Source organism: Varroa jacobsoni, unplaced genomic scaffold, assembly GCF_002532875.2.
Source record: "Varroa jacobsoni isolate VJ856 unplaced genomic scaffold, vjacob_1.0 scaffold_300, whole genome shotgun sequence".
NCBI classification, from domain to species: Eukaryota; Metazoa; Arthropoda; class Arachnida; order Mesostigmata; family Varroidae; genus Varroa; species Varroa jacobsoni.
Window position 1 is genome coordinate 156,975 of NW_019213202.1, and position 63,075 is coordinate 220,049.

General features: G+C 41.1%; 3 protein-coding genes and 1 long non-coding RNA gene across 5 annotated transcripts in view; 2 read left to right on the plus strand and 2 right to left on the minus strand.

Moving 5' to 3' along the window:
• Window positions 1-8,559: 8,559 nt before the first annotated feature.
• Window positions 8,560-16,924, minus strand: LOC111259160 (uncharacterized). Its single transcript, XM_022830916.2, has 11 exons — window positions 16,605-16,924; window positions 15,777-15,992; window positions 14,009-14,330; window positions 13,076-13,297; window positions 12,642-12,743; window positions 12,055-12,252; window positions 11,546-11,747; window positions 10,721-11,020; window positions 10,254-10,547; window positions 9,598-9,931; window positions 8,560-9,191 (listed from the first exon to the last, which is right to left on the minus strand). Exons 2-11 carry the CDS (start codon window positions 15,989-15,991, stop codon window positions 8,822-8,824), a joined length of 2,559 nt encoding a protein of 852 aa, XP_022686651.1. The 5' UTR covers window position 15,992; window positions 16,605-16,924; the 3' UTR covers window positions 8,560-8,821.
• Window positions 16,925-18,870: 1,946 nt separating this feature from the next.
• On the minus strand, window positions 18,871-24,969 carry LOC111259153 (26S proteasome non-ATPase regulatory subunit 5). Its single transcript, XM_022830903.2, has 7 exons — window positions 24,566-24,969; window positions 22,969-23,143; window positions 22,305-22,517; window positions 21,624-21,873; window positions 20,856-21,160; window positions 20,052-20,251; window positions 18,871-19,368 (listed from the first exon to the last, which is right to left on the minus strand). Exons 1-7 carry the CDS (start codon window positions 24,745-24,747, stop codon window positions 19,179-19,181), a joined length of 1,515 nt encoding a protein of 504 aa, XP_022686638.1. The 5' UTR covers window positions 24,748-24,969; the 3' UTR covers window positions 18,871-19,178.
• A 528-nt stretch (window positions 24,970-25,497) lies between these two features.
• Window positions 25,498-44,288, plus strand: LOC111259154 (ER degradation-enhancing alpha-mannosidase-like protein 3). Of its 2 annotated transcripts, none has more exons than XM_022830905.2 (13): window positions 25,498-26,618; window positions 29,725-29,770; window positions 31,337-31,437; window positions 31,888-32,040; window positions 32,259-32,395; window positions 32,883-33,075; window positions 33,399-33,588; window positions 34,402-34,569; window positions 34,813-35,041; window positions 35,242-35,485; window positions 38,582-38,903; window positions 39,382-39,699; window positions 41,556-44,288. In XM_022830905.2, exons 1-13 carry the CDS (start codon window positions 26,395-26,397, stop codon window positions 41,994-41,996), a joined length of 2,766 nt encoding a protein of 921 aa, XP_022686640.1. In that variant the 5' UTR covers window positions 25,498-26,394; the 3' UTR covers window positions 41,997-44,288. The 2 variants fall into 2 exon arrangements, with proteins under 2 accessions (XP_022686640.1, XP_022686639.1); XM_022830904.2 differs by having other exon boundaries at window positions 25,499-26,618; window positions 34,309-34,569.
• Window positions 44,289-56,408: 12,120 nt separating this feature from the next.
• Window positions 56,409-63,075, plus strand: part of LOC111259164 (uncharacterized) — a 13,228-nt gene continuing 6,561 nt past the window's right edge. The window contains exons 1-2 of the long non-coding RNA XR_002679453.2: window positions 56,409-56,585; window positions 60,501-60,571. This is a non-coding gene — a long non-coding RNA (uncharacterized LOC111259164). The remainder of the gene's footprint in view (window positions 56,586-60,500; window positions 60,572-63,075) is intronic.

A 63,075-nucleotide genomic window follows, 5' to 3' on the forward strand; every position in this document is an offset into this window, starting at 1 on the left:
ATGTATATATACAGAATAGAAGCCAGTCGGGGTCACCACAGCCGCCTGCCCGACGGTGTTGCGCAGACATTCGCCACTTGCCGTAGGGAGGTGACACACAAAAAATTGTATACTATTTACTGCTATTCGACAATTACAATATATTAAATATATATTGCCGTACACTTATACACAGGCGATACTCTAAATAACTATTACAAAGTGGGTATTGGTAAAAGCCTAAAATCAGAGAGAAAGATATAGTACTTATGCCTAATGTAATAGCGATTTATTTAATTTAATTAATTGTTCCGACCTATAATATATACAGTTACTACTAAATTACAGATAGAGATTATAATATATCTATAAAGTATACATAAAACGTAGGTATAAAAGTAAAAATAACGGTAATAATAATTTTGAAAATCGATTATGGTAAAGACCACTGGAATGGAACTAGTTTTATGGAATAGATTTGCGTTGTACGGCGTCAATAATGAAGGCACAGTGACGATTGAAAATAAGAGAAAAATGCTCAGGGAAACACATCGAAATCATAGTAATAACAACAGTTACTATTCTAAGCTCAGTGGCTTTTATCGGATCGGTTATCCAATGCGAAACTACAACTATATAAAGATAAAGACAACATCGATAAGCACCCATTTGTATAGAGATATCTACAACGCACATGAGCAGAGGGATAGGGTAAACAATTGAAAACGACACACTTCTCAGCTATGCTTGAAGACAATGATAATAATATTACCTACTAGAAACATTATCGCTTTGTATATCGATGGTGAAGATTATCAGAGAGAAGATCACGGCAACAGTTGGGTGATGCATAGTTGTCACGCCACGATGACAAATATGGTTATTTAGCGACAATGATGCGTAACGATAAACAACGTAGCGTTGTCTGGTAGCGTACGATACGATAACAGTTATACCAATTACTGTTGCTATGTACATTTATTGACATGATCAACGAGTGTGCACATAGTTTTAATAGTATCACGTATTTCTGGCAATGTGCAATTACAATGATCGTTGGATGGCTACAAAATGGTGGCCACAAAGACGTACCGGGTATATAGCGAACACGATTCAAATGGGACGATATTAACCATGGTCTCAAAATAGATGACGAAACGATCATATACCGATATTCACTCCCTACGAACGACTGGCGATAATCCGTCGAAGTTTTAACCGGCTGTCAAGTGCCTTTGACCTACTTTGAGGTTGGCGTAAACCACCGTGGTCTGTTATACGAGATATTCCTCTTTTTCTACGGATCACGTAACGCCGATTTTCCGATTCTGTGTGTGTATATGGGTGTGAGTTTGTGTGTACGAATGTACGACTATATGGGGCCGTTCGTTGTGCGACAGTGGCGTAAACAATGTCGGGTGTCAGAGCATCGTATTTGCGGAGGCTTGGGTAATCGATAGCTAAATAAACGAAATTAACAAAACTAAAAGGGCTTTATCAAGCTTGTCGCATAGCTATTCGATAGCGCAGAGAAGATTAGGACCGCTTTAAACACTCGGCTTTTCCGAAAGAGAAGATTGATCGTGCTCTCATTTGAGCAGCTTATCATTAGCCATTTTCATCAAACATGCGAGTCGTTATCGGAAACAGTAGTGAATCATGCTAAACTCTACTTACTATGGTATATATATATATATATATGGCACGGACCATTTATTCATCGAGGCCAGTGATCAGTAGTGCTCCGCCGTGGTCGATTCAATGACACAATAGCCACGTTTTTGCGGTGTAGTTATTCAACAGGGATAGCCAAGGGCAAACAAGAAACAATACGCTGTCAGAGACGCGCGCGCACACACACACACACACACACACACACACACACTCGGAAAAAGAAGAGCATTACGTCGACTCTCGCGTTAGTTTATCCCTAAAGCGCGTAAATGCAATATCGCATGTATAAGTGTACACAGAGACCAATATGGATTTTGAATGCTGTTGCAGTCAGTTCCCCTGAGCTCGGTAAGTACCGACACTTCGCTCGTACGTGGTACGATCTTATATGTAGCAGAAAACGGTAGGCGGGAAAGAAAACACGCCACTAAACAGACAAATGATGTTGACTGCATCGAATCTCTGTCTGTATTTAAATTCGAATGTCTGTATTTAAATTAAGACCCACAAACAAAAATTGGCGCCGACAACTAAGCAGGACGGTTTGAGAACAGGTTGCCAATAGTATGAAATGAGGATTCTGCAAGGCCGCATTAATAACCGGTCGGTAATTGTGTTATGCAAACTAAACAATGTTACGACGTAACGTGGACCTCGAAAAGTATAGCTGGGTTATTTAGCACATATTTTAGAGGGGGCAAAAGATTTACAAAGTCGACAGAAGGCTCCAGGAGTCAACACGCACCGTTACTACATCCCATTGCAATAGCTTGCATCATCATCATCATCATCATCATAAGAACAGCAGCTTATTGATCTCCTAAAAACTCACTTGGAGACTTTTTAGCCGATATATCTTCTGTGAGAACGCTAAATGTCAAACGGGAATATTTCAGCAGCGTACTCCAATGTACCAACTAGAAATGTGTAGCTATGGTATAAAAGAGCGTCATGCAAAACGGAATTGAACGTGATTCAGCTTCAGTGAAGAGGATTAGAGCTAAGAAAAACTGCAACGCAAATCTGCTGTTTATAAAGTCGCTGAACCCCTAGATGGTAAAATTTTACCCAAGAAGCCACGCGTGGACCGTCCTGTACTATCCTCCTTATGGTGGTGTTGACTCGAGCTTATAACAAGTGAACATCTATCTATATCTAATTCATGCGGGGATAGGAAATATTTGTAGCTTTGCAGAATCAGAACCGTCAACGGTGGCTTTTGTTACTTCATACAATACATGGAGAAAACAAACTCCCAGCAAGACGAACTGCTGGAACATATGCTTTGGCCGTAAGGTCTCCAGGAACCGATATTTAAGGAGCTAACACGGCAATTCAGTGTTACTAGCCTTTCCATTCATAAATACTTTTTTCGGATGAGAAACTCAGAAGAGCCCTTCGATCTCTGATCAATATCAATCGACGTAGTCAGTCACTCTGACATCGCTAGTGTAATGCGCTTAGCTGCAACCAACCTCATTCGAAGCCGACGATCTATTAAACGCAGTGGCTTTTGTTCGTAACTGTATAATTCATACGCTATGTAGATTAATCGTCGACGAAGCGATAATATATGTAAAAGGGAAAGGAAAATGTCGAGCTACCAAAATTAGTGTCGTACTATTTGCGTATGTGGGGATATGAGGATCTGAAAGTTGATCGAAACAGGCCATGGAAAGACGAAATCAGAAAGAGTAGGGTTTCGTGCTTTAGTTCAAAGACTTCGGGCGGTTTCAGACACCGTTTCAGCCGCCCACTTAGCGGTTCGGAACAGCGTGGACTCGCAGATACCCTCGGTCCCTTAAGTGCTTCTTATTACTGCTCGTACGTATAATGGTATTGCGCTTACGACCCATTAGTTCGGTTCTATATCGCTCACTCATTTGCATGATTTTACGGCTCACCATAGGCATAGCAGGCTCATCAAAAATAATATGAGCCGCAATTTTACAGCAATGAATAAGAGCACAGGCCATAGGGCTATTGCATGTCGACTGCTGACAATTCATCACTTGAATTCAATTTTGTCATAAAACGTATGCGTTTTTTCTGAAAAGGAATGCTTCGTTGAACGCCTCATCCTCGTCTAAGCACTTCGTCTCGAGAATGTCTTCACCGGCGTTAATGCGAAAGATTAATATAGGATCTTTCCACCTCAAAAACAATCCCCGATCCCCGGGTTTTTCAGTCAGTGCTCGCTGCGCAGTTGTTATGGCCCGTTTTTCTCAATTAGCGCGTAAATCCCGTTTTTGACACTGGAACTCACGTCTAGGCATTTGCCAAACCCGTGCGCGCTTTAGTTACCGCAAAAAAGCTCACTCAATTCACGTGTTCCTCAATCCCTGTTGGTCCTACGACAATATTTATTTAAAAATCATTTTGACCGTTTAGTGCTAATTTTGTACTTCAATCAGTTGGGGAAACCGAGCTGGACTACTTATCGTCGCAATTAAACAACTCAAAATAATTGTTGCCGGTTTTTTTAATTATGATAAAAAAATGTTTTAAATCTCGTTGGCCTTCATTAATTCTATAAAAAATGCACAGAAATTTTCTACTAATCACAATCTTCTGTCACTTTTTCCAGCTGGATTTTGGTGCATAGCGATTGTAATTTTCGCACCGAATATCTGTTTTATGTAGTCCGAGTATCGTGGATCCTTTTCAGATACCTCGTGGAGCCTTTTATTTCTCATAGACTCCACTCATGTTTCGCCACCATTCCCCTGCCTTTGACTACCACATAATCACCAATGTGATGGCTTCTTTTCACGTACACCTCCAATCTCTATATTCTTTTATTTCTTTACTGTCTCGTAAGCAATTGAGAGCACTGTACTCTCTGGCGAACCTTTGTAATAATAAATAACAATGAATGTATTATACGACTGACCTCGGTCACCTAGCCTCTCAGCCCCCCACCCCACCCCACCAGACCTAGATACGAACCGTTTCGTCAGACGTACAACACCTGTTACCGCAGGACACAGACGTTTCGGCACACTGTTTTTCTACTAGATTTTCTTATCGAAAATTTCGCTCACTGTAAGCTTTACTTGTAAATTGACAGTTCTGTTGCGCAACCCTTCAAGGACCTTCGTAGCTCGGACGATGACAGTTTAGATGACGGATGAATATTTTGTCGTATACAGATTAGAGCCCGCTCAGGATGCGGAGAAAGGCCTGGCAGTATTTACAACACTGACTTGCAAGAGTTCTCACAGCGAGAACAAGAACGTCAATAACAATAATAACAGCAACAGAAAAAAGAAAAACTAAAACCAGAACGGCAGGAAAACAGAACGACAAACCAGTAACCAAATGATCAGAGCCAAATGTGTAGATAACGGAATGGGTTCAACGAGAATAGCGAACAGCGCAGATATTACGTGCGCACGGAAACGATGTGGGTTGGCTCGCACATCCGGAAGGCGCTGGGAAAGCTGGCATCCGGCTTTACTTTATCTGCACTTGTGTGACAGATACAGACCAGCAAATAGGCACTCGAACGCTGAAAAATAAATAGTTAATATTGCTAATACTAACATTGCACTGTCGATCGGTTCCCGACCCACGGACTCCTTCCGGGTGTGTAGCCAGAAACGGCGCGGCAATTCATTCAACGTGACTCAGCGGCATCTGCATATACATGATTCCTGTAGACATATTGATTCGAATCGCAGAATTGTCCGCGTCGTGTGATGCGATTGATCTACAGTTAGTACAAATGCATAATAGCCAGCTATGCTGTCTGTACATAAAATCGATATATAAATATGGCTTTAGTTACTACTAGTGGTAATAACAAAAATAATTACATTACTTATAATTATATAAATATAAACATATATGATATGATGGGAGATATATACGTGCATACATATATATATATATATATAGATATAATAATCAATGCTAAGTATGTTGCGCTTATAAGGATACACTAATGGTTACGACGATTATACATGGATACATGGCTCTTATTACGAGCGAAAAGATAACTTAGAAGAGCTGACTATTGAATATATATACATATATATACACATATATATATATATATCCAGCGTTAGAGAACCGTGGAGCGACAAAGAAGGGATAAGAGAAACACAATGATAAAAATGGAGATGAAGACTAAGCTCAGACAGTCGTTTGTAAAATATGTACTTACTTCCGCCCACCCTCCACCCCCAACCGAACGATGGGAAAGAAAGATTCAATGACGAAAAATATGAAGGAAGAATAATACGATGAAGGAAATAAGGCGTTGCTACCTCACTTAGAAGCAACAAACGAGGGAGACAAACACCCACGAATGTACACATAGACAGATGCAATGCATGTACATGCCAAAACGCACGCCGACTGCTACTTACTACGTCGCTGCAACTAACAATAACATACTGAAAAAAGATCAATACTGTCAATAAACAGGCTCGTCTGGCTGGCGTAACTGCATCAGACTATTTCGTACTGAATTTCAAACGGCGCAATATCGACGGATGACAAAACGCTCGCAGAAAGTTCGCTGCCGCAGAATCGCACGTAAATAAGGCCTAAAAACAGCTGTATGATAAGCTTAACATTTTGAGCATTCTGAGTTCCTTCTACCCTAGCGTTTGGGCCTCATAAAAGCAGCATTGAAAGATCAAAAGGTACTGTCCTCAAATTTGATCCACGAATTACTGCCTATAGAAAAATGTGCCTATCCACAGAAAAAATCCTATGATCTTGTCAATAGTTAGAACAGAAAGTTCAGATACATTTTCACGGTAGCCTCGGATAAGTATCGCTTACTAAGCTTTTTATATACATTACCAGTAGCGTATTGAAAACCAGGAGCTAAACAACGTTAACTAGATAATGATAATAATATTTGTGATAACCTTGCACTATTTCTCTCCCATCTCATTTGGCTGGGAAACGTCCCACAAGGAGCCGACACTGAGGAAATCATCTATAACGCCCAACATTAATTTATCTAAACCTACCTATAAATTTAGCTAGCGGCTTCCAGTTAGAATTGACATTGTCACCGTGCGAATGCGCAACGGCCTAATAATGCAAAAGGGTCCCGAAAGGAACTTCAAGAAAGCTCAACAAAAGGAGACCCTAAGGCCTTGGCCGAGTCAAGCTCGAGAAAAGAAGACCGAAAACACTTAACCGATTTGCTGTTCAATTATATAATTCTTAGTTATTATTACCGTAATAAAACAAAAGATACTATTCATAATAAAGCAAAATGTGTGTTGCATTTATATTCGCTAGATATATGTCAGACACTATGAGATAGAGACATCAGAGTAGATATGTAAAGAAATGTTCTAATTCCACACAATCGGAAAGCGTAGAATGTTATACTAAAATAAAAAAAATATACAGATAAATGCGGAGGGCAAGTTATTCCAGCTTATGTTGGGTAAAGCCATCTGGGTAAAAAAATAATCACAAGCTTCCCGGAACAGCACACTAGTACCCGATACCTTTAATAGTATTCAGACATCGCAAAAAGCGCACATATTGTACTGACTCATCTATTAATTTGTTTAGACCTTCATATATTTTGTGAATCATTAAACGTTCCATTTCTAACCTAATCAAGGTTATAAAAATAATATATTAATATAGCATTATCGTCTTTTTCGTAAAATAAACAGTTTTTACTGATTCAAACGTTTATGGAAAAAGCAAGCGAAGACCCGCTACCTTATAATCGAGCGACTCAATCAGAAAGTAAAGTACAATTTAACTTGATCAAAAATGTTAGGGCCATACCAGATTTACGTGCCTCAGGTTGCCAGCGTGGCTCACCTTAAAAAGGCTAAAGAAGTAGTTTTTTGGAATACGAATAAAAAGCCTATTAATAAGAACACATATAAGGGTACGTGTAAAGAAGTGTTTACCAGTCGAAACACTTCTTTATAAGGGTACGCGTAGAATTACTACTAACCCAAGTACAATTCGAATGTAATACAAATTGATTTTCACAAACATGATATTTGCAAGATTTCGAGCTATTTTTGAAAAAGTACCTTTTGCTAAGGTAGAACACTGCCAGACAAGCTACTTGGTCAATAAACACCTTCATATTGGAAATTCAATTGGAAACATATTGATGAAATATAAAGGAAGATCCTTAACTCACCCAAATAGATCCAACTGTGAAAACTTAATCAAAAAAATAAGGTTCCGAAAACTTAAGTGACACCAAATTTGTCACCCGCATATATCTCAGCAATACTAGCGGTTAAACAGTATTGTTTTCCAAACGCAATTTTTCCGTCTTACAAGGAAACCATAATGACTTATATAGCCTCATTTTTCTGTAACCACGATTTCCAATATACCATCTCATTAAACAACTCAGCTATGCCCCTGTGGAGTGGCAACAAGTGTTTTGAATTTCACATTCAGCTTTATTGCCCCAATTAAGTATTGTTTCAGAAAGGTAATGGTTCTCTTCAGCACTATAAAGCGAGTTTCGAACCTAGGCGATCTAATGTGTGGGCAATACTTCATTACAAACTTGTCACAGACACATTGCACCTACTACAATCAACGCCTATATGATATTGTTACTGAAGGTTAAGCTTTGCATGTGCCTACGGGTAAGTTTGAGATGAATACTCATTTTTAACTTCAATTTACAGTACACTCTACTCATAGAGCTTTAGTGCCCATAGAGCGTCGACCGATAGCATGCCGACATTCTTTCAATATATGCATTGAACAAGTAGATATGACGCAGGACTGAAAAAAATATTTGCTAACCAAAAGAGCCACACCGCTATAGAGTTCTTGCTTTTTTTCAGCGAGCCTTGCCTCACACACATGCTTCCATTTATATATCTACCTATTTATCTACCTCTCTACTCCCGCGTATTACGCGTACTCAATAAAGACACCCAATTAATTGTGATGTGTTGCATATTCATTTGTTTTTCTCTGTTGGTCTTCTGACTAGGAAGACAAACCTCATCCCAGTTAGGGGCAAGGACCCTTACACCGCTGTAATGTGCCACCTCGGATTGCAGGCTTCTTTTTGTGCTGTTACTGTAAAAAAGTGTAAAATTAACGCTATTTGAGACACTAACAGCATATCCCACACTCCACACGCTCACGATACTGGCCCAGCGGCTATAGACCGCAAGTAGGCGACAGTTATCTTGGGCTATTTAACGGCCGTCATTTGGGCTTGGACCGGAGCAGCCGCCGGCACCGAGGCAGCATACGACGTTGGTCCAGCTGTTGTAATCGTTGAAGGCGATATTTCGGTGTAGCTCGCAGCCTGTGGCAAAACCGAATAGCTAGCATAAGTTGGACCCGCCGTAGTTGGATAACTTGCAGGAGGAGCCTGTTGATAGACCACAGTTCCCTGCGGAGGAACCATCTGATATCCTGCCGACGAAGTCAACGGTACGATGTATGTCCCTGTAGGAGCGGCCTGCGTACATGCCACTGGAGCCGGCAACGAGTCCGCTGGTGTGCCTTCAGGTAGCTTACGAGATCGATAAACGGATAGGCCCAAGTTGAAGAAGTATCTGCAAAGGTGTTCAGCTCAGTAAGAATCATGAGATGCTATCATACAGTTAATATAGCCAACTGACACGCGATCGCGTCCTAGCCTACCCGCCGTTCGTAACATGCGAAGATAAAGTAACGCTAGAATGGGCGTTTACTACTTATTCAATTTACAGAAATGCTGAACACCTATCTCCGGGTGATGGTGCAGTGACAATATGTTTGCTCGCTTGACTTAGGAACGCTCAGTAAAGAGGTGCCTAACTTGAAAACCAGGGGTCGACACACGGCTTGATTCGTGCTGGTACCGTTATTCAAAGCTACGATTAATTAAGGCAGTAGCGTCGGGCGTAAAATTCGAAATATCATTTATTTTGGTGCTTGGCACTTTGCGCAAGTTTGACTACTACGAGTAACTATGCTAACCTAACAATGTCGAGTCTGTGGAGTGGTAGATCTGATCCATCGAGGAAATGGCTCATATCGATGAGGCTCATGTTCATCTCTTGAGGAGGGGCTCGAAACGAAAAACCAGGCTCAACGGACTCCATAGGATAATCCAATGTCCAATCTGTTGTTGCAGCTGATGCTGGTGCTACGAGGGAGTGTAAAGCCGGAATAGTGCGGTAATTCGGTGGCGGCACGGATGGGTTAAACTGGGCAATCGGCACTACGGGAACGGGATTCATTGGGACGATCGGGTATTCACCTATACCCATAGGCGGATGCTGAAAACCACATCCACCGTGTGCTGTTGTTCCTATAAGTATAGTAGAATCTATCAATACGGTGTACCTACATTAGGCAATAAATATAGATATAATAACTTCGCACAGTTAGTTGAGTCCTTGTTTTGCGTTTTCTTCTCCCGAACTACGGCGATTATTCGAATATGGATTTCGGTTCGACTTAGCAGCTTTTTTGGTTGCACTTCAATATAAATAACGAAACGAAGATTCGTGATTCAAAGTCAATCACAATAGGCTTAAACAAGATCGAATAAGGACGTTTCTATCCATGTTGCTCTCTTTCGAAACAGTATCCAGAGATAGTGGCCTAAGTATTCATACACTCGAACTCACCAGGCGCCGTTGCGTAGATTGTACTATCAGGAACCCGCTGTATGTCGGCAGTTGCGTAACTATAGTTTGGATCGAAAATGATCGTTTGTGCTGGGCGCGCGCTTAGCTGGGGCACAACGGTCACCCCAGACTCGCTAATGCCAGCCAGTCCGCTCACAGCATCGATGGCGCCGTAAGTGCCTGGATGCCCATTGACGAGAACGGGACCGCACGCGTTCATGATCGTTGGGGTGTAGCAGCTAGCAACAGGTGATGATGGTGGACCGTAGTTGGTCTTAACAGCAGGCAAGGAAACTATGAAATACGCGCATTACTGATATTAAAGATCATTTCGTTAAATGTAACACTCATTTGCTCTCAGGTAAATAATTTGCGTTGGTATGTGCTCCAGACATCACATTTTTCAAAAAAAAAATTACATGTATATAGATATTTACGCTTTTATTTCTTACAGTTACATTTCTTACATTTTCTGGGTCGACCACGTGTATGTCTGGCGACATTCTCCGCATCCTCGTGCGTGCTCATAACATCGTCGTGTTCTGACATCTTCATATTTTGGCCACCTTGTGACCGAGATCCCTCCTGAGTGGACACCGAATGCGAGCCTAAGCTATCGCGGTCGTGCGCTGCTTCTGGTATTCCCCCGAGTTTGCTAGGGCTGTTTTCAGAACTATCTTTGCTAGTCCCACCATGAGCTCGTTTATGGACGCTGTGTTGTTGTTTTCGAAGCAGTACCTCAAGTTGGTCGGCTGTCACCGCGTCACCTTCGACCGCACAGAAATGGACCGTCAAAGATAGCAAGGACTGGCAATTGTTTTCAGCTGAAAATCCTATAAGAGTATTTCTGCACTTCAAATTGTAACACACATGGTGTTACATAATGGCAAACCCTCCCATTAATGAAATTACTGGTTATGAATGTGATATGGGCCACCGTCTTTCTTAATAAAAAAAACAATGGTTTTCCTTATGTTTAGATTTAACAAAAATGAATTGCAAAAATACTTAACTATCCCATATAGCTCTATCTTTCGACATGTGGTCACAGAAAATGTACAGTAATGTAAATAGCACTTTAAACGTAATTATTACTAGTATAAACGTAAATAGCACAACATTTTTTGACTCTCTTGTGCTTCAAAAAAGAACTAGAATTTTCTATCACCGTTTTTGCGCTGAAAACGATGCGGTCTATGTAGCTTTTTTCCACATTTTTTATATGTACGTAAATACATGGTTCCTTTTATCAAAGTCAGTATCAGACATTAGAGTTCCCTAAGCGAACTAACCGGTGCTGAAGCTCCGGCGATTTCGCGCCTGTGATTTCCCTGATGAGACCGCCACTCGGTAGGTGCGACAGTGCTCATCGTCTTCCACGGCATTGTTCCGTAACGCATGATGCGAAGCCAGCGTGACTCGAAGGCTCACAGGCAAACTCTCGATACTCGATAACGGTAGAGTGCGAATTTCGCCAATCGATTGTAAAAACACCTATAGATTAATAAAATGAGACAATGTTGCACTAATTCACTACATGCAGCTCGTATAATGTTATCCAGCAGAAAGAAGACAAATAAATCGTCTATTGAATTGTCTAAATTATTAGCTTCCTACTTGTTATACTGTTGTTATTGTTATCACCGATAGGCATTTGTTCCTTGTACCGGCTAGCTTTCTTACAAATGTCCGATAAGCGTCTTATTACTTTTTGTTGCGATAATTAGTTTTGCCTTTGGCACTGCGCTAGCAACGATAACCAAAGTTTAACTTAATTTTACACTAATATCAATAAAGTTACCTGTGCGGTATTCCCCTTTGTATCAATCGACTGCACAAACCCAGTATGCTCCTTCATACCGATGCGCGCTGTACATTTTACCCCCGTGTCCAAAGCAGGTGTTACCAGATGGCCAGTTCTGAACTCGTCGCGTTTCTCCTCACACCAATTCAGGTAGTCGACATTGCGGAATAAGTTAGGATCAAGACATTTCGCTACCTGAATGGAGAAATCCGTATACTCAGAGAAGTTAGAAGATAAAGAAACCCTTTGGCGTACGTTCAGGTTCCATTAAAAAAAATCCGTTGTCAGGCATCGCCTTAGACAATTTTCATCAACAAATTTCCTTCATAACCAGACAAAGAAGCATTGAGGTGCAATATAAAAGGAAGGCCGCCTCACTACAGTGTCTTTATAACTTCAGCAAAGAAGACGATTTTATTACATTGTGAAGATTTAAGTCAGACTCTAGTAAGACAAAAACGGTCGACACCATAATTGGGTGATATAATAACTTCTACCACTGTAGTTCTTGTTGGAGAACTACAATGGATAGGAGCAGTTATGTGCGAACCTGAATGAAGCCTGGTCTACACAATTTCTGTTACCTTAAATGGAAATGGGGGGACACCACAGCGAACCGCTAAGACAATCTGTTCGCCATTTTTCTCCGGGAGCTTTGATACGTTGCGCTCTTCGCCCTCTGCCACCTGTCAAAGAAGCAACATCACGCAAAGAGTCTATAATAATAACAATAATACAATTTCGTATGCCACTGTCTTACATATACAACCCCGCTGTATACGTTTAAATCGCTCTATCTGCCTTACTTCTCAAAAATAAAGTCAGCTTAAAGCTCGCTGCATTTTCAAACCATCCTATTCACGTGAATTACACGTGGGCTACAGCCCTCGCGTAGTACGTGTATTCCATATATTATTTTTTGCCTCCCTTGACGTCACATAGGACTAGTCTAAGTCTTTATCTCTCAATCAGTAGTTCGTTGCTCCCCGCCTTTGGCCTTTTGCACTTTCAAACTTACCGAATTGCACCATTGCGAAAAAGTAAGGTGGCGTTTGTTTTTGAAGTGCTCTTTGTCGTAGAGCATCTTGGTCACGGCAAAATCGACTTCTTTACCGCCCAGCTCAAACACGTCTTTGTACAGCACGTCATAAACGATAGCCTGAGACACTGTAAGTGCCTCGAGGTGCTCTTTCGTATAGACTAGGTCGTACTGTTTTCCGTGCGACCAGCATAACGTTACCTGGGTCGACATCCATGTAAAGAAACAAAAAAATCATTCACGAAATCGCCGGCCGGATTTATTTGACTTCAATGGATCTGTTCTGCTGATAATGGTTTGGCAAACTGAATAAGTTGAGGTTAGGATAGTTATGAATTAATAGCGGTAGGACATTTACTTAGCTTAGGGAAAAATTCACTTACTGCGACCGGCTCCAAGCAAAAAAAGGGTGATTGTGAGCTCTACATGGCTGAGGGAAATAAACTTCTGGGGCAACAGATAAAGCTATTACATCCTAAATTAATTTATTATTTCAGAGTATCAATATTGTATTGCTATCTTATGTGATTTCTGCGATGAACTAAGGCGTCTCCAGTGCTTCTTCTCCCATAATCAGTAGGCAACAATTCAATGCAATCAACCCTCGAAAAGCTGCAAGGAGAAAGGCTGCAAATGCAGTTACTCTCCTGTGATAGGTCAGAACATAAAGAACAGTTCGATTAAAGAATTAGATTTTTTCATACGGTTCCTTTTTGAGAATTCAGATTCAACATTTCGTCCATCATTCAAGTGCGACCTTTTTAACTGGTTAGTTTATCAATTACTTACTATGATAGTATTCGTTTCGCTAGTCAGCTTCCTCTTCATTTCTCTTTTTTAACCCTAATATCTCGTCATCGGAACTGAAGGTACTAGATTCAAGGCTGCAACTTTGTTTGCCTTTATTCAAACCTTGAGGGGGTATCCGCCCTGCGTGACGTTGGTGGGGCCTCGATCGGCGCGGTAATACACAACAAAATCGATACGAAACAACTGGGCAAGGACGTGCATTTCGTTGTTATTTCCGGGAAAACTGTTTTCTCGTAGGCGACGGACATAGTCTTCATGCGATTGTTGAGGATCGAGCTGACGCGGAACCAGCGGTCGATTCTCGAGAATAAAGTCACACACGAGCCGGCGAATCGCGGCGTGTTTGTTCTGCGATCCGTACAAGACCTCAGATACGGCCCGGAATAGACAGGAGCCATCGACTGGCAGATGATACCGGAACAATCTAAAACGCATATCCGTTTCAAGGCAATACCTCAGCCTCTATTATAGATAAATAGCGCAAGTCTAGTTTGAGGGTTACTTAGCATTTTCTTTCTACACGCGATTACTTATATTTGTTGTGCAAACAGTGTTAAGGTTGTAAGCCTCACAAGTGCGCCATCGATGTAGGACGCTAATTCAGCGTGAAGTCGCTGAGGTATATTGATAAAAAAAACAACTTTTCGCTCGCTGGTTTCGTTCAATGTGTTTTGCTCTTGCTATGTGTTATACTGAACATACATAAATGCACATAGTCAAAGATCAACATCTTATAGAGGATTGATTGATTGATTGATTGATTGACAATTTGTTTCTTACTATTATAAATTTTATCGATCAATTTAGTTCTCAAGTTTTACTCAAGTCTCTTCAAGATTTTACTACCGATTTAGATTTCGATTGACTCAAAATCATGAGGCCTATAAATGTATGTAGATAGTTTCACAGTAGTTTTAGCTATTAACTGACCTTGAATACACGATATTTTACTATTATTGTTTTCATAGTATGCCTGTATATTTGAGTTGTATGAGTAATAAATATTTCGAATCTTACGTTCGGCACCGCCGTTAGGTATTCCACCAGACGGTTGACCGTTCCCAGCACGAAACGTTCATCATTACCACATCGTTCTTAGGCCAGGCATTGACTTGGAATTAGCGTTGTACGGAAAGTGCGTGCAGTGTTCCGTGCAACTGACATCGACAATACTGTGTCTGTTTTAACTGTTAGTGCAGCCCACGTTATCCAAGATGTTCAACTACAGTTGACCATTTAGCAAACTGGCCATGCGTTCAGACGCCATTATGACTATGAGAGGGCTGGCGTACACATAACGTATACGGATCGCACACGTTTAACAAAAGTCACGAAAGACTGTTTTATTCGAAATTGCGGTTACACTCATCATGACATACGAACGAGGGCATTTCAGCGTTTCATTCGTTCCGTTCCGCGGTTCGGCTAGTCGCTTTCTGCACGAAACATCTAAACAGCGCCTAAAAGACTCCAGTGTATTTTCGTTGATTTGCCTCTTGAAAGAGGTTTAATTTAGGAAAATATGCCACATTTATCCTAGTAGAAATGTATATTTGGTCTGGGACAAAAATCTAGCTTGTGCATTATTGCTAATGACGTGTACATGAACCTAAAAACTCGTGTCTTCGACCGTGTGCTCTACTTTTATCGTATGTCTTTGTTACAGAGGATAATTTTACAATACAACCTTGAAACGTTTCGTACAAAAAGAATTATTAGGGAAAAACAATAATCAACAACTGTAATACACCACCAAAGGTTCCACACTTGTGTTTAGGTTTGATTACGATAGACTAGTACTATATACGTGAATCAAACTATTGGGTTATCTCCAATACGAAAAATAACACCCATCTTTCCAAGCGCCTACCCAAGTGAGTGTAAGTACTGATCCATTTTCGTGTTGGCCAGATGGATGCCCATTGGTAGGTAGACTTCATGGCTGAATGGGTGGCAACCCATAGTCCAGTCGGAGTTCCCTGTAAGTGCACCAGTCGTCCCAGACAGCACGGCATTACTTCCTTGACCCGATCCCTGAACGTCCTTTGAGCTTCCAGTAAAACTTCCCCGGCGGCCAATCGGCATCCTGGAAGGCAAGAACGCCTGTATCACAACAAGACCTGACGACGGAAGGTGGCAGTAACCTGTGCTCAGGAAATTCACAGCAATTACGGCATCAAGTGTATGCCATCGAGGCGCCAATGAAACAATTACTAGGCAACGCCGCACAAAAACCTGACACTTCCACAATTAATATTATTGACGAAACTGCTGCTGCTACGGCAGCACTACACCGATCGAGGGTGAGGCACTAAGATAACAGGCTCTCCCAACAATCTGTAGCTATCATAATCATCGACTTATTGTTGGTCGATGGCTGACCGCATTCGATTTGTGCGCAGAAGCCCATATGATACAGTTGGCCAATATAGAAACATAATATAGGCATTGCTCGGTCGACGTAAAGAATGAGAAAGAACGAGGAAGAGAAATAATCGTGGTAAATTTCAGCGAACAAATATTATGAGCGTTTCACATCGGTCGGGGGAATAAGACATCTAAGCCGCACACCCTTTAAAAAATGAGTCAATCCATGGCCAAATAGGCATCGACACTTCATTACAATGGTTACAATGACTAGGTCAATATATGTGAATAGATCAATAATATTTTTGCAACTTTTTCTGAATAGACGAGCCTTTTTTTCGATGAAGTCGATTAAGGTGAAGTCATCCCAAAATAGCACTACACAACAACACGTTCGAAAGTGCTGAATCGATGGTTCGGAGAACAACGAAACTCTACAGCGGAGTAACGTCTAAAAAACAGCGTTTACTTTACAGAAAAACAATTACGATTTGCACACTATTGAGCTTTTTGCGATTGGAACGACAAAGACGAGTAGCAAGACACGCGGCGAAGAGGTTGATAACGGCTGCGCTATGACCCCATTATGACTTCGGCTTGCGTCGGCTGCAATTGCACGTCCGTATGGCAAGAGGGCTGCGAGTTAACCTACGAATTCTGGTGTCATGGTGGTGCGACGCACGTTTCGCACATAACGCCATTTACTAGGTGCTGTCTTGCCTGATAGAATAGCAGGGTTTACTAATAGACAGGAATCACTAGTACTGTGATCGCACGGGAGATTTCGTCTGGTGGTCGTTTGTGTTCACTCACATTGATTATAACTAAAGAGAAAATAGAAGAGAAAGAGAAAAGTAGTCGTATTGATCTTGGTGTTTATAGGTAGATTGTTTGAGGCGTCTTGTAGATTTTGAAAGACGTGGTAGAAAAAATGATCGACCAAAAATTTGCTTATTAAAAAAAGTATGTTAGGTACCATGATTTGTGCGTTAAATATGAGGCTAAATCCTGTAGTGATTTCAAATTGGTTACAGAGCTAACAAAAACATGTTACTCTATAGTGTTCCTTACCTAAATCCACTGGCTTTTCGTCAAAGTCTAAAAATTTGATTACGATGGATATCACCTATTATGCAAAGAGTAATCTGTAATGCTTTCTTTCTAACGGGTTTAATCTTTAATGTAGTCTGGTTCACGTAATACTGTTTAGACTTACGCTCAAGTGGTCATGTCATACATATCATAAGGTCTATATATAAGGTCTCTAACAAAAATAAATTTCCTATCAAAAATCTTTCCATCTGTGCTAATAGTAGCGTGCATCTAGCATATTATCAAAGGCTCCCTGCCGCTCATAGTTACCGTTTTTGGATAGCATCTCTATAAACAGGACCAAATGACAAAGGCCTCCACCGTTTGCGGCCTCGATGGGGTGTAAAACTTAAAATGTGCTTTTATTGTGCATTCGTCTTAGAGAGTTTACAAAAAACAAAGAATAATTAAATTCGTTTACGTACCAGCTACGCGATATTAAGACTGTTGTCTAAAGCAAGTTGCGAGGCCGTCAGAGATAATGCTTAGTTTTTGTGCGGTGTCTCTTTGCGCTTTGTTTGTCGCTTCTTACGGCATGATTTTATTCAATAGCCCTTACAGCCTATTATCAGGGTCTAAATAGGAGAGAAAGAATTTGGCTTATTGATAAGTACACCACAGGGAGAAGAAATGCACACATACTATCAAGTGTTTTTCATGCAACTACCACTAAATCCTTACCCCGAAAAATGCTTCCTTGGAGCGTTTCGTGAGCCTGTATTTGACGGCGAAAAATAATTGATCGCATATCAAGGAAAGGTAAAACTATAGTTTTATTTAAAAAAAAAACAGACAGAAGACGACAGTCGTCTAGAGTGGAAAAAAGTGAGAAGTAGGAAGGAAAGTGGTGCCGGCCGTTATAGGCAAACCACAAAAATTATAAACTTTTCTTTCATGACACTCGAGGCAACGTCCGTGATAAGTTTCTGATTTCGTATAAAGGTGAGAGCTTTAGCCTAACCTTTGCAGCCTAACCAGGCAGTTCGGAGTCCTCTATTTGATGTTCATTTTCCGTCATGCACATAAACTTTTCTTTCATGACACTCGAGGCAACGTCCGTGATAAGTTTCTGATTTCGTATAAAGGTGAGAGCTTTAGCCTAACCTTTGCAGCCTAACCAGGCAGTTCGGAGTCCTCTATTTGATGTTCATTTTCCGTCATGCACAATTCCACATGATCCCAATTTATTCTGTAGAAGATATAGCGTAGAATTTGCGCTCCACCTTTTTTATTTGCTTTGAACTTGTTATAATCATGTAAACATATTATTAAAAGTGGAAGTACACAGTGTGATTTGGCCTGACGAAGGATTAGGACAGCAGTAGTAAATAAAACAGTATCAAGCAAACTTAGCAGCAAGCCTGGTGGTAGTCTGGCATAGAACTGTATCTCGATGCATTTTACCATATGGGCCTTACGCAACTCTAGGAGCGAATAGCATTTGGATGGCCCGTTAGTATACAGTAATAGACTAGTAATATGCTAAAATGAAAACACCTAACACATATATGAGCAGTAACAAACGTATCACGTATATACTCGTTTATTTCACTACCGAGCTACAACATGGATGACTATAGAACACAATGTCTGAAACCGGAAGCGCAGTCGAACTATGTGTGTTCAAGGTCACCTCAGTGTCGACGCCACCGGTACCAACTTAGCCACTCTTGTGGTCAGGTAAGCCATCGCTTTTACAGGGAAAAATCTCTTTTATACGTATACTTTTTGCTTTGCTATCAGCTCCAGCTGATAAAACCGTCCTGGCTTGAACCAAGTCGAACAAGCTAATGGCACCAGATCGAAGCGTCCATTACGAACCTCCTTCGGTTGCGATGGCCACATCTGCAGGCGAGTAGAAGGGGCCTTCAGCGTAGAACTTTCGCAGGCCTTTGACCTGTGCAACGTCTTTGATCGAATTCGCTTCTTCCAGCAGCGCCGCCACAATAGCGTGTTTAATTTCTTTGCCGGCCTTATCCGGTTCAGTATTTCTGTCCAGCAGCCTGAAAACAAGAAAGCATTAACTTACATAGGGCCTTAATGAGCTGCCCATTGTGGACAGTTTGTCAGTGTTCAGACAGTTGGATATTTTGAGTCCGTAAAACAGTTTTATTAAAATCCCCAAAAAAATAGAGCCTACATTTTAGCAGAAATTAGGCTTGATAGCCGTGCTCAGGTTTCTATGTATGTTTATCATATGGATAGAACATTAAAGAATGTTGCTGACACTTCAAAAAGAAGCGAAAATGTAATCTATTTACATCTAAATAACAAAAAAGAGTCGATTTTTAGCCCAGGAGTGGGCCGCATCGTACGCAGACACTACGAAAACTTGCATTATCTTTAATAAATATTAGGCAGTACACAAACATAGAGAACTAATAAAAATATGAATATAAGCAGGCTTTCCAAACTAACCTCTTAAGGCACTTTTGCTGATCTTTTATTGTTTCCTCATTTTGCTCAGTTAACGTCTCAAGAAAGGAGCACACATATTTATTAGCAGCTTCGAAGTTAAAAAGAAAAACCCTTTTAAATGATATCGTACAATTTAAAACTTGCATTATTAACTTAAGAAACAACCCGAATAATTTATCAGCTCAGTTCACTTGTATTGAACGTATACGACTCAACGTAAACAGCGTTCAGTATTCGCGTTCACGCTGAGACGACAAAGAGAACATACCATTCATAAGACCCGGGTAGCTCAAGGAGACCTTGTCGACCCCAAGGTAGAAGCGCAATATTTTTCATGACCCGCAATGCAGCCAGCCGCTCATTTGGAAATGGGGTCTTCGCACATTTCCACAGCAAAGCCAACGGCGTGGTACTCAGGCAGGACATCCATTTCTCCGACAAGGTAATCACGTCCAACTGGTCGTATTCCTAATGGTGCAAGCGCATCAACATATCACGCATAAGCTATCAAATACAGATTTGAGTCACAACGTTATTCTTTGTTATATTCGTAACTAATCATCGAAATTGACAGCTGAAGCATGCCTAAACAATATATATATTCTGATTTCTATATCGTGGTGTATTTGGAGTGTTTCTCGGTAAATGCTATCAAGACTAGATTGGAAAAAATCGAATTTTTTAAGCAAATAAAAGTGAAAATTAGCATAATACGTTTCTTGCACGTTACAACCATAATCGATTTTTTGTAACTCGGTTCAAAGACCTAGTTTGCGTGTAAACAACCGCACCTAAACGCAGCCAAAGTATAGATTATTTAAAGTTATTCTGCAACCAAGCGAAATTTTGTCAAAATGACTGGACAGCTTGCAAAGGTTGCACTCAAGGCATAATAGAAACGTACATCACTAGAGATCAAGAAAGTTGAATTCCTTCTTGTTAGTGGAACAGTTCGTACTCGAAATGTATTTTTCAAGATGAGTTTAGCCTACTTACTACTGCTTTCTCTAGTGCTGAATAGTAAATACGAACAAAGGCCTTATGTAGGAAGAGATATTTTATTTGTTTTTACCTCCATCTCAAGAATAGACTGTACAGCAATCAGTGCTGACATCTTGTGCTCGGCTGAATAATTTGTCATTTCAAGACACTTGCCGATGTCTCGCATATACGCGGCCATTTCTCGTGAGAGATTCTCCTCTATGCAACGTTTGCCGTCACGAGTCCGAGCGATTTGTCCTACGGCCGCCATCGCGGTGGGAGCAAACGGGGAGCCCAATCTTGCAGTTTCAAAAATCACTTTAACTACTGCAGTGTGCTCGTGTACGAGTGCAATCGGGTTGTGAAGACCGAACTCGCCGAAAAATAGGAGAACGCCTACAAAAACGAAGTTAGGCTAAAACTCTGTGATAGTTATGTGAAATGCTTGTGTAACCACATCTGCTATGTGATAATTGTGAGAAATATTTGGTGCAATTTTTAGCATTAATTTATCAAGCGTTTGCTGTATGGGTTGATTTAATATAATGTTTGTAAAAAATAGGCTATAAATCCTTTATGTGTAAAGGGGCTCGTTACGTAGCCGCGACTTTCGTGTACCCACCTTCCGTTTAAACAAATTACTAATAGAGTTTGCATACATACTAATCCTCACAGCAGATTAGTACCTAGATAATGGTTGGCTATCTCATTTTTCCTGGCTACACTATAGCCACAACTTCGATTACTCAGAAACGTGTTCTGCTTGACCGAACTTGTTTTTATATCTGCCTCGGCGCGGTCAAATTCAAAAAATTGAAGCATACAATCGATTGATCATGAGCGGCTTTTTTGAACCTACCCGGCATATAAAACGTAGCGTTTGGATCATCCGGATGGCTTAGGAGGTCCTTTAGAATTTCAACCGCAGTCGACGAGCGGATATAATCCATCGTATATGGCTTCGAGACGAGTATTCGCAGTAACTCGATGTAGTTTAACAGGACGAGCATATCGGACTTTTCTCGTTTAAGTGATTCGACAACTTTGTCAAGGAGCTGAGCCATCTTCTTGCAGTTTGCTTCGGACTGGCATGCGACTTGACAAAACAGCTGCAGTTACAGCAAGAAACAACGAATTAACAGAATAGAACATGCATATCTATAGCAAAGAAATTGGTGCTGTTGGGTTTCAGTTTTGATGCGAACACAATAAATCAAAAAAGCTGTTTTCGTATTTCGCTAATGTCGTTATTATTGTTAATATTATATGTTTAGTTCTTTACATGTGTTATATTGTACATTCTATCACCGCTCTCTATTCAATTGAATCTCCAAAATTACAGCGGGACATAGACAAGTTCTTGAATAGTACGTAGATGTTTCTATGATCGAAATAGACGATCGTAAGTTTATCGACTTAGATTGCGTCAAGTAAAAATCGTTCCTTCTACCAAAACGCTACGTCAATGTGTACTTCGTTCAATCTCATGTAGTACATGCATTCTAATACGCATTACCGCTTACATGCAATTATAACTAACCTCCAAGACCCGAAGGTTCTCCACCGATCCTTTCTGTTGAACAGCCTCCAGCCGCTGCAGCAGATCGCCACTGAATAAAATCTTTAATGCATCGATCGAATGTGTTGTCAACTCGAGTAATAAAGACTTCACTGAGTCGTTAAGAGTCATCGAAGCAAATCGATCGATGACATAGGCCAGTAACGTAGTATTCGCGACTAGATTGGGACGCACCTAAGAACACAGAAACAACACGATTTGGTCAACTTGAAAGGATATTCGACAAGTGCTAAAAACTATCTACACGGAAAAAAACTCACGAACAGCTCACTACTAAACCGCGTATTCCACGCAATGCTAACGTTCCATGTTTCTTTTAAAAAAAAAAAAACTTCTTCTTTGGCCGAACAACCCCGGCGCGTTTTCTTTTCTTTTGGATGTACAGGCTTAGGCGCCGATAGAAAACCCCGTGTTGAATGGATCACTTCCTCAACGTACGCTTTAAATATGAAAAACATAAACTCGTCATAGTAAATGTCTGACACATCGAATGTTTGACAAGCAATATCCAAAGCGAAGGAAAAATGACGCGTGTAGTTATTATTGGTGTCAGCATTGCGTATGTCGTTAGGTTGCAAATTAATTTTTCCGTTTTTTTTTTTTTTGTTCGTCGAGATGCAACAACCTTTTCATCGCGAGCACATCGGAGTAGCTGTTGCAGAACCAATTTCTGTATGTCGTCGTTACATTGCTCTCGGAGCGCCTCGGTAATGTAACGTTCGTATTTGGTCAGTATTAGTTGACAGGGCACACAGTCGAGAAGTGTTCGCAGGATTTGGCAGAAAAGCTGGATCTCCTCACTAAAAAGAAAAATACATGGCAAAGGGAAAATAGATAATATTATAGACTGTTGTTAATTGCCCTCCATCCCCCCAATATGTGGTTATTATGAACATAAAACTAGGTGAAGATGGGCGGCGCGAATGTTGGCTAGGAAAAATGCAAAGCGGTTTTTCTGGTCGGGCACGAAAGACACGCAGCGATGAGATATTGGTGCACAACCAGAAGATATTCGAAATAAAGGATACTGCACGATGCACTGGGATAACCGGGAATAAATGGCTCAGCAGGAGTCTTTACGTAGAAATCACGAGATTCAGAAACAAAGGTTATTTAGCTATAAAATTTTTTAACCAGCACGGAAAAGAATGCGAAATCATCTTATCACGGTGGCCCAGTGCACAGTTCTGTACGGGACAGCAGGGTATGCATGACAGCGATCAAATTGAAACACCACAGAGAGAAGCTCCTGAACGCGTAAAGCACAATGGCAATAAAAAAATGACAAATGCGCAGATGGTGGGCGCGCAGGCAACAACGGTTATAGCACGGACCATACTATAGCCGACACTGACAGAAGAACGGAGAAAGCCAATTCTAAATTCGGAGACAAAAATGCCCAGGAGGAACAGATTTTTAAAAATTGGTAGTAGGAATGAAGCAAACAACCGGCAGACTTTTCAGGAGCATGAATTAACCATCTCATATCCGACCTAAACAAACGAATAAACAGTGCGCCTGTCGATACCATGTACGAACTCATCTAAGTACGCGCTGGAAACACAGGATTCTCAAAATACTTTTACAACATTGGCAAAACATCTGATGCGGTATGCATTTACCAGTGAAGTTAATGACGTAGTCCATACATTACTTAACGTTGGGAGAGGGCTGAGCGAAGGGGCAAACAGAACGGGGGACCCAAACAGCTCGGGGCAAAGTTAGTACAATGACAGAAAACAGGGAGCAACGGTCGCACGGTTGCTAAAAAAAAAGTAATGAAATAGAAAATCGACCTAGAGAATGAAAAACATGGGTAACCAATAGAGGCTGCCAGAGGGCTAACCATCAAAACCTTCTAAGGAAAGTGTTACGCGCGGTTCCAGTGGATGAAGAAAATCAATCTTTAAAAAGGATTCCCTAATTCTTGTTGATATTTTTAGACTTGTAGTTGACTTCGGAATATGATTGCCTATATATGCTAATATGTACGCCTGCTAATCTTGATTCACCTTATTGTTTTCCTACTAAGTTCGATGGGCTTCTGAATAAATAGCGAATACGGTAAAGGACATACAAGCTATACGAGTTGTTAGGCGCACATACACATGCACAATAAAAAAATAATTTGACTTCTACTGACCCTCCCTATTTAAAGACAATTTTAACATCTGCAGGGTCATGCAAACCATAGCTAGACAATTATGTTTTCATTAACATACTTTTTCAGATTGGCCAGCACGACAAATAGCTGTGAAAGATCACTGTTCTGCAGTGAGCTGGAGAACTCCAAACGGTTATGATGTAAATGGTCGGAACATGCCGACTTGATCACATTCAGATTCTCCACGTTTATTTTTTCAGGATCAGCCAAATCCCTCAGTAATTCGCCGAGCTTTCTCATATTTGTTTAATCGATTGTTCAATTGCAGCTGAGTATTCGAGACTTAGCTTTTCTTGTAGACGGTACGTGCGGATAAATGTCACCACCTTCACATAGGGGGCTTGCAGCTATATCAAATACTAACTGGCTTCTGTAAAGTGTACTATATATTCTCACCAAGCAGTTAGAGTAATTTACGTATCAACGATGACAACTTGAATTTCGAACGCCTTTCCCTTAATTGCCGTGTGGTAAAAACGACACCCATGAGTCTGTCTTGTACCAGTAGCATTGCAAGCAACTCCAATATTTAAAAATGGCTGGTCTGTCCGCGTACCGTTAAGTGCTTCATCAGATCAGCATTAACATAGACATTCAATGATAAAAATCTTAGAATCGTCATATGCGCATAGCCAAGGGTACATATTACAATGAAAAGTTATTCTAATTTTATTATTATTATTATTGGACGTTTATAAACTAAGTTCCTGAGAAAATAGCTTTTCTCCCAACGAGAAGCCCTGCCCTCTCCCAAAGACATGGGTGTCATTTTCAGTCGATATCGCCAAAATACATACTGTCTACCTCTCTTATCGATCGCCTCGTACCCCGCCCCTAGTAGCCGAGCCCATTAAAATAGTGGGGACTTAGTAATGTAAACAAGAATCGACTTGTCTGTTTAGCAGATAGCAGGAAGCAACACAGCACGAAGCGTCTCTGCTGGTAAACAAAACCCAGCACTGAATTCTGCCCAGGTTCGTCTGCTACCGTACGGAAAGGTTGGAGCACGGATGAATGCCATTCATTACTAACGTATTCATCATCGTTCTCTCTTTTAGGGTGCACACAGCCAAACTCATGCTATTCAGAGAGATTTAACGGACAACTAAGCAAAGACGAGGTCAAGATGAAAAAAGGCTACTGTGCGCGGATGCTGCTTGTGTCCGATATACACTTTTGCTGCGTCCGCTGACTATCGGAGAATTTGGATAACTTCTGCTTTCGTCTGTGTCCTGTCTCGCCCTTTCTGTCTACCATTCAATCGTGCCTTACGTAGTGTTGCTGAAGGCCATGTGTGGTATTACGGGGCCACCTCTTTGTTTATCATTGTCTGGCGGTAGTGTCTTGCGTGGTTGGCAGTGATGATGATAATAGAGCGGGGAGCAGAGTTAGCATAGTACTGTTGTCAGTGGCGACAATGAGAACGGCCATCGTCTTCGTTGGTGAAACAACAAAGTAGATTCTGCCTACAGAGCAGATAGCTGCAGAAATCCCTGAGTTTGTGAGCTGTTGATGCCGGTGATTCGTGCGGTGTCGTAAAAAAAATCACCCTGTGTATAGAATTGCCCGGGTGGCTCATACAGTTTTTTCTGACAAACGAGTGGCAGGGAAAAAAGAAAAGGAGAGATCTACAATAAAATACACGGAATACCAAGCTGAAATCACTGTTGAGAGCGGAGCAACAACGGAACACCGATAGCATCTACGATACTGTTCGCAAGAAAGGAAACGAAATTCGTTCCGAAAGTTACCTACTACCATCAGGAACGAGTGAAGAAGTCGGAGGTTGCTTAATTCGATCATGTGCGATCCGCCCGTGTAGTGAGCGACACGGTTCGCTGCCGGCTGGGGGCCTGTGAAGACGAGCGCCTGAAGCCGACACTGCTCATGGCTTCAACACGGCAGATCAAGTCGAAGAACATCAAGATCGGCCGCCCCATCCTGGCGCTATGGTTAGCATTTACCACTTCGCTATGCTGCGGTGTCGCGGCCTCGGCATCAGCTGCCTCCTCAGCAGCTGCTAGCTCTACGGGGGCAGGAGACACTAGCGCTAGTACCTCCACAGCCAGCGGCAACCGACTGATGGATACGGAGGAACGACTCAGGCTCAGGTGAGCAGAGAACTAAAATAGGACCAAACTGAAAACGATCCGGTGAAGAAGCGACTTTGTTTTCACCACTATAGACAAAGAATTTCGTAATGTAGATTCATTAGCCGAGAGAATGCACCAGGGCAGTAAAAATAATTGGTGCAGTTACGACGCTCACGATGCTCTAGCAAATGTCCGGCTCAGAAAGGTGTATCAAGCGACATAAAAAATGCGTATTTGTCTATTTGTCCATTGTTGGCTAGTAGTTCGAGGTAGCATACCTGGAAGACGATAGGATACGTGTGCTGGATAGGTTAATTGTGCTCGCTGCATTCATTGGCTTATCGTATTTACTAGTCACGTACAATGGGAGTTCCACCTCATATCATAATGATAACTATGAAGTACAAAAGCGACCATAAGCAGAAACGTATCAAGGGGCAAATGAAAAGATATTAATGACCAAATATTGGATAGTGTGGTACATGTACATGAAGGTTTGATTTCATAGTATATCCACCACCGATGATAGGCATCACTTAATTTCGGCCAACTGTTCAAAAGTAATATGTATAAGGCGTGGAATCATGGCGATTCTAATTGGTTATTAATACATTTCCAAGATAGATTCTATGCCGTAATATTTATGATCTAATTCTCGTATCATGATGTTGAGATAACAGGTTTGATCACGATTGTCTCGTCAATACTCCGCTGGTACATAGAAGCTGTTCCTAAAGGCACGGCCACATTATAGACTATGTCATGCATTTGGAAACGGGCAGTGGGGTAGCAGTTATATTACTTGCTTATACTAATGGTTCTATTTTGTCGGCCAAGTCAATAGTCTCAACGCCCCACCAATTTTTCCAACGATCGTAACAGCATTGAGCGGTAAAGGCGTTACAGTCGAAGCGCCTATATAGCAATAGCTACGCAGTTAGTTTTTTCCAACAAGTTATCACCTGTTGGTAAAGCAGCAAAGCTAGAAAATAAAGAAGAAATGGTAACGCGAACAGGCCCTGCCGGCGCGTTTAGGTACTGAAACGTCAGACCATCTATGCTAACTCTAGTAATATGAGTGATACGTAGCATTTGATTTAGGCAGCCCTGATCTGGTTGTCGTCGAGTTTATAGCCGCTAATGACCGAAGCGTGACCTCCTGAAATCCAGGACGTATATATATATAATGCGTATTTCGAACGACAATCTGTCCACATTTCGTTCGTGTCGGTACATAACTTTCGTGTAACAACTTTAGAAACCTGCGTACTTTAGCATTGTGGTCATGCTACTCGTGTTCAGAAGACGCTTCAGAAGTTACCTGTGATCGCATAAATCGAACATCATCCAATTATAAGAACTAAAGGAACCGTAAGCGTGTAAGCGAGTTGATTTTTATTTGCGCTTTGTCGGCTAATACATAGCTGGGGGGGGATGTCAATAATAGAAGCGTTTCAAGTATAGATGAATACATTGTTCGTAGTTTTTACCTTAATTTAATATTTTATCGGATTTTGCATGCTACAGCTTCATTCCATTTGATTTTTATTACACCTTTCGCGTTCTTGATCAGATGAATGCGAAAACGTTTCTGACCTCATGGCGCTCTGAGAATCTTAATGTAAATTTTCATTGTGTTTTTCTTGTTGCCAAACGGAACTAAGCAGTAATGCCTGGAATTCCTGCACGTCCCCCTCATCGTATGCGAAGTAGCTAAGAACCGATGTCGAATTTTCGGTCCGTATGCAGGTACAGCATTGAAACGGCCTCATAACAAAGCCACATGAACGTTGGCCTTAGTGGCTTCTTGCCCAAAACCTCCCTGTGAGACTGACGTTGACTCTCAAGGCACAATATGCTTCCCCGCAGCTTGCTATCAAAGTAGAATCAGAAGTTTAATTATTTAAAGTCAAAAGTTGAATTATTACAGTAGAATTTTATTAACTTATATTTTATTATCGGAAATGTTCTTAACTTTCAGGTACAACCAAAGGTAGTACATCATTTGTTTTATTTATTACGTGCCTCTGTAACGCATATTTGGATCCCGACGTTGAGTCAACGTTACAGGTGGTCCAACAATCGAATGCAGATTTCCTTCTTAGTCAGCATTAGCGCGGCCTATGATTAGTAGCATTCTTTTTAGAAAACGTGGTCATTAATGCGGGGTCTGTTGGGATCCGACGATTGTTAGTAAACTATGTAGTGAGCCAGCGCGACATATGCGAGTGCCATTCATTATAATGGGGTCGAACCTGTGATAGTTCCTATAATCAAAACATAATAGTATGATTAAATATCGATAATCTTTCTATTTGTATCGTTACTGTATTCCTAAACTTATTATAAAATAGAAGCGTTTTTGCAGTGCACGTTACCGGTCGATACAAGGGCAGGCTCCGAAATCAGAAGCTTACTGGCCTTTACTCTTCCCGAACAAAAGGCTTGTGTACTGCCCAGCAGACTCGATATATTATTAGTGTTCATGTATGTGTGTATATAACCGGCTTGCGTGTGGATGCTTCCGCGGCGTGGCCAATAAATTACTCATCATATAACGTATTGATTTTATTTACAATTTAGTATTTAATGATGCATCGATATATATACAGATGTCAGATGTCCAGTTAGAGTTTTTGCTCAAACATACATTGCTACACTGCGTTATTAATTTTCCCCCTAATTTCCATAACGTGATATATGTTTTTAATTGTGTCCTGTTCGACAGGCCTTTCTAAAGACGATCGAGGCCGAACACACGATCTCCAACAAATAACGCAACCTGTGTAGCGCAAATAATTCACGTTGAGGTTTTTCCAATTGATTGGGTTCCGAAGCTTTCACTTTTTAGAGCATCCTACACAAAATATCAGTGTTTGTGTGACGGTAGTATAGCTTATGCTGTGCTGATTTGTGCAGTGTCGTTGACAACATGTGTTATAATATGTATCTGGGTTGTACAAGCACTGATGGCTACGGTACAATTACATGTGTATGGAGTGGGACGACATGTGTAGTGTGCATTGTCACATGCGAGCTTTAATATAATGATTACCATCAAATATTGAATGGCCCTTCCCAGCTGAAGTTATTAACTGATCGCTGTTGCTGGTGTTATTTGCAGGGATCAAGTGAAAGAGATGTTTCTGCACGGCTACAACTCATATATGGTACGTACGTAAAACATTGTTTTAACGGATATCTGCCCATTTGTGCTGGGCTTGTGGCACTATTTATAGACATATGGAAACAAATGAACTGTGGATGATTTATCTGCAAGTTTCAGTCAACTTTAATGAAATTAATAAGTTTGTGATACGTATCACAAACTAGTCACGATCCTGTTCTACAGTTCTTGTATCATATCACAGCGAAAGGGTGGTATGTACGACTCGGGTGTTTCTGGCTATAGAGGGCCCGCGGTGATTTGCAGCTCGCCATGCCAAATAGTTGTATCGAATAAAGGTGCGCTTGAATTACACTTTACACAATTTCCACGAATATACGCATCGTTACGTGCTTACGTTAGAGCAGTTTATCTTCGCTATGTATACAGTCGACCTTCACGTTTACCTTCGAATCATTTATCTTATCCTCTCGAACAACCTTCGACCTCGTTTATAGTATATCGCATTATATTCTATTGAAACGCTTCACTGCACTCTAAGGTGTCTCAAATGCGCTAGAAAGAAGGGAGAATAAAAGCAGCATCAATTTAGTTCAACCACCATGTTCTGCATACAGCTACCCTCTATCTACATCTACGTACATTCATCATTCGCTGATAAAAAAATTATTTGGCCAGTTCGACATCACAGGGTTAGGAGTGGAGGGGGGACGTAGAATTGATTTGTGCAACACAACTCCACTCAGCATGGTACTGTTTCAGTAGCAACGATGATTAATGTTGACTGCACGACCCGACTCGAACTACTAACACACCCCGACACGTTGAAGGTCGAAAGCATTTTGTTCATGTTAGCTTTTCGGCGACTAAACGTGATGCCCTGATTTCGACGTGCACCTCTACCGTATGCTACCCCCATAGTGACCTCGTAGCATTCATAGTTACTTCTGTAGCATTTTGGCTTCTGACCGCCATGAACAAAGAGGCGTATGTGGCACCGTCGCCTTCCATTCATTTGTTGGCGGAATTGACGTGGCGGATGTGGGAGAAATTTTATAAAAATCTTGGTGAATCTTGGTGGTGGCTGAGGCCGGCGAGGTACAAAATCCGCTCCGGGAACGTATTAATTAGATGTTAATTCATTAATACGAATGGTGGACACATGCCCATTAGCATGTAAAATGAAGACAATTGTTTGTATTAAGTAAGCGCAATGGGCCCTCACAGTAGTGCAATGGGACGCGCGTTTGCCGACTATACCTAGAGAAACCCGAAATAGACTGTGCTCGAATCCGGGCGCAGACGTATGTGTTGGAAGCAGCCAACTTTAGTTTAAATAACCGGATATAAGGCTCGAAACAAGTAAATAATAATTAGTTCGTCATAGATGTATATGCACGCCACATTACCTCATTATAAGACTGGCACCTCTAAAACGTACTGTGTATGTATCTCTTGAAGAAATGTATACATTTGCGGTGCCGAAGCGACGCTATTTGATGATAAGCTCTCCAAATGTAGATCGATTAATCAGCGCTTGATAAGTGTTTCTGAATCGATCATCAGTAATAATGATAGCTAACGCCGTATTATCTCTTTATTGTTATAGGCCCACGCTTTTCCAGCAGACGAATTAATGCCTTTGAGTTGTAAAGGTCGATTTCGGGGTGTCGAGGAAAACCGTGGCGACATCGATGACGCACTGGGAAAGTACGTATTTATGTTAACCGTAAAACATCAGTAAAAACTGTTAAAGAACTTACGAAGATTTACGGTTCTGCTGCCACAAAACCAGATTAGTGTAGCGCCTATTGGCACTAATTAAATACAGATTAGCTACTTAATACAAGTTAGCAATATTGTTTGTGACACGGCAGGGACCAGTATAGAATATATCACGAATAGGGAGTGCAGTAACATTTACGCTGGTCAAACACTAGTGATGCCGCTTAGCAAAGCAAACAGCTGCAATTAGAAATTCAGATAGGAAATATATTTGAGGAACATTGCCCGGAACCAAACCTGTAATCTCAGGATGATAAATCCGACGCGGACATATACACCCTCAATGCAGCTGTGAATAGAGATTACTATGAGACATGTACAAGAAACTTTTCAAATAGATGTAGATTTCTAACGTATGGTAATGTTACTCTACAGTTTTTCTCTCACGCTCGTTGATTCGGCGGACACCTTGGTCATTCTCGGGGAGTTGGATGAATTTGAGCGGGCTGTAAAGCTGATTATTGAGAACGTCCGAGTAGACAATGATGTAGTCGTGTCTGTGTTTGAAACAAATATTCGGATGCTTGGGTAAATAAACGCTCTACTACTATAGTATTACTATCTATATTATAACTACAGCAACGATATTCTTTTCCCGTAAAATATGTAGATCATATATTTGCATTTCTATATAAAAAAAAATGCACATATTTCACATCGGAAACGCGGACAAGTTTTCTGTATCTTTGTTAAAGGGGCATATAGGTAATCATTCTAACCCAGCATGGATCTTCTTAATCTTCTAGGGGCTTATTGAGTAATCACATCTTAACAAAATATCTTCAAGAGACTCGTGGCCGAATGCCATGGTACAACGGCGAACTGCTTGTGCTGGCAAAAGAGCTTGGTTTGCGGCTGCTTCCGTCGTTCAATTCTACAACAGGTTAGTGGTAACCATCCATATATGTCGCCTCTAAAACTAAAGCAGAAAAACCATTACGAAGCTTTCAATAGATATACAGGTTATCGGTACCGCAATGAGATCCCCGTGCTCGTATGACTGAAGAGTTTGCCTACTGTCCTCAGGATCATGTGAAATTGTCCGAATTTAGAATGGACTATCAGCAACAGGTAGTCGTTCGAGGGAATGCTTAAACGACAGTGATAACGTAAAACTCGAACTAACCAGTTTAAATGTTCTGCTGATGAGCAAGAATATAGAAACTATAGTTAATGAACATGAATTAACTTCTATAGTTGATACACTATACGGTGAATAAAAGGTATATTCGGAGGTAATCAAAATGCGGTGACTAAGGGCCCTTCGATTTGCCTGGCCTGTTCTTTATTGGTCGGTCCGTAAAGAAGTTTCCGATGGGTCTTAATAATAAATATCTATTTGTGTTATATCTAATTTTTATTTGCTGCAGGCATCCCGCACCCCCGCATAAATCTTCGCTGGGGCATGAAATCTCCGTCGATGCCAAAAGCCAGCGAAACCTGTACTGCCTGTGCGGGAACGATGCTCCTTGAGCTCGCAGCATTATCCCGGTTGACCGGCGAATCGGTTTTTGAAGCAAAAGCACGCAAAGCCATGGATTACCTTTGGCTGCAGAGGCATCGGTAAATACTAGTTAATCAAAAAGCAATACCTTGCATCCAGTGCGCATCTTACGTTCTGGAGAAGGAAGGATAATCTAGAGGAATTTTCTAGACTCATTATCATGGCCCAACGGTGTTCGTTATATTATAGCAGCTAATTTGATAGCCAAATATTTGTCCTAGAATTAGCCTGGATTCATCTAGACTGAAATAAACATTCGGCTTGGTTTCCTCAACTGACTTAAAAATCGCTTTGACAAATGATGTGTTTTGTTTTAAATTGGTTTCATGCCCTTAATTACCATAATAACTGTGTTTGTGATTTCTCATTTTAACTTATCCAGCTCATCTGATTTAGTCGGTACTGTGATAAACGTTAACAGTGGAGATTGGGTGCGACGTGACTCTGGGGTTGGTGCGGGAATCGACTCATACTACGAATACTGCCTCAAAGGCTACATCCTGCTGGGTGAGGATGCGTACCTCGAGCGCTTCGAACGTCATTACGCTGCTGTGATGAAATATATCTCGCAGGTTTGTTTCCTATTGAGTGGTGACTGTTTTATTATAGGCTGAATAGAGTGAATAACGTACAGCATATTACAATTGGTACTTAGTTATGATGCAAATATATCTGAAGCTCTCTTTTCAACAATATGGCTTGTGATAAATTATGAGCAGCGAAAGAACGGAGCGTAGTAGGAAGGTGGCACGACAAGCTGCGACGAGTGGTTTTATGAAAATACAAAAAAAATATGGCGTGGAGGGTACACCGATAACAGGCCAAAACTACCGTAGAAACAACCAACTGTTTTAGCAAATATAAGAAACTGCTTTGCAATTTATTATAGTTTTTAAGTCACATACTACCGCTGTGCTTTGGAGTATATTCTTAGTTATTAAATTTAATTGCTGCAATTCGAATTTTTGTTCAGCTGCGGTATTCAAACGTGTTTTTTTCCGGTAATCACCGAATCTAGATGTTAAAGGAATATGAATGATACAATAAATACCTGCACAATGCAAATATAGTGCATTAGGAACTAGACAACTTTTCTGCTATTTACTGTTGTTTGCATTCTGCCTTACTTAACAGCTTATAAAATGATGTTACACAAGGCTGAAGCTATCTAACAAAGACTTCCAGGCCGCCCGGCGTTATGTTTCTGTTTTTTGTCCTAGCTTTTCTTTTTGTTGGTGGCTGAAAGACGCCCTCATGTATGACGAAGTCGTATTCGCTGGAAATGTTTACAGGGTCCCATGCTTGTTGACGTTCACATGCATCGCCCAACAACAAATGCAAAGAATTTTATGGACGCATTGCTTGCCTTCTGGCCTGGTCTCCAGGTGCTGAAAGGCGATATTAAGCCCGCCATCGAAACGCATGAAATGTTGTATCAGGTGATGCAGCGACACAATTTCCTTCCGGAGGCATTCACTACAGACTTTCAAGTCCACTGGGGACAGCACCCGCTCAGACCAGAATTCATCGAAAGTACATATTTTCTCTATAAGGTCAGTGTTAAAGTATTGGTATAGAGCTTTAGTATCGGATCCGTTCAATCTCGAGATCTTACTTTTCACTCTAGTTAGATTTCAATACTGAAGCAGACACCGGAAAGTCAGCTAAACAATTACGAGGTTCATAAAAAACATCGACTTCATGCAAAAAAAAAAAAAGAAAACTTAGAAGCAAACATTTTCCTGTCATAAGTCTTACTATTGAATTTAAATGGTTGTGTATTTGTATATGTTTAGGCAACGGATGATCCATATTATCTAGAAGTGGGTCGTCGGGTCGTGGACTCTCTGCAAAGCCTAGCCAGGGTTCCATGCGGCTTTGCTGCTGTTAAAGACGTTCGAACAGGTTCGAAAGACGATCGTATGGACTCGTTCGTTCTGGCAGAAACATTCAAATATCTCTATCTTTTGTTTGCTGATAAGGCCGATGTGCCACTTGCAATCGATCAATTTATATTCACAACAGGTAAGTACCCATGCCTATTATTATCTTCTTGCCGTAGGATCGAGACATGCTAAATGGAAAGACAGTTAAGTCTATTCACAAAAGTTCATCTACCTAAAAATTGTGACGAATCTTATGCTTTTCTTCTTCTTTCTTCTTTGTTATTATAATTTTGTTTCAATGACATTTTTGTTTCTGTTCTTCTAACATTATTCCCACAGAGGCGCACCTGCTCCCCCTGAGTCTCTCTCAACGACGTCCTTCACCGGCATCAACCGAGTTGAACACAACAGCCTCGCTGGCTGCTGGAGCCATCGGAACTTCGGCTGGAGTTACTTTGCTCCATAGCCGTTATGCAGCTGACACGGCTGAATGCCCGAACAGCGAAGTGGCCCGTAATGCGGATAAGGTTCGCTTGCCGCTTAAGAACCTAGTCGAGGACACCTGCCCTTCACAGCCCGTCAAGTACGTCTTCCTAGACGATCTCCTCAGTCTTGCCATTCATTACGGTAGCGAGATGTCGGCGAGTGAAATTTTTCTTCAGGTTATCACAATCTTGACCCAGCGGCTTTGGTTGTGGCCAACGCTGAATGGCGGGAAGGGCGAGCCCGTTGCTACCAGTCACGTGAGATTGATGAATCGATGTTGGCAGGGCCCTACCTTTTTAGACGGCAAGCCACCTCGTATTAGTACGTTAATCATTTTTCTTTTGTTGTATTCGTGCTTCGTAACCGTACTATATCGGCAGAGTTTACGAATCTTTGCTCGATTGTGACGCACGTAATGCACTGGGCGAGATTGAGTCATGACAAACTTGGAGTGAATTGCTTCAGCGATATAACAAGTTCGCTTGTGAAGGGATTTAACGAATGACGAAATTTTTGCTCAGAGAAGTGACAAGTAACGCCTGTACATGTGCTGCTCTCTTTGTGCACTGTTACGTCTATTGCGTCGTCATTTGATGCGCGCCATTTAATTTTGGTCAACTCCGACGAGCGCGTAGACTGAAGCAACTCAGTGTAACATTGATAGGCGTTTAAAATCATTTGGCCGAGTTTGGGCAAGAGCGTGTAAAGTGAAAAACAAGGTAGGTTAAGTAGCGAAGCATATTGTGGAGAATAAAACGATACCTAGTATGTTGCTATTTGGCTTAACATAGGTGTTCGAACATCGTTACAAGTACTCCCTAGTTAAAATCTGTCCTATCGCTGTTAAATCTGTCCGGCTCAGTACAAGAAGTACGTAGGATTTTTATAAGGTTAGAGTATTTAGAATTTTTGAAGAGAGCTCTATAATTTCAACGTACCTTATTCACTTTGGGTCTCATTTTAGCTATTGCATGCGTCTGCTACGCGCGAAACCACTCTAGAAGTGCTAAAACGGGAGCACAGTGCTTAATTTGTGCTGGCCTCCATACACACCCATATAAATAATTTTACAGCTTTACCATCTTAAAAAATGTACCGCACCCTCATGGGTTTTGATTAACCCATCACATAATTATTACAGCTGAGCTAACCGCGCACATCTCTTTCGCTCTCGAAAAGCCAGATATAATTTTATAGGTTTTAATTGTTGTAATGTGGCATTTTCAATATGCCAGAAACTTGTAACGCGAAATATCATCGCCGAAAGTTTTTGTTCTTATCCAAGAGAGGAAATACGGTATTCAATCGTCACGTTATGTCCATTTCCATGGTTTTCTGTAGTTTTGTAGATTAGGCTCAAAGCAAAGCTAGTCATTTTCTTCATGCAGCATCTACCATCATAGCTGTACGTATCAAATATAATATCATTATGTGCGACATTTTATTATGACCACGTAACAGTTGGTCGTCCTTAAGCAGAGTCGTAGGCATCAAAGGGTAAGGACAAATAGGATCCCTTGTGGACCTTTGATAATAATTTAGAATGAGACAGTGAACCAGCTTGCCCTGCCGACCCAAAAACGTTTTGTTGTTTAGAGAGACGGAACAGGCTGTTTTATCTTAAATTCTTAACAAAATGCTGACATGATTCCCAACAACTAGGAAAAAAGGAATGTCGGAGGTAGTTGGCGTCATCCATAATATTAACTTAGTATAATGCCATGTGGATGACTAGCTGATCATTGTTAAGACTGCAAAGATCACCACATGCCTTCAGTGATATATTGCAGCTATGAAAATTGTAGGATCGCTCAGGTTTGACTTTCCGAAATCTAACCTCTACTCCACATTTTTTAATCACTGTTTAAAGCGAACGCTTGGCCACGTTTTTAGAATTGATTTATATTAAGTTCATATTGTTTCCGTATATTCCAAACATTGTCACACAAATTGACGCTACGCGCGGTTCCTATTGCCATACAAAGTTATTCCCTAGAGCAAAAGACGTTTCTCATCACTGAGCATATTTCTATTCTACAAGTTTAAAAAAAGGTCGATTACACAGTAATGACTGACCTTGGATACAAAGATTTCAAAGAAATAAAAGAAGTAACCAAACTGAGAATGTTGACACATACATATATATATATATATATATAAATATATATATATATATATATATATAAATATATATATATATATATTAATCTAAGCATGCAATAAATCTACAAATTTGAATTTCCGTTGCTTCATTTTTTTAGTGTTTTCATTTAAGTTTTTCTACCTGTTTCGAGTCTTCATCAGTTATTTTTCCCGTTATGTTGTGAGCTCACCTGGTTCCCTGCATTGATTAGATGCGTTTTATTGTTCACACCATCTACGCACACACGCAAGAAATTTATTAACTTTCGTTCCATTATGCTAGCCGTGCCCCTATTATTGATCACGCTCAACGGTTCTATGGAGATCAGGTGTATGATCTTGCCCGACAACTACGAAGTAGGCCAAGACAGTGACAATAATAGAAACTTAACAACTAAGGGCATATACAAACGTGGGTTTTGCTTTTTTTTTTTTTTATTCTGGTTACAGTCTGTAGTGAACGCAAGCGTCGTCAGAATAGTAGAATTGACGACCTAAACCACGCGAATGTTATTGGTAAAGAGGACATATTGTGTATTTTCACGCGACTTTTGGCGTGCCGTTATTGACTGTACAGGAAGTAGTACACAATTAGCATTCAGGTCACGTTGCTACGAAAAAGGATTTAAAACGTTCTTTGGTTATCCTGCTACAGGTCAATGGCTTCTTCTCACTTCTCTCGTTTACGCTAAATAGACGCGCAAAGGGATGTTAGTGATAAATGTGATATTAACTTTAGCCAAAGATGATGAGGTAAATTATTTCGCAGATTTCTAAGCTGTTACGGCTGACTTGTCACTAACGGTGGATTAGACCCTTGAACTAAGAAGCTGTTTTCTCAAGCATTTAAAGGTCCACATCTACGTTGAGAGAAAGCTGCGATTGGTTTGCATGATGCGCATTGCGTCACTAGTTTGACCAGTTACTAAATAATGGTTGAATTAATTATCTATACGGTGTAAGTATCTATATAGCATTATTTCGTGATATTTCAGTACTGTATCATTTGCTGTTATCGTTTATGCATTTGGTTTCGTTTCATCTACGACAGGAAACGACGTCTACTGGCATCTCAGTTCGATGTATCTAATCCGCTCCACGTGCAGTTAGCTCGCCAGATGGGTGTACAAGTTGCTGTGCTGGGCGACGGTCGAATGCAATTGGTCCATAATGCGGCCCACGCCGCGTCATCAGCGGATGGTCAGGAAGGCCTGCTGTTCATGCACGAGATGATTCAGTTAGCGAAACAGACGAATAGTCGTCCGGAAACTGAGATGCGATCCGTGCAGTTCATGAGAGACGACGACAAACTCGTCGTAATACCGGCGGGTCCGGCCCAGTTCGGTCCTGATCTCGGGAATAGTAACAATCAAGTAAGTCTTAAGGTCGATTCCTAACCAGTTAGTGAATCAAACTTGAGTCGAACCAAGCAGACTGCTTAAGGTTTATGTATGTTACTCGTTAACGGCCTCGTTTGTCATTAGTTCAGTAAATTTGGCGGCTGTTGTAAATAATGTCAATAGCTTCTGCTGCCACCATGTCAAATTCTTGGCACCTGCAAATTAGTTACCGTAACTATATATATATACGACATGATGTTGTCGGAATCGCAGGTTCTGTTGCCCATCTTTCCGTCGACATTCGGGCTAATAGGTCAATATTCATTTTTCAAATATAGATGGAAATCCAAAAAAACATGGTCATTCCACTGTTGACAGCAATATCGTTAAGTCTTGATATCGGAGCCCTTTGTCGTTTTTCGTCTTGTGGCTCGGAAAATTACTACACCAAAACAACTCTGTGTACTCGCATTTTAGCCTCTGTCTGTCCATATGAATTTTTGGGATACAGGTGTCTGGCGAAATAGTGTTGGCCGCCCCTCCGAAGGTGTGTCATGGCGTAGCCAACTGCGCGGCGATGACCGGTCGTATCGCGTTATTGGAGCGCGGTGACTGCATGTTCATCGAGAAGGCTCGCCACGTCCAACGTTGTGGCGCAATTGGTGCCATTGTCTTGGACACCGCTCCGGACACATCTGCGCGTGCGGCAGCCATGTTTGCCATGTCGGGTGACGGGGGTCAAGATGATCCGTCGATTCCGGTTCTATTCCTTTTCTCACTGGACGCTAAACCCCTTCTAGAGGCAATAAAAGTACAGCCCAAGCTGCAGGCAAGTGAAAATTTGTGTTTTTCGATGAGCCTAAACCCTATTTCGCAAACAGAACGACAACTATTGAACCATAAATGGCAAGCAGTGCTAACACTGGATGTAGTTTTACTACGATAGGGTCACTTAGTGTCGTTTAGAGTCGGTGTGTAAAATGTTTTTGAATTTGACGCTTATATTTACAGAAAAATGCCGTAAAAATGTACTAAATACTGATATACTATTGTGTCAAGAAAGTATTGAGAAACCAGCCTCATAAGAGGGTGCTCAGAGGAGCTAAGCATCTTATACGAATCATGTTGGACTATTTTTTAGCGTCTTTGGAGATGAAAAGGTTCACGTCACTGACTGTGCTTAAAGGCCTTTATTCAGAATAGAATGAATATAGTATTCACTTGATCTAGCCTCCTGCGATTTAGCAAAAAAAGCCTAAAAGGATAACTTAGGACAATCGAGAAAATCCAAAGGCGAAGATTTTGATTTGAGAGGCTGATTGATCTAAAACTTCGTTCAAACGTATTTTCAAAACTACATAGAACCCGGCGGGAATTTTGTTTTTAGTGCATACTGGAAAACTGATGTACAACTGTTAAGCTGTTACCAAGTAAATCCGACACACTTGGGATTGGATAACTTTTTTTTTTTGGTTGAGCGAGAGTGAGGGATTTTTTATATGCTTGTTCCAACACTTTAGCATATTCTGGATGTATACTTGTTCTTGGGATTTTCATATATGATTTTTCTATCTACAGCTTATCGAAATAAATCGATAGTAGAATATGCTTACCCAGAAGTAGCCCTTTCCAGACCAGGAAGGCCCCATAATCACAAGAACTTGGATTGGAAGCCCAATTTGAGTATTTTCATCTATTTCACAAGTCGGGAAGTAAGGGGAGCATGATACTGAGGCCTGACGTTGTGACTAGACTGCATGTCTTCGACTGTACTGGCTATGGTCCATGAGTCTCCTGAGTAACTCGAAATAGCGGGCCGCATCCATTGTTTCGATTTTTACGTGTATTTCGCAAAGTAGTTTTTGTCTTAGTTCTTATATTCAAAGCTCTGCTTTTGTGAAAAGACGACAGTGCATTCCTGTATTTCGGATGCCGACATCCGATTCCCTCTTCACTGGTCTTCAACACTTCAATTTCGGTTTTTTAGAACGCTTGCAGCGTTCATACACTGTGTTTGCACTTATGGTCTTTTTTCGTAATCTATTCACCAGTCTTCAGTTAATTTCCGTAGTACTGTGGCCTTTGAGAAACAAAAACTTGACTACTAAGCGTTCATTTTCAAGACTAATGTGGATGTTTTTCCTTCTGTTATTCCTTAAATTTAACTGGTTTTCAGTCACAAGTTTAAGGCTTACTAGAATTTTTACACGCGAAATTCAGGTCCGTATTGCAAAAGCTATTGAATTTCAAAGCCCGCCGGATTCGTTTGTAATAGCCTAATAAATGTATGTTTGCGTAACTTGAATTTTGACGACTAAGGTTAGTACGAAGTCGAATTCTCGAGACTTTTTTTTTTATCATCATCTACATTTCTATACATATAGTGTTGTAAATGAAGACAGTCGTGGTCGCAAAAAAGTGCTTGCTTATTACTGTTATTTGGCACATCAATGAGGTCTAGGCTACTTTTACAGTAAAAGTTGCTAAGCGACTCTAACGTTTGCCACTAAATGAAAGCTCGGAAGCTCTTTGTTAAATCACATATCTCTGGCTAAATACCTTACGAGACGATTTCCATGGAAAAGCCAAGTAAACTCACTGTGGTCAACATGTTTGACGAATATTCCTAATGTTGTTTAATTTGATATACCTTGGGCACCTTGTCCTTTCTCTTCCTTTTTGTAGGTGACACTTGGAGACGCTGTCCCTGCCGGTCCTGTCTTGCCCACATCAGGGGGTTCCTTGACGAGCGGCGCGTCGGGCAATGCAGACAGCACTGATGGCACTGTCGCTAGAAGTGTTCCCGGTGCAGGCGACTTCGAAGCCGACCTCAATAAATTACTACAGCAGATCCATAATTTACAAGCTAGTCGTTTCCCTGACCTCAGCAAGTACAAAGATCGGCTCAAGAAACTTCTGCTGAACATCCTTGTTAGACAGAGCAAGGACTTCAACTCGGCACTAGCGAAGCTGGGTATGTTGGGCGTGGTCGAACCAGACGACCCACTCGGCGCACTCCCGGACGCCTGCGATCCTCACAGCTGTACGAATCCGGCAATCTCTCAAGAACTATTGGCTGATTACTTCGCCGGTCACGTTTGTCAAATGTGTCCTCTTACGACGTAGGTGCTCTGCGGTGGTAGACGGCGGCAAAGGCAAAAAATTAAGAAGTCAAAAAGGGAAAACAAATTAATTTTCTAACAAATCCGCCGCCTCCCTTGTGTCTTGCTATTATTAATGTAGTGTAATATGTATGTTAAATTTGATATTTTAAGTTTCCTACTGTCGCGAGGGGATTCGTCTACTTCACGTGACAACAGCGAGAGGACAGAATTTTGCCGAAGAAAAATTTTCATACACAAAGCTATGGCATCAAACACGCGACATAGGGTGTGTGCTGTTCATGCATGTTGGCGCCGTATTTACTTGCTATTAGTTTGCAAGTTCTTCAGTAGGTTCCCTTGGCCTGCTTAGACCTGGTTGAGAAAGACAACTACCGTAACATACCGATATTAAGACAACCGTAACAACGTTACAGATGTATTAGTTGACGTGGAGAAACGTTCGCGATACGGGTTCCTGTTTTCACGGTGGTCTCATTGTTGTCGGTCTAATTGTTGGGGTACCGGGGAAAGCGGGCGGGGGGATTCAAAAGTAATAAACGGCTGGTTATTGGAGGACAGATATTCGAAATACGAAGGACGATAATCTAAAATCGTAGCGTATTCATTACTAGTTGGTTTGAAAGATCATCAGCATATACGTGTTCACACAACTAGTTAACTATAATGCTTGAGAAACAAATTGTCCCCTGGACAACGGCGTGTTGGTCGGTTGTCGCCAGTGCAGTGTACGACATACACTATCAGGTATTACGCAATAGGTGGCCAATCAACGTAGTAATTTGTGTGACTGGACTGTATGAAAGGACAACGAAGACGGAGAGGGATAGGGAGAAAGTAAAAAGTATTTCAAGAATAGAACAGAGGAATTGTCTATGGCCACTTGCGCACGCTCCTTCTAATCGTCAGCTTAATTTTTCACACATTTTTCTAAAAATTGTTTGCATAGAGCAGAATTGACAGATATATGTAACACTCTTTGTCAATAACGATATGATTATGACAAATACGAAATGTTGCTTATTGACTACTTACAGCCGAGCCATTCGTTTCGTTCGAGAGGTTTCTTTCTCTTTCATACACTCTTACTTCTTACCTGCTTATTACTGGTTACTAAAGTCGCTGAACATTTTCGATCCTTGTCGATGAATTTCTTTTGGCTTGTCTTCAATTTGTTCGTTTTTTGCTGACCTCGGTGGCCCCTTTTTGTTAGCGTTATTAGCACTGTGGTCTTATAACTGCGTGGACAACGTCAATGCTTTAGTGACTACTATTTGGCGTGGAATAGTCTGGGCAGACATTGTCTGCGTATTTCGTCAATTTTCAAATCTTTCTTTCATTTTTGTTCTGTTTCTGTTATTGATCTGATTCCTGACTGAAGTTACTAGGGAAAGCAGTTTGAGGATTATAATGATGCTGTTGATGACAAGCGCGGTCACAATGAATAAGACAACTTGGGAAAGCCTACCAAACTTCTTGCCCCAGACTTGTCACGATATCCCTTTCAACGAATACGGCCCATTATAATTGCTATCATTAATTTTGCCTGAGGCCAATGATCGTTGTGCAGCACATGTCACACAACAAAAAAGACTATATCAATACGGAAGAAACGAAAAGGGGACTTGACGTTCGAAAGGGCGGAAGCACCGCTCTCTGATCTTGAGGTGATCACCTAGACCTTTCGCTAACTATAATAAAACGTGATAGCTAGGAATATCGAACGGGAAATATGAAGACTAGTTAGTTAATGGGATGATAAGGAAAGAATAACGAGACGAAGAGGAAAAGAGCAAAGGAAGACGTGATAAAAAAGAAAGATATGATTGAGAGAAGGGGTGAATGAAGAAAAACTGTTTAGCATGTTCGTGTAAGCGTATATTGTATGAACTTCTGTATATAGTGGATCTATTTAAATTTGTGCGCGGAGAATGAGAGAATTTGCGGGCTGGCCAATTATTAGTCATGCAAAGTTAGCCGAAAGACCTGGAGGAATCGTTCGTGGAGCTGATAGTAGGCAGCAAAGCCGTAAGCGATTTAAGCCCGGGCCTCGGCTTGCTTCAGTGAACTTGAAGGTTGTATAAGCGTACACATCGATATGAGACTAGCCGGGAAGGGGAGAAATAACGCGTGCGAAGGGCGGAAAGTTACAAACGAATGCGTGATGGCGATGGTGATGGTGATGGTGATGAAACTCGTAACTATAACTAACAAAAAAGCAATGTAATAAGATTACACAAAGGTGTGTCTAAGAAGGACGACGTGAATAAAGATGTTATTTATACAAAAGGAACAAGCTGTTTTGTATAGTTAATTACCTAATATTATCAATTACCGACACTGACACCTATTATAACTTCGCCTCTGTCATCTCCCGACTTTCCATACGGTACTTATTGGAAGATGCATTCAATTATTATTATTATTAATGACTACACCAATAGACATAATTCCGTTAAGTGTATTTCTATTTATTCGTATAGTGATAAAATCGTTGTCCTATAAATTCCCAACGGTATCGTCTATCCCATTTGTTCAATCCAGAAAGTGGAAAACCTCACATGTAATATGTACATTAAAATTACCATTCAATTCCTATTAGGTTCTCAAAACGTTGAGAGTAGTTTGATGCGAAGCTTAAAAAGTGTCTCAGCTGCAATCACTATCTGCTGCACCGTCCATGTGCCCGCCGACTTAGCGGCGCGAAGTTCGTATCTGACCGCTAGTTTCAGAGCCCAAATTCATACTGCTGGAACAGAATTTCAGGTACGACATTAAATGCTGTAGATAGTGGCATGCTGAACTGTTTCGAAGTAGATTGGCTGAACGATATTAAAGCTTACGTCATTTGTAGAAGAGATTATGTATACGAATATACAATGCCAAATAAGAAATTAAGGTTACTTAAAATCATCGCTTACTTGATTTTGTCTTCGTTGAGTTAACTGGTATTTCTCCAGTTCGTCTAAAAGTTGTGCTTTCTCGTCAACTTGTCGATAGCGAACATTTGTTACGTGAGTTTATACGCCTATTTGTCAGGCAAACCATAGAGCTGCTCGATGATTTGCGTCATTATGGAAAATAGTGTTGTCACCCTGCCAAAAAACATCACCCTGACCTTACGTCTATAATTGCCAGACGCATCACAGCCACTGAACTCGTCACTTGCGCGAAGTCATTTTTGAACTTGAGCTGAAGCCTCCAACAGAATTCATCTAGCAGTGCTGTCCGCGTTGGCGTCTCGAGTTCGAGCATAGGTTTTGGTGCGTCCGAAATCTCAGAGAAAAGCTACTTCAACCACGAAGACAAAGTTCGTCATTTCATATAACAAAGGGTAAACGGCCATCAATGAACGTGTGAAATCATTCAGTAGAAAACTTAACTCGGACAAGTTCCTAGGAAATTCATAAAAAAAATAACCTCTCATAATATCTCAAAAGAATGAGGAGAATATCACTCATACATCTATGGGTACGCTTCCACATAGCCTCGAACTGTTTCAATGAGATCAGGTATATCTTGTCATATAGCTCATTGGAGCCGCCATACTTGAACTGATGCTGTTTCAAAATATCTGTCAATTCAAGCCCGAACTGTCCTTAATGGGACGACAGTGAACCATCAGTGAGGCTACTTCCCAGTCATAAAAACGTTTGTTACAGACGGTTTTGGCGGAAAGATTGCAACCAAATACACTAATGCCCAGTGCTTTAAAAAGGTCGTGAGAACGATCGATTGAATCGAATAGCGGCACCTTTAACCTGACAATTTAAGCGAATAAATTATGGGTGTTTTATAGTTTCGTAGTATCTTGAAGAATAATCAGACGTCTTCAACGACATAGGCAGCATTCAATAGCTGTGTAAATGGTTCGCAGGTTCAGGAGAAAAAAAAATAAACATCGATCTTCGTTATGTAAAGCTAAATATTTCACTGGTAGGTATATTACCTTACAAGTAGGTTGCACAAACATTCGCGATAAACCACTTTTGAACGTCTCAATGAACAATTGTATTGAAGTGCGTTATATCGCAGATACGTTTAGGTGGCACTATAAAGCAACTTGACCTCCTTACGTTATGTGAACATTTGGTGGTGGGCAAACCCGTTGCAAGGAAAAGGCTTATAGGCTTAGTTCACAAAGTATAAAAAAAAACCGGTGTTGAACTAATGTTTCAAGAATCGTTTAGAACTACACGATATAAGTTTGAAGGCTCTCAGAATCAACTGGGATCGTTGTTAAGAGCTGAGCCCGGTATAAAACTTCTGAGGGTAAGTATTACCTAAGAGTAGAACCAAGATGGGCAAACTAGTTACAACTTGATTAGTAAGGTCTCTGCTAATGAGCGTAAAACATTTCGTATTAATTAGTTAGAATGAATAGTAACGAATATTACGTATCCAAATTAGACGAACTAAAAGGTATACTGGCATGAGGCAACAAAATGCAACCGTAACAAAAAAGCATTTTACTTTATGGGTTGCTTGCTTACGACAGCCGAAGGTTCTACGTGCCTTTTCTCCTACCATGCTGGGTGCATTTATCCTCCAATAAATTGCCGTATTATTTTCGGTAAACGTAACGATGAGCAAGAAAAGCTGCTGTCGAAGCTACCTTCTCAGACAACCGAGAAATTCGGGATCCTCAAATAACACAAACAAATGTTTCATGTAAGTTATTTTTTGTGTTTCAAAGCATCGGTTATTCATATCTATGTTAACTCAATCAAAATATCCCTAAAGGTAACAAGCTTGTTAGAAGTAATATAATCAAGGTTTGCTGGCATGGCCGTAAAGCCCGGTTTATGTCTTTGGCTAAAAAATTCATTACTCGATATGTAGATATCAACAAAATTTGACAGTTTTTTTAAGGACATCGTCAGCGTATACACGTATAGCATGATAAAGTCGTTCAATCGCGACCCTCTTTCCATGGAGGCGCTGTGACGAGGTTCTGTGAGAATAAAAACTCGTGCTTATCGAAACTTCCTTCAAAGCAGATTAAAAATGGTTTTCTTCAAAGTTATCATCTATTGAGCTATAGCAGCGTCTGACTTGATCTCTCTCTAATTTTTCCTCGACAGGTAGTTACATCAATGAAGCGCGCAAGAACTGATTGTCCATTGATTTATTACTGTTCACTCTTAATCTTATGATAAGTCTCAGATGCTTATTGGTGATAATAATTTTATTTATTTTGGGAAACAGTTGCAGGTCACAATTTAATCGATTTACAAAACATTCCGTAGCTTTACGTGTTCAGTGAACACCATCAATTTTATGCAACCGTCCACCTAACCGCACAAAGTCTTCATCTGAAATTGCCTTACCGTCTTTGCATAATTTTTGGAGAACTGCGGGCCAGTTTTATTAGCATGCAAGCAAGCTGGAAATTCTGATATGATAGGCCTTGAACCCGTATATAGAAACAGTCGAAATGTTCGTAGGTAATGCCGCGCATGTTCTTGAAAACGTCGCATTTGAAAATAATCTTATTCCAAGGAGAAAATAAGTTAGCTCTCTGTGTCTATGAGCGAAAATTAAATCTAATAAACTATGTAATAGTTACTTGTCTACATTTGTATATCCACCTACGGTAAAATAAAAGTAAATTAAAAAAAAAAAGATAAAATAATCGCTCGATACACTGAGTAGACTTAAATAGTGTACTATAGATTTATTAATAAAATGATATTACAGGACTGTATATCTTTGAGAACTTACGTCTTTAGATGTCTTACTCTATGAATTGTTCAAACAGAGTGCTACATTTCAGGAGCTATTTTTTTTTTTTGCTGTGAATTCATAGACATCGTCATGTTGGCACCGCTTGCAACGGAGGTCCAATTTTGAACAGTTTAAACTGCGTTTTTTTCACTAATATCATGTCAGCTCCGTAAGTGTGCGCCAGCTGCTACTTCCATCCTAAACTACATGAAATAGGTGTATCCGTAGTACCATTTATATGTGTTGTTTTTAAACGCATCCCTTCTTTCACGAAGACTAAACTTTAAAAAAGATGAGACAAAACACTGGATGGCCACACTGTCGATTCCGCACAAAAACGGTCGGAATAGAAGTCTTAGTTCGTTTGTTATATAATACATATTTGCTCATACTTGTTGTTAGGTAAATAGGTCAATATTACATAGAAAAGACTGTTTATTATCTTATACCACTAACCGGAAGGGAATGCTTTTTATGTAAAAAGCTTTTTGTGGAGCACCCGATTTAGTTAGTGACGATAACCAGGAACGTACTTATCGTAAAAGCGCTATTTTTTTTTTGTTAAATAAAACTTTAACTTGATTTTGCAACTTCTATTATTTTTAAAAAAAACTTTATTTGGTTGTTCATGTCAAGTTACGATGCTATATTTTGGCACAATCGCCCCATATGCAAATATGAAGATCGTTTTAAAGGTTAACCAACAATTGGTATTTCACAAGATGTTTTGTCTTTTATGCCTAAAACACTTAGTTAGTCTTAAACTGTGTTAAAAATTGGATCCTTATAATACAGAACGAAATGGACGCTGCAGTATTAGATTGTAAAGAATCACACCTGCCGATAATTTGTCATTTTTTAAGAGGCAAACAGAATGTGCCTCAGATGAATGAACGCCGCCAGGATACGTTGAGTGATATCCCGAGTAGCCGACAAACTATATGGTGATAACTACTGATGAAAACAGCTTCGGCACACTAAGCTCCCAGATTCTGAAAAGATCGTCTTATCTCTCCTAACAGGTGCCAACGGGTTGGAACTACTGAGGCATCACATCACCCTAGAATAATCTGTTTTTTTTTGTGAGACGTCTAATTTTACATAATAAATACATATTTAGATTGTTTTGATAAGCTTATGCGATGTTGAACCGTTTTCTACAAAATTTAAAATTACACTGATGTTTGAACAAGCGCCAACAGTAGCTAAACAACTGTCTATAGAGTATATTCTGGAGCCTTCTATGTCTAGCATTTAAACCTTTAGGCATTATTTCACACCGCTGACCGCTCTGAATATGACATCATCATAAAGATCCTCAACGAATTTTAGAAATCCCGAATTACCGATCTTACACCACAACGCGAACGCATTAACTTGCTTTAACAATCCATTTATATACCGTGTAATACGCCTTTCATTGTATCCCGCAAGTGCCCCTAAATCGATGGCTCGCTCACTAGACCGAGCTCGTGCGGAGCAAAAATGATGAAAAATCAGTCCGAGTTATTTAACCAGCCAACCAACGATATCGAGAGATACTTGAAATTCAATAAATATCAATTCGACCATCGAAATCATCCCGAAATGCGGTCTATTGGTGTATGTACTGCGTAATTTTGCTTGTTGGGTTAGGTTACCCAATCGGTACAATCCTCCTACCCAGAATGAGCTATACGCCTGTCAAGAAGCTATAGAAATAGAGGGACATTGCTTTGAGCGTAAATGTGGTGACCAGTGCTGATAGACTAACCAACAAAAGAATATTTCAGTTCGGTACTATATGCATAGCTCTCGATAAAGTGAATTACCATTCGTCTCTTGCTTGTACCGTTGGTCAACGTACTCAAAATTGGCAACAACGATACGCAATCGGGTGGGTTAAATAGTTTTATTGGCTGAAAAAGCCGCCACACGTAATGGACCAGATGGAAAATCTTTGTCAAGCCCTTCGAAGGGTTGTGGCATCGGCCCAGCTGCTGCGCGAAGCCATGCGTAAACACGAGTCTCATTTTGATTGGAGGTCGGCCGTAGATTATCCAAACATTGAGCAAATACGACACAATGCAGCTCAGGAATTTTTAGGCTTCTGCGTACCTTTCTGTGCTGACCTACATAATCTTATCGTTCAATTGAAGGCTACTGGATTCTTCTATCGCGATGAGGATTGGCTTCAGGGGCTCTATTTCCGGCTTAATAAAAATCGGTACATTTGTATGATTTTCACTCAGCTTACGGGTTCACTCGACGTCATTATGTGGACAGCGGAAGATCTGGAAAATCGTATAAAACAGGCGATGGCTGAGGGGAGCACGGCAACGGCGTTAGCAAGGGGTAGGACGCATCAGGAATTCCTCTTGCTAAACGGTCGAGTTCAGTGTTTTGGCGCAGGGTTCAACATTTTTTTGAGGGAGGTTAGTGTACCAGATCGTGTACAAGAGTATGTATTCGAGCTAAGGGTGCTCGTGCACATCAATGAAGGTGGACAACGTGTAGGTTTTCCGTATATCATCGGAGAAGTTGAACCTCCTTCGATAGCGCAATTACCATGGAATACGGGTGAACCTGGACTACGAGGACATCAGCCTGAAGTGTCCATAGATGTGTCTGAACCATCTAGCGCTGTCTCTGAACCATCTATCGCGGTGTCTGAACCGTGCATCGATGTGTCTGAACCCACCGTCGATGAGGCCGGATTATCTATCGAAAAGTGTGGTTCGTCTACAGATCAGCATGACTCCCACGACTCGAGTAAGGCTGCCTCGCCACTTGAGTGACAACCTGATTGTAAAAGGAGAACATTAAAATTTACGAAGGCCATCGCCACTGTTGAAGTGAGCTAAGTATTTCGAGCGATTTTTCTAGCTGTGTCAGTGTCGTAGAAAGCGCCTACAATTGTACTCTCATTTATAAGATCGGCGGAAAATATGGTTTCTATAAAATCCATTTAGAGGGTGACGTAATCAACTATTAAGTAGACCAGAAGGATTGCAACACTTGCCTATGCGCTGGACCTCTTCCAATTGCAGCTGTGACTTATTTGTCAGTATAGCTCTTAGCCCAAAAGTCCTCCTAAATAAAGTGATAATTGCGGAACCTTTCAGTTTCAGTGGCTAAATCATTTAAATAAGCGATAGGCTTATTTAAATGATTTGGCAGTTCGGTATTTGCTGTTATTCAACATAATAATTGTGGATCATAGCATACTGGTCTTTAAGAGTGAAGTCAATTATGATAGTTTAGCGGATTTCAGCTGTAGCGTATAGATCTGAAGGCTTCTTCCTCGGTTCGACTTGATAAATTCAAGTGAATTTTAAATTTTGACACAATTGAGTGATCTTATCAACTTGTATTTAACGACGTTTTACACATAGAAGTCTTGTACATAGGCCAGTCTGCTTCGCAGGTTGTCGATCTAGCCAGCAGGATTTACAACAGCTAGAACGCTATCCGTCCTTAGGTACATATGGCCTGATTCGATCCAACGGGAGTCAAAGGACGTGATGCGTTTCTATAGCTTTAGCAACAGCTTCATTCAATATTGACGCTAGTTGGGCGTGGTTTCCTGTTCTCCCACAGTGGAAAGCGATGCCTTAGCCGGTGTAAACACGCTAAAACGGCAAGGGCTGCGGGAGTTGCAAAACTGTAACCTAATGAAGGTAAATGGCAGCGTTGTCGATCTGCTAGGTATGCTTAGTACATATAAAAACTAGGCGAAATAACTAACGTAAGTTTATTTCCACACCCATCGGCGTACACGGCGTAGCATTTTATAATCTAGCGCCATCACGTTCCACTACGGACAATGCGGTAAATGCTGTTAGAAATTTAATGGAATCTATACCTAGGTGTCGGTTTTATCCCGGGCGATGAGTGCGCGTGACTTGATCATTATTGGGTTCGTGCTTAGGCTACGCTTAATGTAGTCTCTTGGGGGATAAGTCGCAGAAACTACAGCAACTGATCAGGTAAACAACTATTCTGTATTAATTAACAACCTTCAACGATGAGTGGTTACTTACCTGAGTGGAGACCTAAGGCGGCGTGTCAACCACGAACTGGGCTCCACTGCGATTTTAGTTCATAATTGTAATTATAGATGAATAACTTCAACTTAGAAAAGGCATGCAAACTCTATGATGGCTATCAGGCCGTACAATTAGACATCCTTTCGAAAATGAAAACAACTTTACGTAGAAAAAAACAGTAGCAGTTCCACTAACCACCCCTAACTTGAATAAAATGCAGGGCTTTAATAATGCATATATTTTAATTATGTTGTCACGACTGACGTTTTGACGATTTAAGTAAATCAAGATAAGGCTGAACGGTTCCTTCCAAAATTCGTTCGAAAAAAAAAATAGACTCTATATCCATGTGTAGTAATAATGAAAAATGATCTGGCTTTTCTCGGTTACTTAATTAGAACATTATGGTTCTCTTCTTCCTAAAGATTCAAGGAAATAGAAAGCAGATTGGCATATAAACGCTTCTATTTAATATTATACGTGTTTGGCCATTGTAAACGATTCCAAGTTCCTACCTCGTTTTTAGATGTGCAACGAATATCCCCTGATATCCTATGTACTATAGTACTATTTGGAACAATAATCACGTTTGTGAACAAGGATGCCTCTGTATGCCCGTACATTTGACTTCGTTTACTGAAAAACAGAACTATGACAGCATGCTTGTTTCAAGCAAACCGAGAAGCTTTCTTCCAACCTTCGTCGAGAGCGTGTCTAGCCAAAGCGTCATACTGTATCTATGTGATACGCTGCCATACACTGGGCCGGCGACCCGCACCCGTCGTGCATCTCGCTGTATATAATGTCAATATATTTTTATGCTATTCGGCATACGGAGTCATACGCATGCTAGTTTTTATCTTTTAGTGCTACCACTTTGCTTGCTTTGATGCAAGCCGGCAGTTGTTGGGACTGTCGACCCTGCCGGCCGAACAAGATTCTAGCAAGCAGGTTCTTCTGTACCTTTTTAGCAAGCCAAATACATACCAAGCGGCATCGCTGGCTTCTCAGTCTGTACTGGGCAAAATTCAACAAGTTCTCTTAGAGCTGACGTCCTTTAGTCAAACGTCACAGCCCGGTATGATTTTCTTGAGTGTTCCTCTTTTAGGTTACGGTGAAAGTTTTGCGTAGCAATTAACCTCGTCAATACTGGGTCAGTTGAGGCAGGTCCGTCGATGAGATGCACAGGCTGAAATTGCTATCTATATTCTTGACTGCAAGCCCGTGTTGTATAAAAAAAATCATACTAGTCTATCGGGAACGGGAGTTCTTCTTTGCGAATCCTCTTTGCGGCGAGCTGCTTTGTTTCCAGAGGGGTCAAAATGAATAGGAAATGAATAAATCGTTCAAACGGTGTCTAGCATCCATTGCAGCCGCAAGCGCACAATATGAAATAAAGCCGCCTCTCTTCTCGGCTTGCGTAGACGATCTGTCTGTATTAGCGAAGTTGCTTGATATGTACACCAGCAATTTTATGCTACTGCGCATCATTTGCCAAGCGGAAGCCTATTTGATGTGTGCAGCAACAGGACATCTTTCAAATTACAAATATAAGATAGATATTTTACAGAGCAGTCAAATGCTTAAACATTAGTACCCGTGCTAAAGGTTAACTGCGTTACCAGCTAAATGTCACTGCCTAAAAGCTTTTTTTGTTTTAACAATATCAACCCATTTTTAGTCTTTACAGCATAATTCTTTGATTGCAATTCGTTACTTCTAATGTCTGGAATTTGAAACGAAGGATCAAGTTTATGAATGAACTTGCCTCCAAATGTGGCGCATGCTGACAACGGTATGGAAGCAAAACTAGTTTTATTCAGTGTTTGTCAGGCCCTCGTAAATGCAGTATCCGCTTCTTTCAGACGTACCGTAAGGCCAAGAATGATTCACGGCTTGGCAGCGATCTCTAGAGCACAATGGAACAGATTGTCTTCGCATGCACATGCTCATGCACTGCATGCGACATTTTGTTTTTTTCTAACACTTCGGCATTGTGTTCTCTATACGAAAATCTAAGCTAGAGTTCACGAAAGCTTACATTTTCGCATAGAGAACTTTTCACTGGCTTATGCAATCAGGCCATGTTGAATCAGTTGCGTTTGCCATAATCCCCCAATACATATAGACCTACATATAGGTACTTGCTGTCCGCATGCCCTTTCTCAGTTTTTGCGCTCTATTTAGCTAGACGTATCGAAACCCAATTATGTTTTTTAACGGTGTATGGAAAAGCCACAACTAACCTTGGTCTACGTGGGTCTTTTTCACAAGGTACTTAAGCTTGTGGGTAACGGCCTATAAAGTGACCACCCTACGGTATTTTCCACGTGAACGTGAATCCTTATTTCTATTTCAACCTAGCTCGCTTACTACGAAAGTTAAGGTGGTCTGCGCGATACGTTGTAGGCATGGCTGCTCATACTGTACTTGGGTGGGGATGATAGGATCATGTCATTTTATGTTTGTCGTAATTTCTAAGCAATAAATCGCAGCAAGACCTTTACGTCTTAAGCAGCCGCTTGCTAACCCGCCGCTTCACCCTATCTCCCCCTCCGCCTTCTTCCGATGTCAGGTTATGCTTCGCCCATCTTCGGTAACAAACTAAACCCTGCGGTCTTCTTACTTGGCTAAGTGGCGGTGCCCACAGAACTGCCATCCTGAGCCTACACCCATGATAGTTTTTGTCGAAAGAAACTAAAAGGCTTTTTGGGTCCTTTCGGGCCCGTGTCTACAGAATGAGGAAAGAATTCTCGTCTTTACACGCCCACAATCACATCGTTGTTCTTTATAGAATCTTTGTCTCCGCCGAATCACTGCGTACTTGCAGGCACTGATCAGTATTTGTGGCCGCAATAACATCCCACTTGAATGATTCGTCCTGAATTCGAGTCACAAGATTTACATCCAGCACGAAATCTCGGCTGGACTAGGCTCGATAACGGTCGGGCTATGCCTCTGAATTTGTTGGACTTCGAATGATTCCTGTGCAGTGACGAGCTAATGAAGATGTTTTGATCAACTGATGTTGTAGTTCGCTTTTCACTAAGGTACCCAGAGGACCCAATTTTTTTCGCTATTGCAAAGGGTATATGTAAAGGTTAATGAATAATTAATATTCTCCGATTAAAAGAGTAAAATCACGCGCATAACATCGTCAGACTTAATTTGACGGCAATCATCGGTCAACCCCTTAGCTTAGCTAAGATCCTCATCTGCAAAAAGTATTTGATGATATATTAAAGTTAGCCAACTGATAAAATTAACGACGCTTTTAGTGGGTGACACAGCAGTTGCAATAACTTTCAGTTAATTCGGTGCATTTTCAATTGTTTTCCTTGGTAGTTAAGTTGACCTAGTATCCTTAAAATTTCCCTTTTTTTCTACTAGAAGCGTTAGGGCGTTGGGTAAATTAGCACCGTTTAGGAAATAGAGAACATTTTCATGATCTAATGAAATATGATCAATAAAAACATTAATTTTAGTAATTCATATCTCTTCAAGGAGTGCCTGCATTATAGGAAAAACCTTAACCAGTACATAGGTCTAAGATGGCATGAAGTCGCACCTCTGAAAGTTACAAATACCTACAAGATGTCGTCACCTTAGCAGAGCTTTCTTCCCGTTCAATTTATGATTTGTCACTACATACGTATTGCGTATGCATGGTACGTGGGGTAGGACCATATATATATATAGTGGTATAGTACAAATCAGCCTATAATGGGGTAAACGATAGGCACGAAAGAAAGGTGCATAGGCAAAAGAATAAGTTAGGCTTAACGGCAAAGAAGATTATCTGATTAGAGTTACATAAAGCGGTAACACTTACTAAATGCAAATGAATGTATCCGTAAGAGTATTCTAAAGGTTGACCATTAGTAATACATAATTTGGCGCATACATATCGGCTTTCAGAACACAGCGATTGGGACATGTTCGTGAATACCTAGGTTGAAACGTAGTCAGGTAGAAACGTCAGTATGGAACTTAACAAGTGACCTTTAATCAGTTTGTCGCTACCTGAGAACTAATTCTATTTTTATAGACCCAATATTGCTACCTCTGTAGTGCGGCGTAAACCATTGCACGACAAGCAGTTTTTCCCTTCTTATTTAAGTACTTTTTAGCTTACGTACTTTTTACGGCTTCGTGTATCTGAACTGTGCTCGAATCTTTTGTTCTCACAACGGGGCTTCTCGAAGGCATAAAAACCTCAATAGCTACAGAGAATGGAACCAAAATAACAAAAGGAAAACGACATATTTTGCTAAACATGATTATGACTGCGGCAGAGAGTCGCGCGTAGCGTTCACAGACTGTCTCTGCACGGAGCGGGAATCGTAACCGGAAACGGTGACATGCAGCCCCTACGTGCAACATTCTGCGCGCGGTGCATAGTTAAGCTCGTTCAATATGCTACTACTACAAGTCTCGTTTTGGTTCCTTCTGCAAATTAATCCGTATCAAACACTTCGCGCGAGTGTCGATCACTTCCCTGACAGTAACTATTTGGGAGGATACTCGCTTCTTCATCTTCGGACCGCCAATATAAGAGAGAGGCTACCCACCCCAGCCCTCCCTCTCTTTGAGCTAAATTACGTTGCGCGCTCTCGTAGACAGCTGTATGTATGCAGTAGCGAAACCGTACAGACGGCGAATAGATCAGGCAACAATAGGACACTGACTCTGTAAGCTTGCAGTATGCATAACTTGGTAGCTGACATAGGTACTCTCTACGTATGCTTTCTGATGTTTGAAGGTGTGAAGACGCAGGGCCCTGTGTAATCGATCACGATGTACAAGATCACGATGATAACGGCGTTGACCCGGCAGTGGTAAGATCTCTTCGTTAGCCGTTGAAAACAAACGACATAGAATAAAGCGTTTTACGCAAATATAAAAAATAACCATCTAATTAGTATAGTTCACACTTCCAGTTGGCGAGAGTGTGGTAAAATCGTTCCCCGGCCGCTAGCGTGTCCGTGTACATTGTTAACATCATTTTTATGGCGCTATATTTGCATGATAATGCACGTTAGCGTAGTTGAATATGATTCGTGTTTGGCAGGTTCAGAAATTTGGTTATCGCTTTAGAAGGCATATATATTAGAGTTTGGCTATGCTGTTTTTAGACAGTTTGTTTTGTATTTCATCAAACGCCGGTAGAATTGTAAAAAACTGATATAAGGTAGGTGATCTTCATACCGCGGTTTTGTCTATTCTAGAGGTACATATTTACCGTAACACACTTTTTCCGCCAAGTCAGTAGTTTGGATTATTGACATTGTACGGTCATCCGGGGAGCTATATGAGACAGAGCAACGTACACAGAACCACATATGGACACGCGTTCTGAATATGCGTGAAATAGCATGTCGTTGAGTGTCGCAAGCATTTCGTTACTAGTTCGATGATGGTCAGAATCTATGTCGATGAACGACTGAACGGTTTATCAGCTCAAGAAGTCTGGTGAAACTGCCGTGTCTCGCTTGCGATGGTTCTGCTCCGTAAAAGTGTGACTCCACCTAGAACGCTGTGAAATGCTGACGTTGTTTTGGCATGGTGGCATTCCGTTCGCCCTGTGATCAGGCTACTGAGGAGACAAAGGGGTACCTTCGAACGTACGCTGATGACAGACCACGTACGTAGTTCTCTTTGTACACTACATCTGATGCGAACTTAAGATTGACGGCTGGTATTAGTGGGAGATATAACTGACTGAGTAAAATGAAGGAAAATATTGGGCTACTTTTGTCCTGCAAAGGCCGATGGAACAGGGACATAGCTTACGATTTCGTGAGCACTTAAGCTTCAGCGGCACTTGTGGCAACCGACATGACGATGACCTTGTTGGGAAAAGGGGCGACGGTGGCAAGACAAAAATGCCTGTAACAAAACGTGCCAATGTAACAAGGATCTTCCTTGTTTCAAAAAAAGAAAAACCGCAATGGCTGTCATACGTAAAGGGAGTACTGGTTGACAAAGCAAATTGCAAATAGGTAGAAATATGTATATATTAGTGCGAATTGACTGAACAAGAAATGACGATGATAGTTACTTCTAGATCACTTGTCAAGGCAGGAATGTTTCGCATCCGACTAATTGTAGACGCGGAAAATAATCAATAGGCTATGAAGGCTGCACCTTTACTGACAAGGTTCTGTTGTACGGTTTAGTGTCGCAAGGGGCAAGTTCGCTGGGTTTCAGGCGCTTATTCTTTTAGGTGGCCCCGTTACTACCGCTCTAACCATAACACTACTGGGAGCTTGTTTTTGTATGAATAGTGACTTCCACGCATTAGGTTTTTTGTACTCATACCGTATAAAATCAATATGTCAATCCCTCCCATATAGGCATGTGTGTACACAATAATTAATTGTGTATATTTAGTATTTAATTATAATTAGATAAAAATGTTACCGGGAAAAATAGGTGAATTTCACTTGTCTGTAGTGGATAAGCATTCTAGGCCAAAAAAATGAAAGGCCTCCAGTGATTATGAAAACAACGTAACAGAAAAGTCTGCACATTGATGTCACACGTCTCAATTCAAACGCCATTAGAGCCAATAGGACTTCCAGAAATTACGTGTTTCCACGCTGCCCTTAAAGACTACATAGAACAATAAAGAAGCTTGTCGTCTTTAAATACACATACGTAACTCGCATTACGGTACCATAAAGCTAAACTACTTTAGTTACCTGCTAAGTGTCGTTTTCTCGGAATCGCTCGAAAGCGTCCTTCGGGTGAACCAGTGATCGTATTTAGCTAGTCATATAAAAGTGAATGGACGTGTGGGTTCACGTCATGCTTGTTTATCCGCCTGTCAGCGTGTTCTAGTATACGCGGCCTATGCAAATCATTGCATCGTTTCCCGCTACTCTGCCTACAAGGCGTTCAAATCTTCTAATGGTTTAGAGCGATGAACTAAGAATAAAACCTGACAGATAGAACACTGCATTCGCAGTTCTTGACCGAACGAAACTACGCTGAAATGGTCTAGTGGTGCTTACAGATGTAACTCACTCGTCGAGTCTATGTACGCTTAAACCTTTTAACTTTTCCTCTGCGCGGATCTCCTGTTTTCCGACGCAGACGCAAGTTGACCCGAGCGCGTAAGCGTGCCATTAACACAGCGTCTACGCCTAATAGATAACATATACTTGGCCTTCCTAACTGAGTCGCCGCCCAACAAGCAAGTGTCTAATAGAATATTCAAAATATATTCTGACACAGCCGAAACACTCGGGACTGCGTCTTGATATTTTGTTACTTGTCCTCGTGTGGCGTTGTGGCAAGACAGTAGTTTCATCAGATTCTAAGCATCTCAGGCATCAGACCAGTCTTTTGTTGACATCAAATTTTTTTCGTAACTATGGAAAGGAGACAAAGCAAGGTCTAAGAATCTGTCATATATAACCACCTGACTGCGGATAATATTGTATATACATAGTGGCCTACGCAAATCATTGGATCGTATAGGCCCCTCGTGTGACCCTATAATTTTTACTAACACAAGTTCTCAAATTAAGTTAGCCAGCGAAATAGCTAACGAGCAATCAAATTATTGATGAAAAGCGAAATATCCTAAATGGAAAACGATAGAAGAACGCTGATTTTGCTTTGTGGAAGTGAACATCAGTAAGTCGTGAAGGCGTTCAATGAACGACTCAACGGTAGATAGAAAGACAAATTAATTAGTTGATTGATACTTCAATGTGATACTATATATGATTGTGTTGGCGTGATGACACCTCTGTCGGTAAACAGCTCATCACTTTCGCTATTTTCTCTGTCTTCTATTTGACATCTGCCCTAGCTTACAGAGCTGCTATAATTATTGGCGCTACTATCTCGAAAACACAGCTTCCCGCCAATTCTGCGGCCGCTAGAGACCTAACTAGTAAGGTGGTACGAGTTTACAATAAATAATTAAAGAACCTTTCCCGATAAGTGTATTCCATGCATCATACGACCAACTCCAGCCGACATCGAAATTCGCCGTTAGCCGACCGTTAAGCTCATGTGGATATCTTCTTAAATACGGTCCGCAGGCGATTGGCAATATGCATTCATACTGTTCGGCTATCGGAACCGAAATGACCAGTCTGAATTCGTCAGTTTATTGGAAATGTTTTTAGCAGAGAAACTCTCTTCGCTAATGCTACTGCCGAGACTATAAGTTAGAGATAAAGCCAGCTGTTCCTAGCAACTTGGTCCGATGCGCGATCTGAGGACACCGCTCCTACAGTGATGGAAAGGAGTTGAGTGGCAAACGAATACGCAGCTTGGCAAGTCCATGAGGTGCAACCACGCTACGTAGCTATTTCATATTCTCCCTCTTCGCTTTTACTACCCTAATAGTACTAGTCTGTCATCTGGGTCATCAGGATTTAATTTCGTTGGGAGGAGATAACGAATATCTCCTGCGGCCGGCGAAGGTCGTTAATCGAAAAATGGTACTGTTTGGAAATGGGGAACTTTTTTCACTTACTGATTACTCTGTTTCGGTGAAGGTGTCGCGGATGTAGCAGCAATTGATGAGTTCGCATTAAATTGTTACGAAACTTAAGCTGATGGAATAATGGGAAAGCATTGCTTATAGGTGATCTTTTGGTTGGGTTGAATTGGGTTATGATACTAGTGGGAAATCGGTTGTGGGCAACTTTAATACGTGAAATCATTTTGTAAACATTCTCGATATTTAATGTGACCGAACAAGTACAAAGCGAGGACCTTTCTTTTAACAGATACGGAGTGCGTTGTGTCGCGTTACGAATTGATATGGTGAACTGCCCCCAGGAACGTATCTACGACCTAGGTAAGTATACAACATAAGGAACAAAGCGAATTTGAGAAATTAAGGAACATGGGGAATTATCATTAAGGCTAATAGCTGCTTATCGTCCTAATACATAAATGGCTGATCACACAGTTAACCTGAGAGTATAAGCTTGAAGTATAGTGCACCCTACACGATCGGAAATTAGATTGCAGTGTAAGCATAACTATAGCAAAAATTACCATTTATACCATGGACAGACGTGAAAGAGCAGATCAAAGCTTGTTGACCCAAACAAACGCCTCAAACTTTATTTTCCCTTTCGGTTGACCCACTCTGAAATATACAGCAATAATTAGCTTAATTCTATTAAATTTATTTACATATTAGAAAAAAAAAACTTGATGTTTACGGAACAATTACTTTTATTACGCTGCGCTACTGCCAGTGATACTTGCTGCAAACTCGGTCCCCCCTCTCTTGTTGCCAATCCGTAACCGCTTATTAGTCTACGTCTACTTACGTCCGCAACGATACGTGACGACGTATGATCAAGTTCAGGTAAGCACTTGTCATGATCAAGGACTAAGTCTGTTCCCAATACTTTGCTTCGTTTCCGCATTTGATCAACTGAAGACACCATTACTTTTACCATGGTTCGATAGAACGGTCCCTTGGTGTTTGCAAGTGTTTGATGACTGCAAGCGCTGTTTTCCGCTTCCGTTGCGACCGTCGCTTATTCCTTCGAAATTGGTCAACGTTTCTATCTAGACATGGAGACGAACGCATGCTTACCGACACATACGTCCGCTGCTGCTGCTGCTTCCAACTTAATTATAGTGCGCATCGAAGGTGACATCTCCGTCCTTTGATCGCCCGGCTTCGCCAACTGCTCCCTACGACATTATTGACACCACCACAGCTGCGTAAAGCCACGCAGAACTCATTGACTAACCACCAACCCAATCTAGAACCATGCCAAAATTGTTGACCGCTGAATGAATGACGCCCGATTCTGGGTTTGCTATCGTGTCCGGACTGCGCCCCCAATGCCTGTGTCACCCTCTTGTGCTAATTAGTTCTCGGTTTGGTTATCCGAGCAAGCTGGTCGGTGCTGGACCTCATACGGCGCAGGCCGCGGACGTTACAGGCTACCGCTACAGGACCGCCTCTGTTCAGAGGACGACCACTGCGGTCAACGCGGCTAGACACATAATCCTCGGAGGAAGTAGAAAAGTACAGAGAGGGAGAGTTGAGGAGACGTAGCGACCTCAGACTTGCCTTAATGCACTGCACCTCTTAGCACTTAGCGCTCAGTGCCCCTCCTACTCCTCTATGTGGGCAGCAGTTTTAGCAGTTTAACCGCCTTCCTTCCTGAAATGGATAGCGCGTAACGGAGGTAGTCTGCTCTGGCCAGGACGAGATTATCAGGACCAGTTGGTTTGCTATAGCACAGGTGTCCCAAACGAAAGAGAGAGCAAAAGGCAAAAAGGAAAAAGAAGGGTAAAGTGAACCGAAGAGGACTTGTCGACGAGAGAACCGTGACGGAACTTGTAAAAGATTCATACTATGGGGAACTCTAGCAGGTCCATGGGGTGAGTTTATGCTGGTGTCGCAGCAGAGGACATAATCAGCGAAACCGCAAACGATGCCAAGCCACTAAAGCCGTCTGAATATTTACGAACGGACCCATTCTCGCTCTCGTTGTCGTTTTCATTTTAGCTGTTTGTTGTTGTTGGTATCCTGGCTTGTCTCGTGGCTTGCCAAAACGACGAGATGGGGATGCGGCGTACGCGGGTTATAAAGACACAAGTAGTGCATTGGAATACCCTTGGTTCCGTTGTAACGGCTGCAGGACTATCACCACCGGAATCCCGAAACTTCCGATTCCGAAATCAAGTCGGTGATGATGACGACGTTCGAAGTGACAATCATTTCCAGTATTTAACGCAGACATGGAATCCAGTAGCCATCGATATTTAGTTCCCCAATTTCTGTCGAAGGGTAAAGGCTGATGTGCGCAAAACACAGGGAGCTGAATCAAATGCTAAATATCTTTGATCTGGCCTAGTGTAAAGTAACGAACAACTATGACCTCTAGTATATGAGCAATAGACTAAACGTTTGTGTGCCTTTTGTAGAGCACCATGGCGGTATACAGTGAAATCGGCACATTTACAATTCTAATTGTCTCTATTGAGGCGCACTACTGAAGACCTTGCCGTTTGGTACCAATCGATCACCTAAATTTGGAACAGGCTGAGAAAAAAGACATCAGCAGTGAATATTCAATCTTATACTGTACCTAGAGGAAGGAGAAACAGCTTTTTTGATAAATTATCGTATTACAATCACTCAAATAAAACGATACCATTCTCTGGTCAGATCTCAATTCAGACCTGCAATACAAGTCTATTTAAATACAACAACTTCTGGCGCTTCCGGTCCATTTTCAGTGAGTCGCTGATAATCTATTCTTCTATGAAATATATTGAATGATTGTTACCATTAGTATTGGCATACTTGATACTGTACTGTTACAT

Coding starts and splice junctions, on each gene's coding strand:
- LOC111259160 (XM_022830916.2), bottom strand. CDS start 15,991: ATGCCGATTGGCCGCCGGGGAAGTTTTACTGGAAGCTCAAAGGACGTT. Junction 13,298..14,008: donor AGGGCGGATACCCCCTCAAG/GTTTGAATAAAG, acceptor ATGTCGACCCAG/GTAACGTTATGCTGGTCGCA. Junction 12,253..12,641: donor TCCCCCCATTTCCATTTAAG/GTAACAGAAATT, acceptor TTCTCCATTCAG/GTAGCGAAATGTCTTGATCC.
- LOC111259153 (XM_022830903.2), bottom strand. CDS start 24,747: ATGAGAAAGCTCGGCGAATTACTGAGGGATTTGGCTGATCCTGAAAAA. Junction 21,161..21,623: donor CGCTACGTTTTATATGCCGG/GTAGGTTCAAAA, acceptor TCGTTTTTGTAG/GCGTTCTCCTATTTTTCGGC. Junction 19,369..20,051: donor CTACCCGGGTCTTATGAATG/GTATGTTCTCTT, acceptor TCTTGTTTTCAG/GCTGCTGGACAGAAATACTG.
- LOC111259154 (XM_022830904.2), top strand. CDS start 26,395: ATGGCTTCAACACGGCAGATCAAGTCGAAGAACATCAAGATCGGCCGC. Junction 32,396..32,882: donor GTCGTTCAATTCTACAACAG/GTTAGTGGTAAC, acceptor TATTTGCTGCAG/GCATCCCGCACCCCCGCATA. Junction 33,076..33,398: donor CTTTGGCTGCAGAGGCATCG/GTAAATACTAGT, acceptor TAACTTATCCAG/CTCATCTGATTTAGTCGGTA.